General features: G+C 43.2%; 1 long non-coding RNA gene across 1 annotated transcript; it reads right to left on the bottom strand.

Moving 5' to 3' along the window:
* Positions 1-35,245: 35,245 nt before the first annotated feature.
* Positions 35,246-47,881, bottom strand: LOC144219414 (uncharacterized). Its single transcript, XR_013331402.1, has 9 exons — positions 47,653-47,881; positions 47,346-47,423; positions 45,701-45,839; positions 43,627-43,685; positions 42,206-42,371; positions 40,788-40,869; positions 38,737-38,874; positions 38,067-38,147; positions 35,246-36,522 (listed from the first exon to the last, which is right to left on the bottom strand). It is a non-coding gene; the product is annotated as an uncharacterized LOC144219414 (long non-coding RNA).
* Positions 47,882-72,089: the final 24,208 nt, after the last annotated feature.

Below are 72,089 nucleotides of genomic sequence, written 5' to 3' on the forward strand. Positions count from 1 at the left end.
GTCCAGTCAAGCCTCTGGGGGTCTGATATTCCAATGAAGGGAGACAAACAATAATCCAATGAACAGAGAATAAAGCACAATAGCAGATGGTCCAGGCAGAGAAGACTATACAGGGACCAGAAGAGGGGGGGGAGGGGATCTGCTTACTTACTTCCATGTGTGCAAAGGCTCTGGGGTGGGAATGGTTCTGGTGTGCTTGAGAAAGGCCTTGTACCTGGGAGCATGGTGAAGGAGGGCAGATGCAAAGCAACTGAGATTAGAAATGCTACAGGGATAAGTAGGTCATGGTGATGGGCTTTGTTTTATTCTGAGCATCGTGAGAAATCACTGTGGAGAGGGTTTGGGAAGGAAGTGACATCATCTGCAGTGTGGAGACCACAGCTGGTTGAGGCAGGGAGACCCATCAGGAAGCAACTGTCACAGTCTCAGTGAGAGTGATGGGCTGGGTTGAGGTGGGAGCGACAGAGGTTGTGAGAAGTGGCCACAGTAAAGGCAGAGAGAACTGGGAGGACAAGATGATAGCCAGATCCCTGAAGAGTCAGGGAAAGAACAACTGAGATGGACAGTGGCCTGTGCCAGCCACCACTAGCATACTCTCCTGCCTGCAGAAACTGGAGACTGCAAAACTACATGCCTCAGATCCCTTGCATCTGAGAGTGCAGATGTGTCTGGTTTTGCTAATACATGCACCACATAAAATGTGGAAGGAATCACAGGAAGTGGTGACTCTCATAGTGGTAGTAGTACCACCATAGATTGGTGGTAGAAGTGTTTGGTTCATCTAGGGCAGTTTGGGACTCATCCCTGGTAGTGCCGGGGCTGAGCAGAAGGAAACAGGTCTGTGGGGAGTTCCCCAAAGCAATTCTACAGAATGGTTGGGTATTTCTCCAGGTTGCTGACATTCCTGGATGTTCCTGGTTATCGGCCCTTCGCACAGATGCTGTAATCTATCCAATATCTTATAATACGTCCCTTGCTGCTTAAATTAGCTACTGTAGATTCTGGTGTCTGCAGTTAAGAATTAGCACCAAAGAGGCACCTGGTGGCTCAGTCGGTTAAGCGTCCAACTTTGGCTCAGGTCACAATCTCATGGTCTGTGGGTTTGAGCCCCACATTGGGCTCTGTGCTGACAGGTCAGTGCCTGGAGCCTGCTTCGGATTCTGTGTCTCCCTCTCTCTCTGCATGTCCCCACTCATGCTCTTTCTCTCTCTCAAAAATAAATTTAAAAAAAGAAGAATTAGCACCAAAACAGCAATTCAAGGATTTGAGGCCTGATCAGCAGGTGGAGGTTGGCCCCCTTTACTGAAGTATGAGAGACTGGAGGAGAAGCAGGCTGGGGAGGAGAAGGCATGTTGACATTGAGACGTCTGTTAGATGTGTTGGACGGACTAACTGGTGCCTACGCTTGGGACTGAGAGTAGAGGTCAGGCTGAAATTGCAAAGCTGGAAGCATTCATACATCAGTGTATTTAGAGATGAGGGACCGAATGTGCAGACAGAATGGAAGAGGGGCTATGATTGAGCTGGGGAATGTGCTCACATTTAGAGGTTGCAAGAGTAGATGTGCTTCCTTCTCAAAGTTTTCCAAAAAACTGAAGAGGAGGGAATACTTTCTAACTCATTCTATGAGGCCAAGATTACCCTGATCCCAAAGTCAGATAAAAACATTACAAGAAAACTATAGACCAATATCCCCGATGAAAATTTGAAGACATGAATAACTTCAACAAAATTTTAGCAAATGGAAACCAACAGCATATTAGAAGAATTACTCACCATGAACAAGTGAGATTGATTCCAGAAATGCAAAGGTGCTCCACATCAGAAAAATCTGGGAAGCGCGTCACATGAACAGAACAATGGCGGCGGTGGGGGGAGATTATCTCAACTGACATAGAAAAGATAGTTCTAAAAATACAACACCATTTCAGGACAAAAACTCTCAGAGAACTATGATTAGAGGGAAAATCCTGAACATGATAAACAGTATTTATGGAAAACCCAGTTAATGTCATTTACAATGATGAAAGACTGAAAGCTTTCTCCCTAAGATCAGGAATAAGGCCAGGAAGCATGCTTCCACTACTTCTACTCAACATTGTGCTGGAAGTTCTAGTCAGAGACGTTAGAGATAACAAAAGGAAGTAAAAGGCATTTGAATTAGAAAGGAAGAGATAAAACTATCTCTGTTTATAGTGACGTGATCCTATATATAGAAAATGCCAATGAATCCATGAGAAAGTTACTCAAACTAATAGATGAGTTCAGCAAAGTTGCAGGGTACAAGATCAATACTCACAAATCAGTTGTGTTTCTATACATGAACAATGAATAATTTAAAAGGGAAATTAAGACAATAATTCCATTTATAATAGCACCTCAAAGAAGTAAATACTTAAGACTAAATCAAGGATGAGTGCCTGGGTGGCTCAGTTTGTTGAGTGCAGACTTTTAATCTACACACAGGTCTTGATCTCTTAGATCATGAGTTCAAGCTCCATCTTGGGCTCCCCACTGAGCATGAAGCCTACTTAAACTGTAATCAAGGAAGTGAAAAATTTATATGCTTAAAACTACAAAATATTGCTGAAAGAAATTAGAGATGACCTAATAAATGGAAAGACATCTGCATGTTCCTGGACAGGAAGACTTAACTGTATCAGGGTGTCCCTGCTACCCAAACTGATCTACAGATTCAACACAATTCCTATCAACATATCAACAGCCTTTTTTTTTTCTTAATGGAAACGCTGATCCTCAAATTCCCATGAAATTGCAAGGGTCCCCTATTAGCAAAAAGAGTCTTGAAAAAAAAATAACAAAGTTGGAGGACTCACATTAATCTACTACAAAGCCACAGTAATTAAAACTCCCATGGTGTGGTCCTGGTACAGTGACATACGTATAGACCAATGGAATAGAAGAGAGAGCCCAGAAGTAAACACTTGCATATATGATTAAATGATTTTTAACAAGGGTCACAAGAACATTCAATGGTATAGGACAGCGTTTTCAACAAATGGTGCTGATAAAACTGGACATCCACATACAAAAGAATGAAGTTGGACCCTTACCACATGCCATATAAAAACTAACTAAAAATAAGTCAAAGACCTAAATGTGAGAACTAAAGCTATGACATTTTCAGAAGAAGATGGGGATAAATCTTCATGAGCTTGGATTTAGCAGTGGTTTCTTAGAAATGACACCAAAAAAAACAAGTTGCATAAGAAAAAATACATAAATTGGACCTCATCAAAATTTGAAACTTTGGTATATCAAAGCACACTATGACGAAAGTGAAGACAACCCACAGAATGGGAGAAAATATTTGGGAGTCATATATTCAATAAGGGGTTAGTATCCAGAGTATAGAAAGAACTCCTAAAACTCAACAATAGAGACAAACAACCCAGGTAAACAACAGGCAAAGGAATTAAACAGACATTTCTACAAAGATATACAGAGGGTTAATAAGCCCATGAAAAGATGGTCAACATTATTAATCACTGGGGATATGTAAATCAAAACCACAGTGAGATTCTACTTCATAATCACTAGGATGGCTATAAAAAGGAAAGGATGGATAATAAATGGAGAGAATGGAGAAATTAGAACCTTTGCACATCGCTCTTGGAAATGTAAAATGCTTCAGCCTGTGTGAAAGGGCAATGTTCTGGAGCCAGATGGTGCTGATGGTTGCATAACATATAAATTTACTAAATACCACTGAATTGTACACTGTAAAATGGCTGAAATGGTGGATTTTATGTTATGTGAATTTTACCTCACTAAAAACAAATTGCAAATAGAAGAACTAAATATGAAAAGCAAAACCTTAAAACCTAAAAAAGGAGAAAATCATGATGAAATTTGGACAGGGAAGTATTTAATAAATGCAATGCATGAAGCCTCGACTATGAACAAAATGATTGATACTTAACTACATTAAAATTAAATTTAAATTTCATATTGCTGGGTGATAAATTTGAAAGATAAGCCAGAAAATGAGCAATGAATCTGTTGTAGCCAACTAATGATCAGGATCCAGAACACAGAAAGAGTTCCTAAAATCTAAAAGTGGTAGGGAGGAGGGAGGGAGAGAGAGAGAGTCTAACTGGAATTTGGGCAAAGGTTAAGGATTGACATTGTATCCTGTAAAATGGCCTAGTAATTAATGAACCAAAAATGCTCACACTTTCTAGTAATTAGAAAAACATTAAGTGTAGGCAAACTCTCATATTTGTCATTTAGCAAGGTAGTTAAGGCCTAAAAATATTTAAAGTGAAAAATACTTTTTATAAAATATATTATCAAGCTAAAATATTTAAAATTTTAAAATACTAAGATCTAAAAATTCCAAGGGTTTGGAGTTTGCTGAGAGTATGCGTAGGGAGCTATAGAAGACATGGCAAAGAAACTTCACATTCAGGAAATCCCCTGAAAGGCAGACAGCTGAGAGGAATACTTGCAATGTTCAGGGGCTTGCGAAGTCCTCAGTATGGCACTATCATGCCAGTGGCAGTGGCACTCTAAATGTCCATCAACACGGAAACAGAGAAGTGAATTGTGCACTTATACAAAGGAGCACAGCAGATTAAATGAATGAACAGAGAAGCCTCCAAGGCCATGTTGAGTTAAAAAAAAAAAGAAAAAGAAAAAAAACCAGCAAGTTACAAACAGATCAGAATGGTGTGGGGTTATTTAGGTAAACCCAGATGCTCTGGATTGTTTTTCAGCACATGCCCATGATGTTAAAGCATAAACTTGTGCATGGGCTGCCACACACTGGTTAGTGTCTGGTCAGATCTCCCTGTGGACCCCTGGTACCTGTAACACCTTTTTTTCTGTGTGGAATCTTGCCCAGTGAACCACAACATTTGCAGCAAATCGTGGTGTCGGGGGTTCTGCTGTGGAAGCTGCCAAAGGTTGGGATCATGGCTCCAACTGGTCTTCAGCTCTCAATTTTTATTGTATTCTACATTTGCTTCTGCTTTCACTTTAAGGTTTATTCAGGCCTTATCTTGGGGAATAAGCTGGCCAGAGACAATAGTCCTATGTGAAACAGCTGAGTGAGTGACCTGGTGAGGCAGGGTGGGCGGGGCATGTATCAAACGAGAATTCCATAAAGGAGGTGCCCTCTTTGTGCATCAGCGCAGCCACAGCCACGGTGCTCAGGGAGACCCTTGAGGCAGAAGGCTACGCCCCTACAGGACGTGGTGGAAATTCTCTGCAATGGAAGCTCCATTCATAGGCCAAAGGCAAGCCTTACAGGGGTCAGCTTGGGTCTCTTTGTTGAGCATCTGTGTGTACTGGGCGCAGCCTCAACAGGCCAGTTGCATCCTGAGTCAGCCTTTGGCGCCCTCCCTCTTGGTCTCCCTCTCCTGCAGGCTCTCTCCCACTGCTGGCCTTCTTCCTGCCCTCCCTTCCTTCCTGACCCCAGGCATCCTCTGCACTGGACCAGCTTGCCTTTGAATTTTTAACTTTTATCTCCCAAGATAAAGGAAATGCAGACAGCTGCAAGCAGAGGGAAGTGTGTTTGGGGAGTGGTCTGGATACTGCTCATTCATTAACCCCCAACAGGGCAGCCATGAAATGTGCCTTCCAGGGAAGCAGCAAAGAGATGAGGGAGGCACTCTCTTCTGCACACCTGCTGCACCCTGGACACTGAGCTGCACATGCACAGATGCAAGCCCAGTTCTCAGAGGCCTCCTGTCCCAATAAGAGAGAGCCCCAACCAAACAAAAGACAAGGAACGAGATGGAGAGAGCATGGCTGAGATCCAACTGTAGATATGTCAGGCTAAAGAAAGAGAGGGGCTCACTGCCCAGAGATTAGAGGTCAGGTCTACTGCACAGAGGGAAGAGCAGACACAGCAGCCCTGAGGCGGGATGAATACAGTGCATTCCAGGACTATAAAGGGGTGGTATGGGGGGTTGGGGACATGGCCTGTGTGGCTTTGGGGTGTCCTTGGGGAGATGACCGTGGCTATGCATTGGCTTTCTGTGGCAGGAAGAGGAAGTGTCTGGTGAGTGGGCTGGGGCTCCCCTGCCATGAGACTTCACCGCTAAGGGTCAGGGCCCTGGTGTGCTATGGGCCACAGCTGCATTTTGGCCTTTACTTTTTGAGCATTTAGGTTCTGTTGTTTGAACATTTCGAAGTCTTCAATAAAGAGATATTTTTGAGCACTCTCTAAGACCCAAATCGGTTATGAATTCTGCCCTTCTTCATTTGCTTGTGCAGACAACATTTTAACTTTTCATATATTTTATTTTACAGACACCACTTACATTTAACATCTGGCTAGTTCATTTCATTTTATTTCAACCCCTTATTATTCCAAAAAGTTATAGTAAAGGAATATAGTGACAGAAAATATTAGCTTTCCAGGTGAATGTTTCCATGGTCACAAAACATCAGAAAGCGGCCAAATGACCGTTGAGTGCCCTCATGACATGGCAGCACAAAGACGCGGTATCTTCATACCTGAACAGGGTTTCTGGTTTGAATCTGTCCCTGTTCTTGACACGGGGCTTGCCGGCTGACCCCATTCACAGGTCATGGAGCACACCGGAAATGGCTCTCATAGGTGAGAGGGCTTGTCTCCCAGACAGCCCCCTTCACAGCATACACAGAACCCTGAGCAGAAATACTTCTGTCCTAGACTTCCCCATTATGCTTTTTAGAAAACTCTCAAACATTTGCTCTTTAAAAACAAAGTAGGAAAACAAAGACGACCAGCAAATATTTGTTTGAAGCAAGTAAAATTTTACTAAAGAAAAGAGCCGTAACTATTTTAAAGTTTTGCTGTAATATTTAAATGTTTTTTCCTCAAATGATCGGCAATTTGTATTTAAATAAATATGAAAACTCCAAGACCATTGAGATACAAATTTTTAACATGTAGAAAGTTTCTAATATGTTAATTTGCTAACGCTTCTGAGAAACAAAACAGAACTATACTCTTCTATCATAGCAGGGCAATCACTGAGCGTATGAATTAAAATTGTTTCCAGTTTAGAAATAGTCAAAACGAAATACAATAAGAGAGTTTAGAAAATCCACCTGTTGCAATCCTGAAAACCCATAGCCCCCTCCAGGGAGCTCAGTGGGAGACGAGGGGACCTTGTGCTCACACTCATTCCATTGTATTCAGGATTTTACTCTGATGGAATTGAGCAGTGGAGCACAAAGGGAGACTCAGGCCCTCCCCTCCCACAGAAGCAAACATTCAGTCAGCCTTGGAATGTGCGGTATTTCAGAGCAGGGCCTCCTGTATGTGACAGCACATTGGAGAGACCTGCCCTGAGGACACGGAGACCCCTGCAGAGGAAAGCCACGGTGTGGGCTCCGATGCTGCAGTCCTGAGCCACCATATGTCAGCCAGGCCTGGGCTTCAAGAACATCGTGGAGGCTCCGAAGTACAGAAAGTCCCAATGACCCACCTCCCACTCCTACAGAAGTTGCTTACCGCCCTTCAGTCAGGTCTGAGCCAGCTTTAGCTGCCTTTAGTGGAGGGAGGGGGGAGGTAACAAGTGGAAAGTCTCCCAGAGCCGCAGCACATTCACTCTGTGCCCACAGGGACCTGGTGCTGTTGCTGCCTATCCTCCATCCAACTCCTGCTCATCTGTAAATCTCAGCTGAAACCCTCCCTCTGCCAAGCACCCCCCCCCCACCTCTCTAGCCACTGGGCCCCTTTCAAAGACTCTTCCTACAACCACAGTTAGCCCTTCTCTGGTACAGCTTTGCATGGTATTCCTGTAGCTGTCACCTAACATCTGCCTTCCCCACTAAGACTCTGGCTCCAGGAGGGCCAATCCTCTATCTGCCGCAGGCACCTACAGTGAGGGAGGAAATGAAATCTTTGCTGTGTATTCCAAGCATCACCTCAGTTCAGTGTGATAAACATAAACTCTCTGCTGAGCTCAGCCGGGGGAGGAAGCCCGAGGACACCATCTCTGACAGAGGGACTTGACTAGGTGAAACGAGGTCCAGTTAGCAGGGGTGGCAATGCCACCTCCCAGATGGACAGCTATGGTTGGGAGGGCCTAAAGGCCTGAACTGGGTTGGCGGGGACCATCCTTCATGTTCCTCAGGCCTGACCTCTAACTACCAGCCTTCTTCAGGAGCAGAACTCCTGAGCACCAAGAGGCTTCTGGAGTCAGACCTGAGTAGATGGTCTGTATAAGAGGAAGTGGATTATGCAGGCTCAGCTTCCTGGATTATTCAGGGTCTCCTTTTGGTTTCTTTTAGTTATTTTTTTATTCTATTGTGACATGTCATATAATCAAAAGAATATATAAATCAACATATATCTCCTCTGTTGGCATCATTCAAGGTAATGCACTGATCATGTGAAATGCCTCTGAAGGCCTTTTTGTCTGAAATGCCTCTGAAGGCCTTTTTGTCTTTCATTTCCTCCCCACCCAGAGGCTGTCATTTTCCTGATGAAGGAAGGTTCCCATGCCACTCCCACACACAGCTGCAGGATAATTTAGTTTTCCCAGCCATTGAGACCTATGTTGCATTTGTGAGATTCATGGATGGATGTGGTTCTGGGTTGGTACATGTCTGTGAACACAAAATGACCTGCAGCCCCTTCCTCTTGTCTTTCTGTACAGGCCTCCATGGTATGAAACACCACACTTTGTGTGTCCATGGTCCTCCAGTGCACACTTGTGTCATTTGGCCTTCGCAAAAATGGGTGCCCCTCCTCTCCCTGGGCACACAGCCAGGCTCATTCCCAGTTCCCCTGGTACTATGTGACTGGGAAAGGTTGGATGTGATATAAAACGAGGCCCCTGGAGACCAACACACTCTTCACAGAGTGGTGGGGACATCAAGGAGAGAGGAAGACTACTGAAGGACAGAGAGATGAAGGTAGATTGTGTGGTAGAGCCTCTCCCTAAGAAATGTGGTGGAGGTCTTCTCAGAACAAAGGAAGACAACATGCAACATGGCCCAATCAACTCCTATCCACATAAGCATAACTCTGACATGACTCTGTAACTTGGACTGTGTCTAATCAGATTATATGTGTCACCATATATGGGAGACAAAGAAGTAAAAATTGCATAAAAGGCTACACCCCACTGTGCTTGGGGCTCAGCTTTTTTGGGGTCTTAGCCCGCTGAGCCTGTGTTGGCACGAATAAAACTGCTTCTTGGAAAGAAGAGCCTCAGTGTCCCATCTCTCTGTGTGAGAATCCTGCTGTAATTGGAGAGTGAGGTCGACAGCAAGCTGGAAGGGATCTCGTGGGGACACTGCTCAGTACAGCCTGGCCACAGGGCTGCTCTGGCTTCAAGAGCTTACTTGGAGCCCAGGCATTATGTTGAAATGCCACAGGAACCTAGCATTAGATTCCATGACACAGTGCAGGGTTATTCCTTTACCATGAAAATAATGTTGTGAATTACCTTTTAAAAAAAATTTAATGTTTATTTTTGAGAGAGAGAGAGAGAATATGTGAGCAGGGGAGGGGCAGAGAGAAAGAGGGAGACACAGAATCTGAAGCAGGCTCCAGGCTCCAAGCTGTCAGCACAGAGCCTGATGTGGGCCTCAAACTCACAAAGAACAAGATCATGACCTGAGCTGAAGTTGGACACTTAACGAAACAGGTGCCCCTGTTGTGAATTCTTTATAAATAGAACAGGTGTTCCAGAAGGACAGCTATGAGGATGGAGGAGGGTATCAGAGAGACACCACAAACCCCATGGAGCAGAAGAGGCCAATGGGCATCCTCTCCCATGTTCTAGTTGCAGGATGAGGTGAGGTGAGGTGTCCCCCTCAGTGTCCTCACTGCAAGATGGGGTGGAGTATCTCCCTGAATGTCCTCATTGTAGAACAGAGAGGACTGGGGTATCCCCCTCTATCTCCTCACTGCAGCACAGGGTGAGGTGGGATTATTTCCCTCTCTGTTCTCATCGCAGGATGGGGTGGGATGAAGTGTCCCCCTCAGGGTCCTCATTGCAATATAAGGTGGGGTATCTCCCTCTATGTCCTCACTTCAGGACAGAGTGGGGTGTTCCCCTTCAGTGTCTTCACTGCAGGATGGAGTGGGGTGTGTTATCCCCCTCTATTTCCTCACTGTGATGGGGTTCTTGAACAAATGGCTAAGAAAGAATTGTTGAGATGTCGTTGGTGCAAAAAGGTGATTTTATTAAAGTACAGGAACAGGACCTGTGGGCAGAAAGAGCCGCGCTGGGGTTGTGAGGAGTGACTGACTGTATACTCTTAAGTTGGTGGCGGCTAGGGATAGCGTAAGTCTCTAAGGAATTTTGAAGCAAGGCTTTCAGGACCTTGAGGGGCTAACTGCTGTTAAGATAAGCTTACTTTTATTCTTTGATCAAACAAAACATTAAGGCAGTAAGGCAGCCATGAATTCCTTGAGGAAGGTCATGCTCTGCATGTTTCAGGTGTCTATCAGTGGGCTGCGAGCTGTAAGGAGATTTAATTTATGCTACATTTCTCTTGCCTTTGTTTCCCTTATCGACTGCAGTACGGGGTGAGGTGGGGTGCCCACTCAGTGTCCTCACCGCAGGACAGGGTGGGGTGGGGTGTCATCCTCAATGAGCTCCCCACAGGACAGGGTCAGGGGAACAAGTTGGCAGGGCCCCGCTCCTGCTCCCCATGACAAGTGTCCCGGAAGGCCCCAGTGGACTTCTGTTGCCCACCCTCATGCCAACACCCTGGTCTATGTGCTGCCATTCCTACACAGGAGTCCGGCCGTGGAGGAGTCAGCCTAGCTCGAAGCATCCAACCTGGTGAGTTCTGATGAGGGAGCCAGGCCCTCTGTCCCGGGGTCAGGAGAGAATGTGGTCCTTGGCTGCCATCTGAGAGTTTCTGTTGCCACATTTTAAAAAGGTCAACAGAATTAAACATGCACAGACAAAATATATTTTAATATTGTATTTTATGTTATTTAACACAGCCTAAATGCTATAACCCAGCACATGGTAGGTATAGAAACTACGGTGATATTTTGACTTTTTTTTCTATACTGGTCTTAGCAGTGCACATATCTCTCACAGTCACAGCCTCTCAGTTTGGGGAGCCACAATTAAATGCTCAGCTGCCACATTAGACTTTCATTGTCCACTGCCCACAGCCTGGAGCCACAGAGGCCGCCCCGCCTCCATCCCCCTGCCTCCCTGGGCCACAAGCACAGATTTCCTATCCTGCCTGCTCTGCTTGGGGGCTGGGTCCTGCCTCCTACCTTGACCTTTGTCTGGGTGTCAAGGGCGTCCTTCGCTAGTCTGGTCCTGTTTCAACCTTGCATTTGCTGGCCCATCCATGCTGCCAGCCTCCAGGATCCCACACTGAGCTGACTGACACCTGGTGCTCCCAATGTGTCAGAAAGGAAAGAATTTCTATGAAGTTATTTATGAAACCTACCTTGACAACTTGGTCTGATCAGTTTAAAAGTCAGCTCAGTGCAATGCTTGAGCATTCCTATGATCTGACCATTGTATTTATGAAAGATGAGTCAATGAATGTCATTAAACCATTTCATTAAAACCATGATTATTTGGTAACTTTTCCTGATGCTGCTTGAGATGGCAACTCCTTTATCTCTATGTCATTTATTCTTTCCAAAATGGGCCCTCTTGAACTACTTGAATGTTTCCACTCTGGGAACACTAGCTCCAAAGAGACTTAAAGAGCCACCTTTCCTTGGGGTTACTGAGAACAAGTGAAAATACACAGGGCACTTTGCCTGGGCTCTTTTGGTTGGAAGGGTGAGAGAGGCCATTGTGGAAACTTGGCCTCTGTGACCTGGAATTTCACTGTGATCCCTTGGAACCCTCTAGACAAGCTGCACACAGGCAGCAAAGTGCATGGCTCCCCTGCCCCCACTTCATCCCACTCCTTCTCTTTGGTCATCTTTTTCGAGGGCTCAAAATGGAGCAGAGACTAGAGCTCCCATGGTTCTCAGGGTTTGAAGAAAAAGTCTTTCATTCCATGAAGTGACATCTACCCGCAGAAGAAAAAAAATCTATCAAATTAGTCAAAGAACGCGCACTGAACCACAGTGCTTTCCTTCTCTGCAAACTATTCAGGCACCTACCCCAGCTGAGGTAATAGAGGGGAGGGGACTGCTGGCTCTCCGACTCTGGGGACCACAAGACCCTCCATTTGCCTTTGCCTGCCCATGGCATGCTATGCACTTTCCCATCTCTCTTCACAAGGTGGGGGCCATCCTGCCCAGTGAAAGACGAACTCATGATCCATGCTCTTCACTGCCCTAAACCCATCTTCACTCAAGCAGGGCCATCTGCTTGAGGCCTATGGCCTCCATTGTCGGGATGCTGCGCACCTTCTGCACCCTCATGCCACTTTTCTCAGATACAAATGCCCACTCAGATACAGGTGACACGGCCCTAGAGGAGGTAGGGCCACAGGCTGGGAGACACTGGGGTCTCTGAATGACCTGTGGGGGCTGCTTTGAGAGCAAGAAATAAACATCTGTGTCAGCCGTAAACATTTGTTGTCATTTTAATCCTATTGAATTCACTACAAATCATTCTGTTGAGGAAGGTAATGAACTCTTACCCCTTCTGATATGCTGAATGATTGTGCTGAGGGCTCCTCCTTAAGGCTGGCCATTGCAGGGTAGCTGCTTCCCTGTAAACAAGGACTGGACCAAGAGAAGCAGCCTGCTCAGCTCCTCCATGGCCGTCCTGCCCAGACACCCTTGTCTCAGGGCCAGCCAGGGCAGTCCTTGGGGGGATCAAAGGGGCTTCCTGGACATCCACAGCCCCTCCTTGTAAACTGGCCATATCTGTCCACAGCACCAGTGTCTCCAGGGTCACTGTGTCTGCTCCTCTCTCCCATCCTTTTCTTTTCTGCCTGCACCCAATAAGGCCTGCTGGGTGTGTGGACACGGTGACACGGGCCTGGCCTTGAGCTGTAGCCCCTTCTTTCCTCTGACATGGAGCCTCTGCAGAGCACCTGTCAGACAATGAACACCTTTCCCTCCTGCTTCCTACTGCTCTTATATCTGCCCAGAGCTCATGCCCCATAAGTGCAGAGGAGGAGGGAGGGGCCATGTCACAGGTCAGAGGGGAGGAGGGTCTCCTCACACTGCAAATTGAAACTGAACAATTTCCCATTAATTCCTGTAACTTACAGTGGTTTGGCCCATCTTGTCACTTCAATGACATTCATTGAAGGAGAGCTGAGGGCACATGCTTTTTCTTTCTGGTTTAATGTACCTGTGACTAGAAGGCCACCACTTCCCTTTGGGTTTCACCACTGGCTCCTGTTTGAATGAAAGTATGAGAGAAGTAGAAAGAACTCTGTTGTCAACCGTGGGGCTGACCTGTGGGCTCAATGTCCAATGAATGCCCCAATGACATAAAGTGAGGCCTCTCTAGGTTACAATGAGAGGGATGAGAAAGCCATGGGGAGGTTACATTTTAAGCTGCTGAAAACCGTCCAGGGACAATCACACATTTAAAGCAGGATGCACAAATGAGCTATACAGATCAGTCTGTGTTCCCAAAACATGTCCTAACATAGAAAACTCCCTCAGATTTCATGCTGATATCAACTTGATTTAAGACTCTGCTGCTCCCCAGTGAACTAGGAACATTTTGCCACTGGGTTTTAATTTTGGCATTGCTCCTAAGCAACGTTTCTCCCCCTTCCCCAAAATGTACTCCTGGCTACTGTTCTTTGCCATAGACCCTTTTATCCTTGTGTGTGGCCCTGCTTTATTTTCACAGCAAGCCCTTTTGTGTTACTCTGCAGCTCTCACAGAAGCAGAATTCCGGCTAGGAAGTGAAGGGTTAGTCTTGGTATCAGGGTCAGGGTCAGGGTCAGGGCTAGGTTTGAGCATAACTGCTTTCTTCCCCCTCCTCCATCTTTCTAGCCTTCCAGATTGCACAGGACTCGCCCAGGGTCACTGTTGAGAGCTTGCTATGGAAGCACACATGAGTTGTGTCCTTCCACAGCATCAGCTTTATGCAGCCATACAGCAAGGTTAACACTGTAAAGCAGGTTCAGGATTTCAATCTCAATAACATTTCACTACATGTTTGTTTGTTTGTTTTTTAATGTTTTATTTATTTCTAGGAGAGAGAGAGAGAACGTGAGCAGGGGAGGGTCAGAGAGAGAGGGAGTCACAGACTGAAACAGGCTCCAGGCTCCGAGCTGGCAGTCAGCACAGAGCCCGATGCGGGGCTCTAACCCACGAACCGCGAGATCATGACCTAAGCGAAAGTCGGACGCTTAACCGACTAAGCCACCCAGGCGCCCCAACATTTCACTACATGTTTAACTTGGCTTCCTCCATGTGACACAAAGCAAAGCAGGAGACAAAGTCATGCAACAAAGAAGATAGAACCGACAGGTAGGAATCCAACGAACCAAACTTGGAGGCAGTCTGTGAGTTCTGTGAGTGCATAGTTGAAATGAGGCTTTGGTCTGGTCAGGCCAGCTTTCGGCACATGCTGCTTGTCGTGTTCCAGCAGTAAAGGATCTCTATCCTGTTTAGAGATCAATCTGGCAGAGACTTCAGTGGCAGCTGCCTTTTTTTTTATTATTAAATTTTTTTGATGTTTTAAAAAAAAATTTTATTTCTGAGAGAGAAGGAGCGTGAGCAGGGGAGGGTCAGAGAGAGAGGGAGACACAGAATCCGAAGCAGCTCTAAGCTCTGAGCTGGCTGTCAGCACACAGCCCAACATGGGGCCTGAACCCATGAACCGTGAGATCATGACCTGAGCCAAAGGGAGACGCTTAACTGATTGAGCCACCCAGGCGCCCCTGGGTCTTCTCTTTCGATAAGAGTTTCTTGAGATTTAGTCATTCTTCTGTTCTAAGAGGGAGAGCTCCTTACAAATGGAGCTTTCCTTTTATAAGTGTACATTTCACTCAGCAAATGGCAACTTTCAGCCAGCTTTCAGAGATCTCCTGTATCTGCTGCTTCTTAAAATTAATCAGCCCAAATAATCCTTGTGTCAAAGAAGCATATTTGGAAGTGGCATATTCTGCTTCTTTCACATGGATGCACCTCAGTTTGCTTAGGCATTCATCTATTGGAGGACATCCTGGTTTCTTTAAGTTTGTAACCACCATGAACAGAGCTGCTGTGCCTAAGTACATGTGAGTTTTTGTTTGGAAACAATTTTTCAAAGCAGTTTTCTAAATACTGGAAAAGTGATTGTTGGACCTCTATTTGAGAGTTATTTAGCTTTGGAAAAAATGGCCAAAATAGAGAATTCCTGTCTGTCATTCCTCCCCTTCCAACAATTAGTAGTCTTGTTTTTGTTTAGCATTTCTAAGAAGTGTGCAATGTTCTCTCACTGTTGTTTAAGTTTGTAATTTCCTTAAAATTTTTTTTTATTGTTTATTTATTTCTGAGAGAGAGGGAGACACAGAATCTGAAACAGTCTCCAGGCTCTGAGCTGGCAGTCAGCAGAGAGCCTGACAAAGGGCTTGAACCCATGAACCGTGAGATCATGACCTGGGCGGAAGTTGGACACTTAACCAACTGAGCCACCCCGGCGCCGCCCCCCCCTTTTTTAATTTTTAAAATTTATTTCTGAGAGAGAGAGAGAGACATAAGTTTGTAATTTCTTGATGATGATGTCAAGTGTACCTTTGTATGCTTATTGACCATCTATATATCTTCTCTGTTCAGGCATCTGCTTAGATCCTTACCTGTTATCAGTTAGGGCATTTGTTTCCTTATTGTTTAGTTCTGAGAATTTTTTTATATTCTGAAAACAAATCATTCACAGATATGTGTTTTGCAAATACTTTCTCCCAGTTTGTGTCTTGTTTTTTAGTTTTCTGAGCAAGGTTTTTCACAAAGTAGAAGTTTTCATTTTAGGAAGTTCATGTTACCAATTTTTTTCTTTTGTGTATTGGCTTTTGGTGTTGTGTGTTAACACTCATCACTTAACCCAAGGTCATGTAGATTTTCCTTTATGTTTTCTTTTTGATAGTTTTGCATTTTTAATTTATGTACAAATTTTTCTTTCTTTTTTTATAATTTACATTCATGTTAGTTAGCATATAGTGCAACAATGATTTCAGGAGTAGATTCCTTAATGCCCCTTACCCATTTAGCCCATCCGCCCTCCACAACTCCTCCAGTAACCCTCTGTTTGTTCTCCATATTGAGTCTCTTATGTTTTTGTCCCTTTCCCTGTTTTTATATTCTTTTTGCTTCCCTTCCCTTATGTTCATCTGTTTTGTATCTTAAAGTCCTCATATGAGTGAAGTCATATGATATGTGGCTTTCTCTGACTGACTGACTTTGCTTAGCATAACGTCCTCTAGTTCCCTCCATGTGGTTGCAAATGGCAAGATTTAATTCTTTTAGATTGCCGAGTAATACTCCATTGTATGTATATACCACATCCTCTTTATCCATTCATCAATCAATGGATCTTTGGGCTCTTTTCATACTTTGGCTATTGTTGATAGTGCTGCTATAAACATTGGGGTGCATGTGTCCCTTTGAAACAGCATACCTGTATCCCTTGGGTAAATACCTAGTACTGCAATTGCTGGGTCTTAGGGTAGTTCTATCTGTTTTTACTTTTTGAGAAACCTCCATACTGTTTTCCAGAGTGGTTGCACCAGTTTGCATTCCCACCACCAGTGCAAAAGTGATCCTCTCTCTCTGCATCCTTGCCAACATCTGTTGTTGCCTGAATTGTTAATGTCAGCCATTCTGATGGGTGTGAGGTGGTATCTCATTGTGGTTTTAATTTGTATTTCCCTGATGATGAGTGATGTTGAGCATCATTCCATGTGTCTGTTTGCCATCTGGATGTCTTCTTTGGAGAAGTATCTGTTCATGTCTTTAGCCCATTTCTTCACTGGATTATTTGACTTTTGGGTGTTGAGTTTGGTAAGTTCTTTATAGATTTTGGATACTAAACCTTTATCTGATATGCCATTTGCAAATAGTTTCTCCCATTCTGTCAGTTGCCTTTTAGTTTTGCTGATCGTTTCCCTCACTGTGCAGCAGCTTTTTATTTTGATGAGGTCCCAATAGTTCATTTTTGCTTTTGTTTCCCTTGCCTCTGGAGACGTGTTGAGTAAGAAGTTGCTGTGGTCAAAGTTAAAGAGTTTCTTGCCAGCTTTCTCCTTGAGGATTTTGATGAGTTCCTGTCTTACATTTAGGTCTTTAGCCCATTTTGAGTTTATTTTTGTGTATGGTGTTAGAAAGTGGTTCTGCATGTCATCATCCAGTTTTCCCAGCACCACTTGCTAAAGAGACTGTTTTTATTCCATTGAATATTCTTTCCTGCTTTTTCAAAGATTAGTTGGCCATATGTTTGTGGATCCATTTCTGGGTTCTCTATTCTGTTCCATTAATCTGAGTGTCTGTTCTTGTGCCAGTACCATAGTGTCTTGATGATTATAACGTTGTAATACAGTTTGAAGTCCAGGATTGTGATGCCTCCTGTTTTGGGTTGTTTTTTTTTTCTTTGGCTATTCGGGGTCTTTTCTGGATCCATATAAATTTTAGGATTGTTCTAGTTCTGTGAAGAATGCTGGTGTTACTTTGATAGAGGTATGTACAAATTTGAGTGAATTGTGGTGTAAGTTGTAAAGTATTTGTCTGAATTTCATTTAACTCCATATAGCTTCCAATGAACTGTTTCTATTTCTGGAAGGTAGGAGGACATTGTTTCTGTTCCATTTTCCAAAATGTAACAGATTTAGCTGGACCTGGGAGGAGGAGGAGCCTCCACAGAACTGCCTGCCGCACCTCCACTGCCTGCAGGGGGCCCGCGAGCCCGACTCCCTGACGACAGCGGGCATGCGCACTCAGCCAAACTCCGCCCCCTGTGCACTCACAGGTGTTCCAAGTCTTTCGGCCCCGCTGTGCTGGCGTCCAGGCTTCCAGAGGACATGCGGCCTGGGCCAGTCAGTCAGGAGCCTGGCCTCCTCAGGAGCCGCTGTGGGGGCTTCGGGAGGACGTGGGGCCTTGTCCATAGGGACAGGAGCCCCGCCTCCTCAAGACCCGCTGTGGGGACTTCGGGGGAATGTGGGACCCCGTCTGTGCCAACAAGAACCCGGTCTCCTCAGGACCCGCTGTGGGGGCTTCGGGAGGCCGTGGGGTCGCATCCACATCTATGAGAACCCGGTCTCAGAACAGCCGCGGGAGGAGCAGGTGAGGAGAAAGCGAGGCGGGGGGAGGAGGAGGAGCTTCCGGAGCAGACCCCGCTGAGAGGAGTCGGGGTTCAGGGGACCCGCGGGGGCTGTGCGCGCGGCCGTCGGGTCTTCCCTCTCCGGGCTCCGGGGCCGCGGGGCCGCGCGTCGGTGTTTCTGCTCCGCGACGACCCGGTTCCCACCGCGTCCTCACGCGGTTCGCGGGCCGGGCGGTGCTCGCGCTCCCGCCGCTGTGGCCCCGCGGGTCGGGGGGCCGGTTCCGCGTGTGACACGGCGTCCTGGGGGGTTCGGTGTCCACGGCCCCGGATGTCCCGATCGCACCGGGCAGGACGGACGTTGTCACAGGACGGATTCCCCCGCGTCCAGGAGCACAGAGTGGCGTTCCGTCCCCACGCGTCTCCCTGCGTTTCTGTCCCCAGCGTCCTGTCGTCCTCAGAGAGCAGGCCTGTCCCCTCCTCGCTCAGAGTCCCTCCCGGGCACGTGGTTCCTTCTGACGCAGGTGTCAGTGGGTCCGTCTCTTCGTGTCTTTCTGATGGGTCGTCCTGAGTGTGTCGATATGCACGTGGGGTTTCTGTGTCCGTGTCGTGTCCTGCGAGTGTACGCATTTATTATGTTTACCTTCAACATAACACCTCCAGCTTCTACCAGGAAAAATGGGTTCACTTGGGAGAGGGAGTATTTGTCCTCCTGTGCCTGGCGTATTTCACTCAGCATAATGTCTGCAGGTTCAATCCGTGTTGTAGCGGAAATTCTGGTCTTTTGTAAGGCTGAGCCGTATTCCATTGTGTGCAGACCCCAATTTGTGTATTTGTCCATCTGTTGGCCTTCACTGGGGTGGCTTCCATCTCTTGGCTGCTGTGAAGAAGCTTCTATGACTTAGGGAACGTGAATATCCGCTCAAGGCTTTGCTTTCAGNTTTTTTTTGTTGTTGTTGGCGGTGAGTTGTACAAGCTATATATTCTGTAAAACAGACTCTTAACCAGACCAATAGTGTGCAAATATTTTCTTTCATTCTTTTCACTTTTGGGATGACAGCTTGTAAGGTACAAAGTTTTTTTTAATGCTGAGGAAACTACATTTATCCATTTTTCTCTCCTTGTGCTTTGGTGTCAGCTCTAAGAGCATTGTTAAACTCAGTGCTCATGAAGATTTATCTCCATTTATATCTTCTAGAGTTTACTTCTTACATTTAAGCTTTTGATCCACTTTGAGTTAATGTTTGTATGTGGTGTGAGGGTAATGGTCCAATTTCATTCCTCTGCACGTGGATAGCCAGTCGTCTGGCACCCTTTGTTGAAAAGACTGCTTCCCCAGTGTCATGCTGTCCAACCTTGTCAAAATTCGGTTGACCATCAATAAGAGGTTTTATTTCCAGGTTCTCAATGAAATCCCACTGATCTTCATGTATATCTTTATGACAGTATCACAAAGTTTTATTTACTGTTGCTTAGTTTTGAGGTTTGAAATTAGGAAGTATGAGCTTCTACTTTGATTTTTCTATTGTTTTGTTTATGTTGTGGTCCCTGGATTTTCCATATGACTGTTATTCTTCTCAGAGGATTTTGTTAATTTTCCTGGGAATCACATTGAATCTACATGTTGCATTGTGTGCTATTGCCATTCAGCAATAGTACACTTTATATTGTCTTTAATTTCTTTTAGCAGTGTTTAGGGTTAGGGTTAGGAGTTATGTAGTTAAGGGTTAGTGGTTAGGGTGAGGGGTTGGGGTTAGCCTAGGATTAGAGGGTTAGGGTTAGGATTAGAGGGTTAGGGTTAGAGGATAAGGGTTAGGGTTAGGAGTCTGGTAGTTAGGGGTTAAGGGTTAGGGTTAGGGGTTTTGGTTTGGGTAAGTGTTTGGGTAGGGTTAGAGATAGAGGTTAGGGTGAGTGGTTAGGGTTTAGGAATAGAAGTTAGGATATGGGTTAGGGTCAGGGTTAGGGATTATGGTTTGGGGGTTTGGCTTAAGGTAAGGGTAGTGTCAGTTGAGTGTTTGGATTAGGGTTAGGGTTGGGTTCAGGGTAAGGGTTAGGGTTTATGGGTTAGGGGTTAAGGTTAGACTAGGGGTAGGGTTTAGGCTTAGGGGTTTGGGTGAGTGTTTAAGGTTAAGATGTAGGTTTTAGGTTTTAGTGGTAGGGATAGGGGTTAGGGTTAGGAGTTAGAGTTAGGATTTAGGGATTAGGGTTAGTGGAAGGGTTAGGGTTATAATTAGTTCCCAGGAGGCACCAGGCACTTAACCCCTAGCAGTGGTCTCCCTTGAGGACTAATTTTAGGGCAAATGGGAGAGTGCTAGGAAGGCTTCATCTTTGGTTCAAGGCCTCCTCTGTGGGCTAGGCTACAGTTGGGCCTCTGGAAACCCTTTGTATGGCTTCTAGAGAATTATAAATGGCTTGGTGATATTCCACCTTCCATGCTGATTAACTTCTACCTTTTATGGGCCCTATGTCCATGGTGTTCTCCCACCTAGGGGTTGGGTTCCTATTGGGAGAGAACCTTGGCTAGGGTTATGGTTGTGTACAGGTGAGTCCCCAGGGCTGAAGTGATACCAGCCCCATGATCTCTGTGGAGGGATGAATGAGGGCTTGTCTGCGAGTCGGGTCAGGTGTAGGATTTCATTTAGAGTTAGGGTTAGTGTTACAGTTAGGGTTAGGTTTAAGGTTAGGGTTAGTGTTAGGACTAGATCCCAAGAGGCTCCAGGTGCAATCTTCCAGCAGTGCAGTGTTCTCCACAGAGGGCTAAGTTGAGGACGCTTGGAAAAGTGCCAGTCAGGTTTAGTCTTTGGGTTCAAGAGCCTGCATCCTCTGAGGGTCAGGATACTGATGGCCCTCATGGCATCCCTTGCTCTGCTCCATCCGGGCATTGTAAATAGCATGATGAGGTTCCCCTTTCCATGCTGATTAAGCCTTTATCACTTGTGAGCCCCCTGTCCCTGGTATTCTTAGACCTTGGAATTAGGTCCCCATGGGGAGAGAGTCTTAACCAGGGTTAGGGTTCCATCCCGGTGATTTGCAAGGGCAGAAGTGACACCAGTCCCGGATCTCCCTGGAGGGCTGAAATGAGGGCCCATCTGTGGGTCCAGTTCAGGTGTAAGGTAATAGAGTTAGTTTTAGGGTTAGGGTTAGGTTTAAGTTTAGGGTTAGATTCCAAGAGGCTCCAGATGCTGATCACCCAGCAGTCCAGTGTTCTCCCCAAGGGCTGAGTTAGGGTACATGGGTGAGTGCCAGTCAGGCATAGTCTTTGGGTTCATGACCAGCCTCCTTGGTGGGTCGGTTGGGCCTCAGGGTACCCCTTATGCAGCTCCATTCAGGCTTTGGAAATCGCATGGTGATATTCTATGTTCCATGCTGTTTGACCCTCCACCTCTTCTGGGCCCCATATCGGTGGTGTTCTCAGACCTAGGAATTGGGTCCCCATGGGGAGAGAGCCTTGGCTAGGATTAGTGTTCCATCCTGGGTCCTCCCAAGGGCAGAAGCAATACCAGTCCCATGATGTCCCTGAGGGATGAAATGAGGGCCCATCTGCAGGTGTGGCTCAGGTGCAGGGTTACGTTTATAGTTAGGGTTAGGTTTAAGGATAAGGTTTGGCTTAGGGTTAGATCCCAGGAGGCTCTAGGCACTGATCACCCAGCAGTACAGTGTTCTCTCCAGAGGGCTGAGTTGAGAATGCAAGGGAGAGTGTGGGTCAGGCTTAGTCTTTGGGTTAAGGGTGAGCCTCCTCAGTGTGTCAGGCAACGTTTGGACCTAAGGGCATGCCTTGTGCAGCTCCATCTGGGATTTGTCAGTGGCATGGTGATATTCCAAGTTCCATGCTGATTAAGGCTGCACTGCTTCTGGGCCCCATGACCGTGGTGTTTTCAAACCTAGGAATTGGGTCCCAATGGGAGAAGGTCTTGGCCAGGGTTAGGATTCCATCCAGGGGATTCTCCAGGGCAGAAGTGACACCAGTCCGGTGATAGCCCTGGAGGGATGAAACGAGGGCCCATCTGTGGATGTGAGTAAGGTGTAATGTTCTGTAGAGTTAGGGTTAGTGTTAGGTTTAAGGTTAGGGTTAGATCCCAGGAGGCTCCAAACGCTGATCACCCAGCCATGCAGTGTTCTCTCCTGAGGGCTGAGGTGAGGGCACACTGAACAGTGCATTTCAGGCTTACTTTTTGTTATCAAGGTTCAGCATCCTTTGTGGGCCAGGCTATGGTAGCGCCTCAGGCCACCACTTGTGTACCTCCATTTGGACTTGTAAATACTGTGATGAAATTCACCCTTCCTTGCTGATTAAGCCTGCTCCTCTTCTGGGCCCTGTGTCTGTGGTGTTTTCAGACCTAGAGATTGGGTTCCTATGGGGAGAGAGCTTTGACCAGGGTTAGGGTTCCATCCTGGTGAGTTGCCAGGGCAGAAGTGACACCAGTCCCATGAGTACTCTGGAAGACTGAAATGAGGGCCCATGTGCTGGTTTGTGTCAGGTATAGGGTTAAGTTTAGAGTTAGGGTTAGTTTTAGGGTTAGGGTTAGGTTTAAGGTTAGGGTTAGAGTTAGGGTTCAGGAGCTGATCATCCAGGAGTGCAGTCTTCTCCCCAGAGGCCTGAGTTGAGGCACATGAGTGTGTGCCAGTCAGGCTTAGTCTTTGGGTTCAATGGATAGCCTCCTTGTGGGCCAGGCTATGGTTGGGCCTCAGGACACCATTTGTGCAGCTCCATCTGGGCTTTGGAAATGGCATGGTGATGTTCCATGGTCCACACCTAGTCTCCCTGCACTGCTTTTGGGCCCCATTTCTGTGTTTTTCTGAAACCTAGGAATTGGGTCCCCATGGGGAGAGAGCCTTGGCTAGGGTTAGGGTTCTGTCCAGGGGAGTCTCCAGGGCAGAAGTGACACCAGTCCCATGATATCCCTGGAGGGCTGAAGTCAGGGCTCATGTGTGGGGGAGGGTCAGGTGTAGGGTTATGGTTAGATTTAGGGTTAGGGTTAGGGTTAGGTTTAGGGTTAGAACCCAGATGGATGACGGTGCTGAACCTCCAGTAGTAAAGTGGTCTATCTGGAGAGATGAGCTGAGGGTGCATGGGAGGGGACTTGTCAGGATTTGAGTTTGGGTTCAAAGGCCAGCCTCCTCTTTGGGCTCTGCTACACTAGGGCCATACAGCACCCTTGTGCAGCTCCACTCAGCCTTTGTTAAATGGCATGATGATATTCTAAATTTCATGCTGATTAAGCCTGCACTTATTTGGGCCCCATGACAGTGGTGTTCTCAGACCTAGGAATTGGGTGGCCATGAAGAGAGAACTTGGCTAGGGTAAGGGTTCTGTCAATCGGAGTTGTCAGGGCAGAAGCGACACCAGTCCGATGATATACCTGGAGGGCTGAAATGAGGGAGGTCACGTGTATGGTTACAGTAAGAGTTAGGGTTAGTGTAGGGTTAGGGTTAAGTTTAAGGTTAGAGTTAGAGTTAGGGTTAGATCCCAGGAGGCTCCAGGTGCTAATCACCCAGTAGTGCAGTGTTCTCCCCAGTGGGCTGAGTTGAGGGTGCATGGGAGAGTGACAGGCATATTCTTTGTGTTAAGGGCCAGCCTCAGTGGGCCAGGCAATGGTTGGGCCTCAGGGCAGCCTTGTGCAACTCTATCCAGGCTTTGTAAAGGCATGGTGATACTCCACGTTCCATGCTGAGTAAGCCTGCACCTCCTCTGTGCCCCACGTCCATGGGGTTTTCAGACCTTGGAATTGGGTATCCATAAGGAGAGAGCTTTGTCTAGGGTTAGGGTTCCATCTAAGTAAGGCACCAGGCCAGATGCAACACTAGTCTCGTGATCTCTTTGGAGGGCTGAAATGAGGGCCCATGTGTGGTTTGTGTCAGGTGTAGGGTTAAGGTTAGATTTAAGGTTAGTGCTGGGTTAGGTTTAATTTTAGGGTTAGGGTTAGAACCCAGGAGGCTCCAGGCGCTGATCATTCAGCAGTGCAGGGTTCCCCCGAGAGGACTGAATTGAGGGCACAGGGGGAAATGCAGGTCAGGCTTATTCTATGTGTTCCAGGGCCAGCCTCCACTGTGGGCCAGGCTATGGCCTGGCGCTGGGGCACCCCTAGTACAGCTCCTCCATGGTTTGGAAATGGCATGGTGATAATCTATTCCATACCGTTTAACCTTTCACATCTTCTGGGCCCAAGCCCGTTGTTTTTTCAGACCCAGGAATTGGGTTCCCATCAGCAGAGAACCTCGGGTAGGATTAGGGTTCCGTCCAGGGAAGTCACCAGGGCAGAAGCGACACCAGTCCTGCAATCTCCCCTATGGGCTGAAATCAGGGTCCATGTATGGTTGCAGATCTATTGGAGGGTTACAGTTATAGTTAGGTTAGTGTTAGGGCAAGGTTAGGTATAAGGGTAGTGTTAGGGTTGGATTCCAGGAAGCTCAAAGTGCTGATCACCCAGCACTGCAGTGTTCTCCCCAGAGGGCTGAATTGAGAGTGCATAGGAGACTGCTGGTCAGGCTTAGTCTTAGGCTTCAAGGGCCAGCCTTCCTCTGGCTCCAAGGTATGGTTGGGTCTCAGGGTATCTCTTGTGCAGCTCCATCCTGGCTTTGTAAATAGCATGATGAGGTTCCCCTTTTCTTGCTGATGAAGCCTGCACTGCTTCTGGAGCCAATGTCCGTAGTGTTCTCAGACCTTGGAATTGGGTCACCATGGGGAGACAGCCTTGGCTAGGTTCAGAGTTCTGACCAGGGAGTCGCCTGGGCAGAATCGACACCAGTTCTTTGATCTCCCTGGAGGGCTGAAATGAGGGCCCATCCATGGGTGCCAGTCAGGTGCAGGCTTATGGTCAGAGTAAGGGTTAGTGTTAAGTCTAGGGTTAGGGTTAGGGTTAGATTCCAGGAGGCTCCAGGCGCTGGTCACACAGCAGTGCAGTGTTCTCCCTGGAGGACTGAGTTGAGGACACTCTTAAAAATGTTGGGAGCCGTTTCTGAACTCATAGTTGAGAAAGAACTCCTTGTGAGGTTAAGGTAAGTTGCACGGACTCTTACCATCAGATGGCGACAGATATCCACTCCCACCCTATTGTTTTTGCTTGGGCACCAATCCCCAACAAGTCACCTTGTTGATTGGTATTAGGAGTGACTCATTCTGGCCTTGATATGCTGATTGCACTTTGTGAAGGAACCTACTGTAGAAACAACTTCTTTTGTGGTTATAGGAGCAACATTGTGTTCCTGAAAGACCTGTTTTTCTTAAACCTCTCATTAAGTGATAAACAGGCTATTGACCCCTACTCACAAAGAGCTAACTTTTGCCTTTACTATGCTAATGCCACTTCTGGGCTGTTCACCATACCTTTTGCATATCAATGTTCTGGAGACTCTTTACTGATCAAAGGATTTACCACCAGAATGCCACTTCTGGGCTGTTCCCCATATACCTATGCATATCAGTGTTCTGGAAAGTTTTTACTGATGAAAGGATTTATCATCAGAATGCCACTTCTGTGCCGTCCCCCAAACACTAAATCATAAAATAAAGTTGAGTCTCTGACAGTGGGGAGAGGCCTGGCTGGTGACCAAACTGAATCTCACGCCTCTCTTAACCCTCCCTCAACGACACCATCCATCCTTCAGGGACCCCTGGACATGGCTTGAGCTGGACTCTGGCAGGAAAGTACCATTCAGGCTTATTCTTTGGGTTCAAGGGCTGTCCTCCTCTGTGGGCCAGGCAATGTTTGGGCCTCAGGGCACCCCTTGTGCAGCTCCATCTGGGCTTTGTAAATGGCTTGGTGATGTTCCACGTTTCGTGCTGATTAAGCCTACACCGCTTCATGGCCCCATGTCTCTTGTTCTCAGACCTAGGAATTGGGTGCCCACGGGGGGAAAACTTTGGCTAGGGTTATGGTTCCATTCAGTTAAGTCACCAGGCAGATTTGTCACCAGTACCGTGATTTCCCTGAAGGGCTGAAATGAGGGCCAATGCACGGCTGCAGGTCAGCTGTTGGGTTACGGTTATAGTTTCGTTTTTGAGTTAGTGTTAGGGCTAGTTCCCAGGAGGTTCCAGGTGCCGAGCGCCCAGCAATGCAGTGTTCTCCCCGGCGGGCTGACTTGAGGGGCCTTGGGAGGGTGCTGGTCAGGCTTAGTCTTTGGCTTCCAGGGCCTGCCACCTCTGTGGGTCAGGCCTTGGTTGGGCCTCAAGATACCCACTGTCCAGCTCTATCCGGATTTGTAAATGGCATGGTTTATGTTCCATGCTGATTAAGCCTGCACCACTTCTGCACCCCATGTCCGTGGTGTCCTCAGCCTAGGAATTGGGGCACCATGGGAAGAGAGCCCATTATGTTTTTTGTGGTCATTATGTTACTTGCCTCTGAATGTAATGGCTTTATGAATAAGAGGTCATAGAGTGTCCAGGCCTGGCACTTTAGAGGGTGACTTTGGAGTGTGTTCGGTGCACTGTTTTGTGTTCTGGCTGCACCATCCTTCAGGCCAGTTGTCTGCAGAGGCTGTCCTTGCTTGATATGTGCAATGTAGGGTCCTTGGCCAGAATGTGGTGAGTTTTAACTAGGTGTGCTCTGATTTGATTCAAGTCTCTCTGATAAGTGAGACTTGAAACAACTGCTACTAGAATTGAATCCCTGCAGAACTGTCTGGTCAAGAGAGGTGGTGTGGTCAGGGGCTTCTGCTGGTCTTTTGGGGGAAGGGGCCAGCTCCATTGGGACTGAGGCAAACTTGGCCTAGAGGAGCAGTCTCCTCAGAGCACAGAGGGGTGGGGGCTTGGTATAAGCAGATTAGGCAGCCAATGTGGGTATTGCATTGTTTCTAGGAGGTGGCTCTGTGTTTATGTTGGGGGGCAGAGGAGGGAAAAGTCACCACCCAGCTACTTCGTTCCTAGAGAGGCATCTTTGTGAACCTGTCTCTGAGGGATGCTTTCCAACAGGTGCACAATCTCCCCACTGTGTGCACCAGGTGTTGTACAGACCACTGTTTCCATGTCATCTCTCCCCATGTTGTTTGCCTGCCTTCTCTCCAGGAGTAGGGCAGTGCCCTCAGGGCTGTATCCCAGCCGAGCCTGTTTACCTTTAAAACTCCACATTCTTGGGGAGTCTAGGTGGCTTGATTAAGTGTCTGACTCTTGATCCTGGCTCAGATCATGATATCATGATTATGGGATTTTCTGTCTCCCTCTTTCCCTTCCCCTCCCATGCATGTGCTCTCTTTCTCTGTGTCTCTCTCAAAATAAATAAACGTTAAAAAATTGAAAAACTAAAAAAAATTGTAATTTATTGGCAAGGAGTACATCATTTAGGCAAATTTGCCTCCCTAAGGGGAAAAGAAGGGCACTTACTAGGAAATTCTATGTTATCTGGTTTAAGGCTACATTCCTGCAGGAAAGAAACTAGGTTTGGTGACGTGGTGTCTTAATGTTAAGTATCCATCAGGATTTTCCTTAACATTCAAACCCAAATTTTTATACATCCATTTTTTTAATTAAAAATATATCCCTAAATAGCATTCTAGCCATCTACTGCCGGCCTGATTTTCCGATTCTGTGAAACTACGACCATCTGCTAATCATAGATGAAGATCAGCTCTATGGCTTTAAGATCTTTGTGGGTCTAAGTTACTTTGATCTAAGTTACTAAGATTTTTATGAGCCACAGTTACTGCTGGCCTTTTGAAGTCTTTGGCCCAGAGCCCCCCCCCCCTCCCCCCCCGCCCCAGCCAGGCTGCTGAGCCATCACTTAGGCACAGAAGCACCCTTTCCAAGTCTCCTCTTACTAAAGCGTTGCCTCTCCCTCTTGTACTTCGGGTCTTAGCCTTTGGCAGGTCACATGCTGTGATGAACATCCCCTCATGCATACCTGTCAAAGTGGCCCAAATAAAGCTGGTTGCCTGTGACTGACACTTCACGGTCACATCATTTTCCTTCTGAACTCACTATCATTCTTCAGGTCTTTGAATATCTCTTTGATTTGGAAATATTTGATTCTATTGTATTCCTGCTAAAAATATGCATGAAAATATTAAAGCAAGGATTCTTTAGAATAAGGGAGCCAGTCATAATGATTCATCTGGCCATTTGTACATTTTTCAGAAAATATTCAGGCATGATGTGAAGTATATCCTATAAACTCTGAGTGCGGTTTATTATCTAGGATAACCACCTTTATAGAAAGCCATTTGATGACATGCTCATTCAAGATCAGAAAAACGATTTACATACCACATATTACAGTGTTATATACATATGTTATTATCTTGAAGTAGGTAAAATGTTTCTATGAATTGTATGTCATGTGCATTCAGTTTTCCATAACATGAATGCTATTATTTCAATTAAGCGATAGGAAGAACAATAAGAATAGGTAAATGTCAATCAGTAGTAACTAATACTAGGACTTATTATATAATATTATGTGTTGAAGAAATAAACTATGATTACTAATAATCTTTTCATTCATAATGGGTTTCTAGTTACCAAGAAAATTGGGAAGATAGTACCGAGTCTCCACATACATCAGACTTTTTTCTGACTATTGCAGTCATATCAGTTGGTACATTATCACAATCCATATCCAGAAGAGACATAGTATTATTAACTAAAGTTTATATTTTTGCTCAGATTTCTTAGGTTTCAACCTCTTCTGTTCCAGACTCATCCCAGCTGGCACATTACATTCAGTCTTCCTGTCTCCTTAGGCTCCACTTGGCCATGACGATTTTTAGATTTTCTGTATTTTTCATGATCTGAAAGTTTTGAGGGTACTTTTGTAGAATGTATTTTGTAGAATGATCTTTGGGTGGGATATGTCTAATGTTTGTTTCAAATGATTAGGCCATCATTAATTACTGTGTTTTGGAGAGAAGATCTAGAGGCATAATGCCATCCATACTTATCACTTCACATGAAGGATGTTTAGTCTGAAGATTGGGGTCTTTTGTGGTTCCATACAAATTTTAAGATTGTTCTAGTTCTGTGAAAAATGCTGTTGGTATTTTGATGGGGATTGCATTAATTGTGTCAACTGCTTTGGGAAGTATAGACATTATCACAATATTTGTACTTCCAAGCCATGAGCATGGATTGTCCTTCCATTTCTTTGTGTCCTCTTGAATTTCTTTCACCAGTGGTTAATAGTTTTCAGAGTATAGGTCGCTCACCACTTTGGTTAGATTTATTCACAGGTACCTTCTTATTTGGTGTGCCATTGTAAATGTGACTGTTTTCTTAATTTTTCTTTCTACTGCTTCATTACTGTTGTCTAGAAATGCAACAGATTTCTGTACAATGATTTTGTATCCTGTGACGTTGCTGAATTCATTTATCAGTTCTAGAAGTTATTGGGTGGACTCTTTAGGATTTTCTATATACAGTGTCATGTAATCTGCAAAGTGTGAAAGTTTTACTTTTTCCTGATTTGGATTCCTTTTATTTATTTATTTATTTTTGTTGGATTGCTGTGGCTTGGACATCCAGCACTATGTTTAATAAAAGGGGTGAGAGAAAACATCTTTGTCTTCTTCCTGACTTTAGAGGAAAGCTCTCAGAGTTTCCCCATTAAGAATGATGTTAACTGTGTTGTTTTCATAGATAACCTTTATTATGTTGATGTATGTGCACTCTAAACCTACTTTATTGGGAGTTTTAATCATGAATGGATGTTGTACTTTGTCAAATGCTTTTACCTGCATGTAGTGAAATGATTGTATGGTTCTTTTTTTTTTTTTTCAGGTTTATTCATTCTTGAGAGACAGAGACAGAACATGACAGGGGTAGGGGCAGAGAGAGAGGGAGACACAGAATTTGAAGCAAGCTCCAGGCTCTGAGCTGTAAGCAGATAGCCCAACAGAGGGCTTGAACTCATGAACTATATGGTCATGACTTGAACCAATGTCAGATGCTTCAAGGAATGAGCCACCCAGGAGCCCTGATCATATGGTTCTTATCCTTTCTCCCAGGGATGTAATGTTTCACATTGATTGATTTGCGAATATTGAACTACCCTTGTAGCTTGGGAATAAATCCCACGTGATTGTGGTGAATGATTTCTTAAGTAATTTTTTAATTTGGTTGGTAGTATTGTATTGAAAATTTTTGCATCCATGTTCATCAGGGATATTGGCCTGGAGTTCTCTCTTTTAGTGGACCCTATCTGGTTCTGGTATCAGAGCAATGCTAGCCTCATAGAATCAATTTGGATGTTTTCCATCCTTTTTTATATTTTTAAATAGCTTAAGAAGATTAGGTATTAACTCTTTCTTAACTGTTTGGCAGAATTTACCTGTGAAGCCATTTGGTCCTAGAATTTTGATTGTTGGGAGTTTTTTGATTACTGACTCAATTTCTTTGGTGGCTATTTTCTGTTCATGTTTTCTATTTCTGTTTCAGTTTATGTACTTTGTATGTTTCTAGGAATTTATCCTTTTCTTCTAAATTGTCCAAATGGTTGACTTACAAGTTTTCATAATATTATCTTATGATTGTTTGTATTTCTGTGGTGTTTGTTGTGATTTCTCCTCCTTCATTTGTGATTTTATTTCAGTCCTTTTCTTTCCTTCTGGAGAAGTCTAGCTAGAGGTCTATCAATGTTACTTACTTCTTTTCACAATGAACCAGCTACTTGGTCTAACTGATCTTTTCTATTGTTTGTTTAGTTTCTCTGTCATTTATTTTGGCCCTATACTTTATTTAATTTCCTTCCTTCTGCAGCTTTAGGTTTTGTTTGTTGATCTTTTCCTACCTCCTTTAGGTGTAAGGTTCAGTTCTTTTTTTTTTTTTATATATAGTTTATTGTCAAGTTGTTTTACATATAACACCCAGTGCCCATCCCCACAAGTGCCCTCCTCCATGCTCATCTCCCCCCTTCCCCTCTCCCCCACCTCCCTCAGCCCTCGGTTTGTTCTCAGCATTCCCGAGTCTCCCATGGTTTGCCTCCCTCCCTCTCCCCAACTACTTTTCCCCTTCTTATCCCACTTCGTCCTCTGTTAACTTCCTCCAAATCCACCTATATGTGCAAACATATGGTATTTGTCCCTCTCTGCCTGACTTATTTTGCTCAGCATAACACCCTCAAGGTCCATCCATGTTNAGAAGTTTTTCCCTTCTTGGTGTAGGCCTGTATTGCTCTGACTTTTCCTCTTAGAACCACTTTCCTACATTCCAAATGTTTTTGGACCATTGCTTTTTCATTTTCATTGGTTTCCATGTATTTTTAAAATTTCCTCTTTGATTTCCTCGTTGACCCATTCATTGTTTCGTAGTGTGTTATTTAACCTCCCAGTGGTCTTTCCAGATTTTTTCTTGTGGTTGACTTCTAGTTTCATAGAAGTGGTCTGGAAATATTCATGGTGTGATTTCAGTCTACTTGAATTTGTTATGGTTTGTTCTGGCTAATACGTGATCTATTTTGGACAACTTTCCTCGTGCACTGGAAAGAATGTATATTCTCCTGTGTTACACTGGAATGTCCTGAACATATCTATCAAATCTATCTGTTCCAACTCTGTCATTCAAAGACATAATTTCCTTGTTGATATTCTGTTTAGATGATGTGTCCATTGATGTAAATGGGGTGTGAAAGTCTTATTACCCATTAGTTCCTTTATGTTGTTAACTTTTATGTATTAACTTTTTGGTATATGGGGTTCATTTCTATTTACAGTTGTTATATCTTCTTTTTAGATTGTACCCTTTAGTGTTATATAGTGTCGTCCTTTGTCTCTTGTTACATTCTTTGTTTTAAAGTCTATTTTCTCTGATACAGGCATTGCTACCCCAGCTTTCTTTTGACATTCATTTGTGTGATGCTTCTCCATCCCCTCACTTTCATTCTGTAGGTGTCTTAAGATCTAAAATGGGTCACTTGTAGGCAGCATGTCAGTCTGTTTTGTTTTTTCATCCATGTTTACAACCTATATCTTTTAATCAGAGCATTCATTCCATTTACCTTCAAAGTAATTACTGATGTGTATGTATGTATTGTCATTTTATTACCTGTTTTGTTGTGGCATGTTTTGCTGATTTTCTTTAGTGATATATTTTTATTTCTGTCTCCTTATTCTTTGCATATTTGTGAGTGATTCTTGATATATGGTTGCCATTAGGTTTTTATATGATTTCTTTGCATTTAGAAGTTTGTATTAAGTTGATGGCCATTTACTTTTAAGCCCATTATTTTCTCCTTCCTATGTTTTGGTACATGTTATTATATTTTATATCCATTTTTGTGAGTTCCTTGGCTGATTTTTTATAGAAATATTCATTTTCACTGGATGTGTGTTTTCTACCTCTCTATTGGCACTTTTGGTCTCTCTTTTCCACTCAAAGAGTCCCTCTTAATATTTCTTGCTGGACTGATTCAGTGGTACAAACTCCTTTAGATTTTGTTTGGGAAACTCTATGTCTCCTTCTATTCTGAATGTAGCTTTGCTGGATAGAGTATTCTTGGCTGCTGATTTTTCTATTCAGCACTTTGCCTTGCCAAGATTCTTTTGACAAATCTGTAGTTGTCCTTTGATGGCTGGTGGCTCTGCACCAGGGCATCCAGGGGCTCGAGGCTATGCACAGAGTGCATGAGTGGCTGGGGGCATGTGGCTGGGTGAGACATAGGAGGGTGGCAAGGCGTGCACAGCTAGGTGTGGTGCAGATGAGCACAACGTGCTATGGAGGCTTTGCATGCAGCAGGCTGGACAGGGTGCCCATGTGGTTATAACAAAGTTTGCCCTGAGCCCAGTGCTGAGGCCAGCAGGCTTGGAGTGGGTGAGCCCCCCAGAGAACTCTTGGAACTGGCACACTGCTAGTGGATTAGGTAGCAAGGGTCGGTGCAGCTCAACCCCCTAATACGTGCTCCTGTGCTTATTCTGGGGGTGGTGGGGGAGAAGAATGGTGACTGTGAGCTCCCTCGTTGTTGGAGAAGTCACCCAACCACTCAGAAATCAGCATGAACGTATCTGTCTCCTGTTGCCTCCAGCATTGTGTAAACTGCCATTGTTTACATTGCCTCTCCACACTGGCAGGGACCTGGCTATATCACTCACCCTCCTGGATCACCCAGTGCGGAGTTAGCTGACCTCCAAACTCAAGGAATTCAACCCCTTTGGTTTTTAAAGTCAGATGTTATGGGGATTAGTCTTCCCTGTGTGAGCTCCATGGGGCCAGGGCTCACTTTCTCTGCCCTCTATGTAGCAGCCACCCTCCGCCTTTCTGACTTTCTTAACTTTTCAGGTGCAGCTTCTCTCTGTTGAGTTGTGATGTGTTCTGCCAGTCTTTGGATCGCTCTCTGGTTTATGGACTTAGATGTGGATGTTATGGAGTTGAGAACATGGGACAGAGTGAGCTCAGGGTCCTCCTACTCTGCTATTATTACTTTTTTAAATGTCTTAATTTTTTGGATTTTTGAGACCTGTTCAGACAGACTCCTATCACCCATGTTCTTCAAGATTAGAAAGGAATTTTCCCACATTTTCTTCTAGTATTTCATGTTTTGAAACTGTCTTTAATGAGGTATAATTTACATATAACAAATAGCCTCAAATTAAAGGGTATAATTTGATGATATTTGGTCTCATGGGTGTAGTGCCATGAAGTCATACAGTTTCTCTCTAAACCTTAAATCATGATCCCTTTTGTCTAACATTAATGTTTCTTTTGAGGTAAGGACTTTTTTTTTTTTTTTTTTTTAACATTTTCAGATATTGCCCAGGTGTCTGAATGCCTGCATTGGGGCACCTCATTTTCTGATAGTCTATATTCCTGTGAGTATTGCATTTGGTCTACCTTTGGACTTTATCCTCTATTGTATCACTGTTCACATAATTTTGTTGCACTACTTTAACGATGAGGGCTTCGTAACTGGATTGATTATCATTAAATGGCATGGGCTGCAGTTCCTATTATGACAGAAAGCACAGGCTTCCTGTGTTAGGTATTCAAGAGCAAGGCAGATACCCTGGGCACCTGAGCTGAGAATGTCACTCTGTCTTTATTGCCAGCCCTCTCCCCACCCTTGGAGACAAGAATCCCCTTTTGTTCACACAGAAATGTAGGTGAAGTCAGTAGAGAAAGGTCCCTTCTCTTCTCTTCCCTTTGTCTCTCAAACTCCCTGTCGCTACCTTCTGCCTGTCCCTTTCTGTGACTCAATCCCCCAGGCCCACTACTCCACTCCAACCTTGATCAGGTTGTCCTCCAGCTGCTGGCCTGTGCCCTGGCCATCCCTCAGTGAGGAATCTGGAGGGGGATTATGGAGTTCACAAGACTGATCAAGAAATCTCAGAGCCCTCAGAGCTCTCCTGCACATGGTACTGTGTGGGGAGAGCTGGCATCCTGGGTGAGGGTCTGACTCCATGTGTGGCCTCCTCACTCATCTCCCTGTCACTGCTGGTCCCTCATCCTTACCCACCATTAGAAGTCAGCCATATGCTAGGGACAGACACTTGTCTATCTGACCACAAGGTACCAGGGGGTCAGTGAATATGTTTACAAGAAATGAGTACAAACACCCCATAAATCTAGATATAGGAAATTCCCACCACCTTGTAAAACTCCCTCAGACTCCCCTGCACAAAGGGTGATCTTGCTACTATCCTCCATCACCACCCTTTCTGCTTGTTTGTTCCCTGTGTGTACAGGAACCACACTGTGTGCAGTGATGGGGAGTGAGGAGACTAGGTCCTCCTAGAAACAGATGCTGACACAGAGACAGAGCAGTGAAGGGTGTATTAGGGGACATAGGAAGGACAAAGTGGAGGGGACAGGATGGGCAGGGAAAGCATTCAGGCAGATCTGACACCTTTTTTAAATATATAATCACCATAGTCTGTCACCTTGCACAGTCCTCTTCAAATTTCAAAATCAGTGAGATTTACGTTTATTGAGATATTGGTTTATTTCCCTGTGATCTTATGTTTTCCTACATGCACTCTGTCTTCTGTACTTTGTCTGTGGCCCAGATGAACACTTTTGTGTGTGGCTACATGTAATGAGGAAAATAATCGTCTTCAGCTCTCAGATGTAGATCTCTGAATATACACATTCTCATAATTATCTTTTCTTTCTTTGTCTGGTAGGGCTAGAATTTTAATGAGGGTCTTTGTCTTATCGTTTAAAACAGCAATTCCCAATCCCTGGGCTGAGGTGTTAACAGTCTTCATTTAATGAATTTCCATGAACATCTTTTTTTGATGATCACTATGTGAAGACATCTTAATTGAAACAGTGAGAAGGGTGAGTGGACACTTCCCGGACATTTTGCAGATGCTTTATGTATTTAATGTCTTCTTTTCATATAATGTTTTTAGAAACAAATATTACCCCTATTTCACAGAAGACACCGCTGAGGCTCTGAGTAGGTCCCATTGAGAAGTGGTGTTAGGACTGAGACAGCAGGAACACAAGCAAAGCCTCGGGATATTGTGAGAGAAGTTTGAGGAGATGGAAAGCTGTAGTCAGGGTGATGACAGGGGTCCAGCAGGGGTGGCTCCTGGCCAACCCTGAATTATAGGTTGACCTAGGCTAAAGGCCAATGCAGGCACTCAGCTGATCTAGATCCTGTCTCACTGAGGGATATGAACTTGGGCAGACAGGCATTTCCCGTATCTCGAGGGCATTTTTTCCCCACAAATATCCAGAACCTTCAGAAAACCCAGGGAGACAACAATCTTTTTAGATGATTACTTAGGTACACTTTAGCAACACTGACATTTCAGAGGTGAACACTGCATTGTGCACTGAGAGTGATCCCACATAGCAGCTCTATGTGGACCTCATACTCCCTGCTCAGGCTGTGCCCACAAATGACCTCCAACTGCATTTCACTGACCCCAACCCCCTTCCCTCTGCACCTCCTCAAACTCTGCTTACTGTCCACAACGTCCCTTCTATTCCTGAGTGATTCAAGTTTCCCCAATTCCTTCACTGGTGCTTCCATTATGGTGATCACAAGGTCTGTGTCATTTAATGCATGTATCCTTCATGTCACACAGGACACCTGAGGCACCAAAAGTTAGGGGTGCACCACATCCTTTATAGAACCCAAAATACTGTGTCTCCAAAATACCCACCAGTACTGCTGATACGTCTGCTTTTGTGTAAAATTTCCTCTTTAATTTTGAGCAGAGAAACCTATAGCTCACCTTAATACAGGGAAATGACACCGCCCCTTGTATGTACGTCCTGAGAAACTTAAGGTATGTTCAGTGTCCTCAGGCAGGTTGTCACTTGAAGTGCCAAGACTCACAACCGTCTCTACATCATTCCCACCCAGTCTTTCACAAAGAAGGCGAATATGCTTTACCACTCATCCAGTTCAGGTCATCTTAACAAATAGAGTAGATGGAGGAGGAGGAAGAGGGGCCCATAGCACATGATTGGCAATGAAGACTGATCCACAGGGGTAGGGCCTGCAAGGACAGGACCAGGACCTCTTGCATACTTAGTGGCCTGCGGAACAGAAATGAATGCTGTGGTCAGAGGACAGAACAAAGGACTGACACCTGCAAAAAGGCAGAAACCCAAAGAAGCAGTGCCCATCTCCTGCCAGCTTCCCCACCACCAGGTTCCAAGAGGACAGCATCAGCACCAAAATCTCTACCCATACTTTGGGCTCCACTTACAGCTTTGGGGTGGCAAATGGATATTATTGGGATAAACTAGTGTCCCCACATATCTGGAAATGTAGAACAGCAAGGGTTCTTTTCCTAGAAGATTTATGGACTTAATACCAAATTAACAAAGGAGCATATTCCTGATAGGAAGGCATCTAAGTCCAGGATCACCCTCCTCCTCTCCTCCCCCTTCCCCACAGAGGCTGCTTACTTGTATATGAAGAAGTACAGAATGAGAAGCAATGGAAATCCCAGTCTCCACACATGGAATCATAGCCCTCGTGGCTCAAAGCTCTGCCTCTAAGACCCCACCTCTGCCTGATGTGCTTCTTTCCCAACAATGGGGTCTTCTCCTCTCTGGAAGTGCTATCAATGGGCACAGAGACATATGGGGCAATGGGGATCCTTAGGTCCAGCAGAGGACCAGTTAAAGCGTGCTCTTAGAGAAACAGGTAACCTATACATGTTAGTTGGATTCAGTTAATTGATTTTAATGCAGAGGTACTTCTCGGCTTAAGTACAGTACAATTGACAGGGTAATTGTGTCCTCTGGAAAAAAGAGCTAACATTCTAAATAACAAAATTAACACAAATGCACTTCGATTTCTGGTGTAAATTTCTGAGTTTTAGTTGTACCCAGGACAAAGGACACAACAGAACCTGATCAAGTGAACACAAGAAAAGGACACAGTGGAGACTTGCCACACAGGTAATTTTGGATTTTTTTTTTCTCTTCACAACTTAAGTTTCGGTGCATGTTTTCTACAACAAATATGTCACCTCTTGGAGTTCAGGTATTTATACCCAGGGCACACCTGAAGGGACTCTAGACAGCACGTTTACCAAAAAAAGATTGAATGTTGATGGGTATGAAATTTACTTTGTCTAAGACCACTCTAAATGACACATACAAAAATATAAGTTGGAGTGAAGGCAGTTCGCATTTTCAAGTTGTAAGGAGATCCACAGATTTTTCTGAACACATTAAAACTTTTGACAGAAACAGGAAAGGAAGAAACAGCAAGAGCAATGATTCGACATGAAGGAGGTCCAGAAAGAATAAGGCAAGCCAGGAGACTTCCAAGTGGAGTGTGGTATCATCCTCCTTGATTCATTCTAGGAACACAGTGGGAAGACCCTCTGTGGTCTCACCCCTAAGCACAGTTAGTTTCTAAACTTACTACAAAGAGATGCCAGGTAGAAAACAAGGAAGCCTGTAGACTCGGGGGTAAAGGTTGTGTGCATTTGGAAAACAAAAACAAAAACCCAGCAGATATATCATATGACACACAAACCAGAGACAATGGCAGGAGAGTGTGCTGTACAGAAACATGTGGGTGTCCAGAAAGACTTACAACTGAAAATGGCTGCAGCATTTACCTTGTGCTTCTCAGCAGTTTCGGTAGTCAGTATTTGTGGCACTCTCAGGAGTGACACCTGCTTCTGGATCTGCTAAAGGTCCTAGAAGGGATGGAGATTTATTCTAATTTGAGTAGACTGTTTGGAGATTAAAAAACCCTCCCCTCATTCCTCAGACAACTTAACCTCTTTGCCCTAGTCAGATATCAAGTCACATGCAGAGGGTATCCCACATGCCTTGGTGGTCCCTAGGCAGAGCTTGAAGAACCATTCCTTATAATGATGAAGACTCCTAAAAGCCCTGATTCACATGCATTAACACATCTCATCAAACAACTATGGATGGCTGGGGGCATGACTAGATGGATATACATTAGGCTGTGCCTCATGCCTCACAGGGCTCAGCACGTGGACGATGTACAGGACATTTCCGCTGAACCACTATGTCTGCTTTCCTGCACACAGCCCTATTTCTTCTCCACAAGAGACACCTGTACAAACACATGACAGAAATGATATGTCAATCATGAAAAACCTGAGGAATGTGGAAATGGCAGCAGACACATTTCCTTTGCATAGCAATGGTCTGTGGTACCACCACTACACTCTGGCCAACCCAAACCCAACACCAACAAAAATAAGATGAGGATGCTTTGGAAATCAATTCCTACTGCTCTTACCAACATCTTACCAAGTGTTGCAGGTGGGGCATGCATGGAACATGGAAGACAAATCTTCCAGTTAGTGGAGGAGGTCCCCATAGATCCACACTGCCCTGCAGAAGTGACAACTATGTGCATCTGCCAGATAATACCAACACCAAAAGCAGCTGAAACCAAGAGAAAAATGTGTCAGCACCTGCCACCTTCCCTGCCACCAGGATCCAAGAGAGTAGCACCAGTACCTGAAAACTCGGTCCTTGCCACTGGGTACCACCTACAGCTTGGGGTAGTAGATCAAAGAGGTGAAACTACTGTCACCACACATCACTGCCCACGTCTGCGAAAGTCAAATGGCAAGGGTCCTGACCTAGAGGTAATCACAGACTAATGAAGTAGCATTCTCCAGACAGGTAGACATCCATGTCCAGGTTCACCCTGCATCCCTCCTTGACGGTGACTCCAGATGCTCTGTGTTTGGTATATTAAAAACACGCAAAAAGATGAGTGCGACTGCTAGGAATTTACCCAAGGGATACAGAAATGCTGATGCATAGGAGCACATGTACCCCAATGTTCATAGCAGCACTCTCCACAATAGCTAAAACATGGAAAGAGCCTAAGTGTCCATCAACAGATGAATGGATCAAGAAGATGTGGTTTATCTATACCATGGAATACTACATGGCAATGAGAAACAATGAAATCTGGCCATGTGTAGCAACATGGATGGACCTTGAGGGTGTTATGCTGAGCGAAATAAGTCAGGCAGAGAAGGACAAATATCATATGTTTGCATGTATAGGAGGATTAGGAGGAACTTGACGGAGGAACAAGGGGGAGAAGAAGGGGGGAAATGGTGGGGGAAAGGGAGAGAGGCAAACCATGAGAGACTCTTGAATGCTGACAAAAACTGAGGACTGATGGATGTGGGGGGGAGGGGGGGATGGGCATGGAGGAGGACACTTGTGGGGATGAGCACTGAGTGTTATGTGGAAACTAATTTGACAATAAACTATTTGTAAAAAAAAAAAAAAAAAGATGAGTGCGAACAAATGACTCCTATTCTGCTCCTGGAATCACAGCCACTCCTGGGGAAAAGGTTTGCAATCAGCCCCTCACTTTGACTCCTCTGCTCCTCTCCCTGAGAAAGGAGTCTTCCCTCTTGAGGTGCTGCCAAAGGCCTTGGAGACCTCTGGGGAGTGGAGGATGCCTGGAATCTTCTTGCAGGAGAAAGCTGTGAGGAATAAGTTACTTGTGAATGTCTACAAAGCTCAGGTGTGTTCATCTTAATTCATGGGGAATTCTGATTTTAAGCATACTACAGGACAAATTATGTCCAACAGAAAAAAGAGGTAGAAATTCACATAATAGGTTTAATGCAAATGTTTTGCTTTCTGGTATAAAACTCCTGGGATGTGTCATGGGACTGTATCAGCTCTAACAGTGACTGGGGACACAACCAGAAACAGCTCCTATAAACACAATGGAAGGACACAGTGTCCAAACTATTTTTACCTAAGGTATAGCTAGAAGGATTCCAGACAACTCAGTTACCAACCAAGACAGGAAGGTGAGGAGTGATGACATTGACTTTATCTGACTACTCTAAATTGCACAGGGCACAAAATATAAAGTTGGAATAATGATGTCATTCTGCATTTTTGAATTTTAACCAATATGGCAGACTGTCTAACGGTAATCTCCTAGCCAGAATCAAGAAAGGAAGACACAGCAGCTACACTGTTCCCACAGAGTTGAGGTCTGGAAGGGGTCACCCATCCCAGGAGAATTGTTTGGAATGTGGGGTCATCCTCTTCTCGTTATTTCTAGAAACACATGGAAAAGCCTTAAGGTACTCAGCCTCTAAGCACTTTGGGCTTCTAAACTTACCACAAAAAGATGACAGGCTGAAAACAGAGAAGTCTGTGGCCTCCTAGGGTAAGCGTGTACACTTGGAAAACAAATAACAGGCAGACATATCACACAACACACAACAGGAGACAAGGCCAGGAGAGCGTGCTGTACAGAAAGATGAGTGTTTCCCAAAAGAGTTACAACTGAGCATGGCCACAGCATTCACCTTGTCCTTGTCTGCATTCTTCGTACAATCAGAGCTGCTGTACTCACAGAGGTCGCACCAGTTTCTGGATCTGCTAAAGGCCCTAGAAGGAATAGAGGTTTATTCTGATTTTAGTGGACTGTGCAAAATTAAAACAAACCCTCATCTCATTCTTCACAGACCTTCAACTTTTCCCTATACTCAGGTCCCTGACCAGAGGCAGAGGGTATCCCACATGCCTCAGGTGACCCCCACGGATAAGGGGGAGAATCATCCCCTCACCTTAATGCGGACCCCATGGTGCCCTGGTTCATGTTTTTCATAATGAATCAAATAAATGTGGACAGTTGGGCTCAACTAGCAATTTAGAATTCATCAGTAAAACAGAGGTTTTTTAGTTTACATCATGGGAAATCACCATTTCATTACATATTAAGAATAAACAGGGGCGCTTGGGTGGCTCAGTCAGTTGAGTGTCCGACTTCAGCTTGGGTCATGATCTCGCGGTTGGTGGGTTCGAGCCCCGCGTCGGGCTCTGTGCTGACAGCTAGCTCAGAGCCTGGAGACTGCTTCTGATTCTGTGTCTCCCTCTCTCTCTGACCCTCCCCTGCTCACGCTGTCTCTCTCAAAAATAAATAAATAAATACATAAATAAAGCATTAAAAAAAAAGAATAAATATGAGGACACTTGTGTGGCTCAGTCGGTTAAGCATCCAACTCTTGATTTTGGCTCAGGTCATGATCTGATGGCTTGTGAGTTCGAGCCCAGCATTGGGCTCCTCACTGACAGTGTGGAGCCTAGTTGGGATTCTCTCTCCCCACCTCTCTCTCCATTCTCTCTCAAAATAAATAAACTTAAAAAAAAAAAGAATAAAACAGAATACTGACTTGGTGTATATCAATGAATCCTGAAGATGGGTATGTTTCCTCAGGCTCCAGGTAGAGTGTTCAGCTCTTCTGCTTATCTGTACACTCACTGCCTTCCACATATGAACAGTTATTGTACAACTATTTCTGAATAGAAATGTATTTAGACTAATATTACAGTAATTAGAAAAGGAAAACTATGGGGATTTAGCAGTGAAGCTGCAGAGTTGCACTGATAATATCAGAGGACTAAGCTATATGGAACTTGAATTTATGAAGGGAGGGTTTCGGTTCACAAGAAAATAAAACAAAAATAAAGAATGTTAAAAATAGTAAATGACCTCCTCAAATAAACTAAAATAAAGTCTTCACATTGAGTCAAGGTGGGAAGGAAGATGAGGCCCATGTCCTGTCATCCCCTCCAGGCGCATCTCTTCAGGCAGGGGGAGGCTGGAGGAGGTGGGAGGGTCTGCAGTCAGTGGAGGGGCATGAGCTCCACCAGTCACAGGGACAGGTGCTCCGCTGCCTGGAGCAGCAGAGGAGCACACCCTCCTGTCACCCCTTCAGATCACCTGCTGTCCCTAGTGCTTGTGGTTCTTTCCAGGCCACACGATTATCACCCACAGGAACAGGGTGTGCAGCAGAAATGAGGCTGCTGCTTGTCACCAGGTGCTCCTTACTTCTCCATGGAGGTTCTGCATCTCTGGTCTTCCAGGCACTGGTTTCTGCCTCGTGTGTCTATATTTTGGATACAGAAAAAGAATGGACTTCTATAATAGTTGCAACACCACGTACAACAGCACAGGCGTCATCCCTCAAAACATCCATAAAAACGCAAGTCAGACTACCACACCTGTATTTCAAGTAGGCTACCTCCCTTCTCAAGATCCAAGTCTTGATCTGGGGGAGAAAAACACATCCACCTTCAGTCATGCCACACTGTGCACCAAAGAAAGAGAAGGAAACAGGAAAACACCCAGTTGTCCTGAGCATTCTTCTCACAAACTGCGATCTGAGAAAGCCAACAATGAAAAGTCCATGTTCAGGGATTCTAAGGGTCATTACTCTCACCCGCATGAGGTGCTAAGGGTTAAGTATGTCAGGCAGAACTAAGGTTACCTGGTGTCTGAAGGGGAGCTCTGCCTGCTGCAGCTGTTCTCATGTTTGTTCAATTTGTTGCCTGTGAGTTACAACTGCTCTCATCAGATAAGGCTCAATATAGGGTATGACTTTATATAATCTGCCCATGTTCCCATCAACCTCATATCTGTCCCCTGATACAATTTTTTTTTTTTTTTTTTTGGAAAGCAAANAGTTTCATTCTTCTGCATGTTGCTGTCCAGTTCTCCCAACACCATCTGTTAAAAAGGCTGTCTTTTTTCCATTATTCTTACACATGAAACGCTTTTCACATGATTATAAAGGTACAGTAGGATCAAAGCTACTATTCTATCCTTTCCTAAATACTCATTATTCCATGCCCACAGGGTTCAGAGTTCATAGAACTCCTCCCCCTTTTCAATCCTTGAGATTGTGAGAAGTGTCTTTGAACATAAAACTCTATTCTCCTTTAACTTATATCCTCACCATGTTTCCCAGGGTTGCAAAGACCAGGACCACTAAATGTCACTATCATGTTGATGGGTATCATTCATCCTATTACACACTGCTTTCCTATAAATTATGACAGTTGACACCACCCCCTAGGAACGTTGGCATAGACGAAGTTTCCACACAGTCTGCCCATTGCTTGAATTCTGCAAATGTTTAGAAACTTAATCGTTTTGTTCTTTCTAAAACTTACCTTTTTTATCTGCTAATACTCTATGCATATGTCCTCTGAATTTTTGTGTATATTACTATGTTGAGTCTAAACATTGTAAAAAGATTAAAAGCAAAAAATGAACAGAGGTTTCATGAGCTGCTGGTAATTAGTAGCTAAACTCACTTATACTTGTTTATTTCTTCCATAGTAGCTATGTTCAAATTTTACCTGCAGGTGCCAGCTGATTCTTCTTTGCCATTAGTTCACAGTGTGTTATTTTCAGCTTCCTAAGACGGGAAAGATGTATACATAGTCAGGAGCAAGGTCCAGAAATTCTGCCTTTTTACATCCCAGCACACTCAAAGACCTATGCAAATATGCCTTCCCCCACCTCTCCCATAAATGCACAGACTAACAGCACAATCAGGGAAATGAAGTGAACACCCCATTTAAGTTAAAGAAAATTCAGCCTCTGTCTTCTGCCATGTCTCCACTGTCAGAGCTGTCTTTCTAGTTATCTGCTTCCACTCCATCATAAAGTCATCAAATAACACTGCACTTTGTGCCTTCCCAGAGTTGGTCGTTTGTTTCAGATGGTGAAGGCTCATTTCAGCAATGTGACAAACCATGTCTGACCAACTGTACCCATTAGGGTGAAGCAGGGGATCATCACTAGTCTTACATCTCCATGGGGAGCCCTGATATTCAGTTCAAAAGTTGTACCCTGACACAATCACCCTGAAAGACGACCTTCCAAGATACGGTTTCACCCACATTGCAGCTCACACCCAGACGTCATTAGGGGTCAGGAGTGCAACCCTGCCTCCACCTTCACATATCCTGGTGGAGGGAAAGGCCTTAGAGCAGCAACATCTCCTGAAGTATAACCTGATATAAACTGTCACACAGTATGGGTGTATCTCCAGGAAACATTTCAGATAGAAAAATCTCAACGTCATGGAGCCAATCTACTTTAACAAGACTGAGTTCATTGAAAGTAAAGAGCAAAGGGAAATGCTTAGAAAGGCTGGTTTGCTGTATTGCCCTCAGACTATTTTGTTCATGGTGTTGATTTAAAGAGTTTCAACTTGACACTTGATGTACTCAAGAATCACATGCAAAATTGAAAATCTCTTAGAAACTGAGACAAAACCACTAGAGGAGAAAAGCACATGCATTTCTTCCGGGCCTCTCAGGCAGTCCTTCAGCAAATGCTTTCTGGAGTAGTTGTAATATAGTGGCTCTGCTGTAAGGGTCTGAAGAAAGATGGTCAGGATGCTGTACCCACTCCCAGAAAGAACTTACAAATTAACAAAACAAGATGCCAGTGAAACAGAGCAGGCTCTAACCCTAGGTGTGGGAAGGCCTAACATAAAGCTGAGTCTCCAGGGAAGGGAAGGAAGAGTTTATTTCCCATCATGAATGAGGGACTCTAAAGTCCCCTATCTCCTCCTGAGAACAAAAGGAAATGCTGCACAAAGGAGGAAACGTATAAGGGAATGCACAAATTTCTAATGACCCCATGAAGACACATGAGACCAAGAAGGAGAAGAAGAAATCCCAGGACAAAACCAGCATGGCAGTTGGACCCAATCTCCCTAGGACTCATCAATGATTTTGGGGGCATACACTGGAACTGCAAAGAAGATGAACAACTTTATGGGCACAGACTTAGAAGGAAACACATGTACTTCAGGGACAGTCAGCAAAGATGAGCCCTAGTGAAGCTGCAGGCTTTGATCAAGACCCAGAGGAGTTACACTTAAATATCAAGGGACTGGAAACAACTCAGCTTTCTTAAGGATTGGGCCTGCGTGAACAATCTCACTGGCAGAATGGATGCAGAGATCCAGTGCTGCTGGTGCCCATACCCACTTTCCAGAAAGAAATTTCTATTGTTTCCGCAGGAAGATAATTCAGTTTTTTCCCCACACATATTTGACCCATGTCTGGTCCTGAACAAGAATGACCTCATTGCTAGATGACAAAACAATGTGATGGGATTGAAACCTATAGGATAATGTAGATGGATCCAGAGTGGATCCAGGTATCAATATTATTAATGCTGGTATCTTCCCTCTTCCACCCCAAACACATGACACGATGTGTGACAAGCACTTAGGACAGAAAGGAAAATGCAGGTTTTACAGAAAGCAAGGTAGGAAGGGCAGGCACAATTCTACTGAATGTATTTGGCAAAAATACTCTGGACCCAATTGCTAAAGAAATATAATTATCTCTACCAGCTGCCACATCCATTCATACAACAGTACTTGTGACAATTATCACATGGATATCTTACTCTTCTGCAGCCACTTTTCTTTGTTCATAGGATTCTTCCAGGTTATATGCTTTCTCCTTCAGCTGTTTGACTTTTGCTTCCGTTGTTGCTTTCACAGATCTTAATGCATTACACTTGTCTTCCAGGTCCTTTTTATTTTCTGTATAAAATAAAAAAATAGGTGGCGGGGGGAGGTTTCTTTATAAGCACACACGACCTGAGTCTTGATTTTGATGAGACAGAAAAAGGGCAAGAACCATGAAGGCATGAAGGTATTCTTTCCCTTTCTAATGCAAAGTCATTGTCATCATATGGGGATTTCTCCCCAACATACAATATACCTTCCAGCTGACAGTTATTGGAACTCAAAGCTTTTAGCTCTACACCCTCAAATTCACCATCTGCATCTTGTGGTTAAGAAGAATAGGAGAAAAACCTTTCAAGGAAAAATGATCACACAACTTGAGTGTACCTAACACAACAGGATCATGCGTTGCAATAAACAAAGACCCTGAGGCATAAATATAACCAAAAGACAAAGGTGGTGGAAAGTAGTTCATGTCTAACAGCTCATAAATGCCTTTCTTAGTGCCATACGTATGTTTATATATGTATATGTGTGTATACACATGTATAAACATATCTACATATATGTACACACATATATCCGCCCCNATTAAGGGAGAAAGAGACTATGGGGCACCAGGGTGGCTCAGTGAGTTGAGCATCAGACTCTCAATTTTGAGTCAGGTCATGATTCCAGGATCATGGGATCCAGACCTGTGTTGGGCTGCCCACTGAGCATAGATCCTGCTTAAGATTTTCTCTCTTTTCCTCTGCCCCTAACCCCGACTCACATGCCCTCTTTCACTAAAATAAAATAAAAAAAAAATTAATAAAGAATAATTTTTAAAAAATTTAAAAAGGAAAAAATTATACATTTTGGCTATCACCCTGTCTCTCTCAACTATATTTGGGGATATTCTACATATCTTGGAGAGTAGAGCTGAATGATGTGATAATTACCTAGTTGTGAAAATAAAAGCTAACTCCTAGTCCTTGAAATAGCAAAAATCATCATGGTGGTCCTAGTGAAATTCCAGGTCCCTGTGCAGATGGAGGTTTGGTTCCCAGAGGCCCAGTCTCTACTGTGGTAAACAGCAAGCAAATATGTTGTGCTCACCTCACCCAATGAAGAAAAAGCCTCCAAAGCCAAACTATAGTAAAAGTCATCAGCCAACTTCTTGACATCTCTCTCTCTCATTCTCTCTCTCATTCTGAGATTCCAAGGTAGCACGTGCATTTTGAAGGGTGTCATTTAAAATTTCATTAAATTGTGCACCTGGGTACTTCATTCAGTTAAGCATCTGACTTCAGCTCAGGTTGTCATCTCGTGGTTTGGAGTTCAAGCCCCGTGTCAGGCTCTGTGCTGACAGTTCAGAGCCTGGAGCCTGTTTTGGATTCTGTGTCTTCCTCTCTCTCTGCCCCCTCCCCTGCTTGTGCACTGTCTCTGTCTCTCAATAAATAAACACTAAAAAAACTTAATTTCATTAAAGTGCTCAACTATTTTGATGTTCTTCTTACTCAAAACATGTTGAATGAGTAATAATAATTCATTACATTTACTTGTGTCTTTAGAACGCAATCCCAAAGAAGGGATTCTTACCTTTAATTTAAGAGCTTAATCAGAGAAAAATTTACTTTCTCTCTTAGTTTCCTGAAGATGTTTCTTTAATTCATTGTTCTATAAGACATAAAAATGGAATCAGAATTAAAAATTTAATAGTGCTAGACAAATCTATCTTCTAATGTGTGACTCCTTTCACAAATAAAGAGGTAGCTCTTTATATTTGTGAAGTGTGCCTTGAATTGGTGCTGTTTATAGAACACATGAAATAGGTCAGTAGGATGATCTATCAGAGTGGTAATAACCAAAATGAAATCACAAAAAATATTTGAAAGGGCAATGGTACCTTCCGTTCCCAAATGGATATTTCTTCAGCAAGTTCAGTTCTCTGTTTTCTTTCTTAAAAGTATAAGGATGCCTGAGTAGCTCAGTTGGTTAAGCGTCTGACTTCAGCTCAGGTCATGATCTCGCAGTTTGTGAATTCAAGCCCCATGTTGGGCTATGTGCTGACAGCTCAGAGCCTGGAGCCGGATTCAGATTTTGTGTCTCCCTCTCTCTCTCTGCTCCTCCGCTGTTCACTCTCTGTCTCTTTCTCTCTCAAAAATAAATTAACATTTAAAAAAGTGTTTTAAAGCATTGATCGTCTCAGTTATTCGCTGTAAACTAACCAAAAGGACATAAAACATTTTCTAAGCTTGTTACCAAACAAGTGACATCAAATAATCCCAGTGTATCAGCAGCACAGACCCATGATCTGACAAGTGGGTGTAACTAACATTTTAGCTTTCCCATTGTGCCTGAGGAAATCAAGTTTTAGCACGACTAAGAAAACCTTATTTCAATGAGATTCCTATTTAAAATATTGTCCAAAATGGATAAATGCAATAAAATATCTTCAAATTTCTCTCCCACCTGGAAGCATACTTCTTGGAAAATTCAGTCACTTCAAATATTTACGTCACCACCAGAGATGGAACAGAAAAATCAAATCCTATTAATTTACATTTCTCTCCTCCAGTTATTAAGGTACATAAGTAGGTCCCTGCAAATAAACAAACAAAACAAACAAAACCATCATTTAGTCTTGGTTTGAGCCACTTACATCCCCAGGTGCTTGCTATTTGGAATTCCACATAAGGAAAGCTCAAACTGCTGACTGACTACCCAAAGGCCTTGGTTGACTTCCTGCTGCTCACAGATTGCCTTGCATGAACCCTAGCCTGGGGGCCCTGGAGGACAAGGTCTTTGGACTCAAACACACTTGGGTACAATCTCAGCTTTACATGTAACTGCTGAAGGATCTGGATTAATGGCAATCCCTAGAAGACAAACTTTTTTTCATCCCAACATGAGAATGTTAGTCTCCAACTTTACAGGAATATTAGTCAACACACATGAAGCACCCAACTGCAGGTGGATAACACATGTAAGCTCTACAACAGACTCCTCTAACAGGCATTCATTCTCTCATCTGACCACAAAGTGCAAACTTCTCTTCTGTTGGCTCAGCGTGAGAGCTCTCATGCCCTGAGTTCACTCTTCTCACCGCCACCACTGCTGCACTCATAGTGATGAACACCAGCCTTTGAGGGCTTCCTATGTGTCAGGCAACCACCTGGCTCTCAGCAGACAGCACCACAGAATCACCACAGTCTGTGGGGCCTGTGCAGAACACATTACCCCCATTTGCAACAAATTCATTTCCACTCATTCTCTGGCATGAACGGCTCCCTCCACTTAAGAGTCAAAACCATGGTTTCAACCTTTCTTGTGACACACACCCTGCCTGGCAAGAGCTGGCTTATTCTGTAAGCTTAGGCTTCTTGATAGACTCAAAGAGTGTTTTCTCATCCTCACATTTCACCAAGAGCCAGGTCATGGCAAAGTACTCACTCCAAACCTCAGGCTCATATCATGACTTGTTTCCTAACCATTTCTATGTAAAATTACACTCATTTCATTCCCTCTACTCTAGTGATGTGGTCCTCCTCCTCATCTCTTGTCCTCAGAGATGACAACTCCCTCCACATTGTCACTTAGGCTCCAAACAGGGTAGAGAAAAATTTTGAAGAGTTAACACATCAATCAGACATCAGAAGTCACCATATTTATCCTTAGTTGAATTAATATGCACATCAAGGGGTGCCTGGGTGGTTGAGTTGGTTGAGTGTCCGACTTTGGCTCAGGTCATGACCTCATGGTTCATGGGTTCTACCTTCCCACTGGGCTCTGTCGTGACATCTGGGAGCCTGTAGCCTACGTTGGACTCTGTCTCCCTCTCTCTGTCCCTCCCCCACTTGCACTCCCTCTCACTCAAAATAAACATTAAAAAAAAAACCCCACATCAAACTTCAGTACTGAGAAAATATTGCAAAGAAAACTAAAGCTTAAATTCTTACCTTGATATTCTTGAGGCTCTAAGAGGGGAAAAAACAAAAGTAAATTTTCTGTGAAAACAAATTATTAGTAAAAACCTATAGTTCATGATAAATACCAAAATAGTAATCCAATGAAATTACAATAATTCACAGGATTAAAAAATAAGAAAAAATTAAAATTTCCTATTTAAGTCATGTTACTTCACAATTTCTTTTAAAGAGCACAATGTAAATAGACCATGCAAGTTGGGGAGGGGCAGAGAGAGAGGGAAGGTCCCATGCTGTCTCTGCGCCCCAACATGGGCTCAATCTCATAAACTGAGAGATCATGATCTGAGCCAAAATCAAGACTAACACTTAACTGAGCCATGCAAGTGCCCTACAGGCTTGCTTTTTCATGAGTAAGTGAAACATTCACACTGGGATCCAGTTATATCTTTATATTTGAACAATCCTAAGGACATTTGGGAACTTTTTCCTTTGGGTAAATCAATACTCTGCACGTACATGGCGAAACAAAGGACAACTCCTTCAATTCCCTATGATGTCACTCCTAGGGATTTTCCAACTAAACCTGTCCCAGCAGGATGCAGCTAGTTAGTTTCCTGTGGGCTCCTTAGAGCTCCCATCAAAGTGGCGGGTCAGAGTCCCTGGGGGCAGCCTCCAAAACCACAAACAATGGGCTGATCAGAAGTTCTTAAAAGTCAATAAACCAGGAAGCACAGAGCACAAAGGAGACGTCCTTTTTTAACCCTCTAGTACGAATACCAATGCTTCAGTTACCACTGTTCTCAGGGCTACCAAACTTCACAAATATGAACAGTAATGGACCCTAAACTTACAAGGCTTGAATCTGGATCTTGACAGGGCTTCCACGAGCCAGTCTAATATCCATAGATACTATTAAATAAGAGTTTCTGACATTTTTTAAAACAATTTTTCATGAGATATAATTCACATATCATATAAGCCCCCATTCAAGACAAAGATCTCAGTGGCTTTTACTATCTTCATAAATCCTTCCTTCTTGATACTATAAATATACTGTTTTCAGGTTTCCATCCTGTCAATGCTGATCATTTAGACCAAGCAAGACAGACAGGACCCAGAACTTGATGTGGACAGCTGTGGTCACAACTACTTCGGGTTGGTGGAGAAACATGCCTGTAGTCTCCAGTTTTCAGGAAGAACTGAAGTTCTTCTGAAGTTCCCATCAAGAACCCCATGAAAAAGCTGTCTAACCATGTAAGGACACAAGTCTAAACGGTCTAAACCAAACTGACTCCATGACAGGCTTTAAGTTTCCCCTCTAAACTAGAAGGCCTATGTTTCAGCTTCCCTGAAACTATCAGGCAGTTACACATTGCCCAAGGCAAGAGAAACCACCCTTGCAACACCCAATCAGGAAAGGCCAGCGACCACCCTCCACATTACTGAGGGAGAGGCCTATAGATAAAAACTATAGATAGGACCCTGTTACCTAATGTTAAAGTTAACCCGTTAGTCACTGAACAAGACCCTAGGCTCACTCTGTAATTGGTTGAATTTAAAGGTACTCTAAATGTTGTAATTGGATCCCACCAAAAGTAACGAATACTCTAGACAATGTGTATGGTTAAACCCGCTGTCAATAATGTTGAATAATTATGATTGGATCACTGTTTCCATGCCACAACTTCTGTAACTCCCCTGTCACAAACCCCATAACAACCCTACTCTGCCTTTGCTCGGGGCTCTCAGCATGGATCCACTTGGTGAGGTCTGGGAGCCCAAGCTTAAGCCCAAATAAACGCCCTTTGCTTTTGCATACGTGACTCGGACTCCTTGGTGGTCTTGGGATTTTGGGGAGATCGCAATCTGGGCATAACAACCACAGTGTGAAAGAACTCTATACGAAGGAAGAATCCACCGATGTCCCATGTTTACTCACATTCGTGTTTGAATAACTGGGTCACCAGAGCATGAGTAGACAGAAAAATAGCCTCTGCACCTTCATGTCCTGATCGTTTTAGGGGCTTCTGGGGCACCAAGCAGGAGGTGGGGTTGGGAATAAGGCGGGGTGGTAATTGGGGTTGGGGGTGGTGTTTCAGGAGAAGAAGGGAGTCAGGGACAGTACTGAGATATCTAGTACTAGAGCAGAGAGGGGGGTGTTCAGACAGGTTAGTTGATCAGTAGGTCAATAAATTACTGGGTGAACAGGACACAAATAGCAGCTAGAGCAGAGGAAGATGCATCTATCTTCAAGTCTTCAACTGTCTGAGTATTGCCTTAACAGCTTGGAACCTTTATACTCTCTCTCGACCCATCAGCTGCCTTTGCTCCTGGTAGATCAAAACAGACACCCCAGCATGACTTCATTTTTCTAAAAAGCTACTTCTTACCTGGTGCAACACCACATGCCATCCAATGACAGTTGCTCTCTGGAACACTGGCAGACCTCCTGGTTTCTGGTCCTTCCCAACCCAGCTCCCTTTCCCCTCTTCTAGGAGTTCTCGCCTTCCTTTCAGAACTCCAATGAAATACATAAGCAGAATGAATTTTTAACCCTTTCTAAATAACTCCAAGAAGACAGACCATCCATAAGATACGATCTTGATAGCAACCATATGAATCCCACACCTATATCCATATAGGTGTCCACATCTACATATAACATGTGGATGACACATTAACTTTAGGCACATAGGATACAGATACAAAAATTCACACTACTTATTTTGGCCATAAGTGAAATTTCAATATATTCCAGAGGAATGAAATATACAGAGCATCTTTTGGTAATATAATGTGCTAGAAATCACTGCTAAAAAGCTAAGTAGAAATTCCCATATGTTTAGTAACTGAGAAGCACCTCAAAGAATATGAATAAAGAAATCCCAAAGAAAAAGCTACATTTGGCTGAATGATATGAACCTGATAAAGTTAGAATCCAATATGTCTCCAGATTGGAAATATCCTGAAATATTGGTATAAGATTTTTTGGTCCCCAAATCATCTCTAATTGACCTAGACATTTAAGTACCTCAAATAGTGGTTGATCTGTGACTTGTCTATGTGACCCTCCTACCCATTAGGTTGGACTTTACATTATGAATCCCACGAGGGGAATAATCCAAGCTGATTCTCATGGGATCTCCTGGAATCTGCAGGAATGTGAGCATTTTAAGAGTAATAGTTCATCAGCTTATCTCCTGGGGGCCCTGGGACAACATCCAGATTGGCATCACCAGGTGTGCTGGGCAGGGAGGGCCTAGCAGGTGGCCAGGGTCACCCCAGTTATAACTGGAGTGGGGATCAGGGAAAGCAGCAGCAGTGAACAGAGACTGGGGACCTTGAACTGGTGAGATTATTCATAGAGGTGAAGTAGTGTCCCCAAAGCCAGTATCAGCTTCCCATTTGGGGAGCCTTTTGTGGCCCCTGGGGGCAGGTCTAGGAGCCTAGAGTTTGAGATCCAGCTGTGCTGGTTGTCAGCTGTGTGACCCTGGGCTGGTTTCTTTCAGTAAAATGGTTTCCTTTCATGTCCATAACTGCTGAGGACAAGAGAAAGCCACATCTTGAAAGCCACACCTGTACACATTAGCGTCACTATCTCTGTGTGATGCAGGATCATCGAGCCCAGTGGTCATGAATGAATTCTTGAGACATTTTATGGTGCAAAAAGGTGTTTTAATTATACCACAGGGACAGGATCCAGTGGCAGAAAGAGCTGTACTGGGAAGAGGAGGAGTTATTGATTGTGTACTTTTATGTTTGGGGGGTGGGGAGAGTAGAGATAACAAATCTCTAAAGGGATTAGTGCATATTAAAGAAGAATCCTGGGATCCTGGAGGTCTGGCTGTTGTGAAGACAGGGTTGCTTTCAGTCTCTAGCAAAACAACAACATTAAGACAGCCATGAGCGCCTTGAGTAGGGTCATGATCTATGTGTCTCAGGGATTTATAGGTGGGCTTCAAGTTGTGAGAAAATATCATTTTGACTATGATCCTCTTGGCTTTGTTCTCCTCATTTCCCCCCCTGAACAATTTTTTAAGTTTATTGATTTTGAGAGAAAGCCATAGAGAGTGATCAGGGGAGGGTCAGAGAGAGAGAGAGAGAGAGAATCCCAAGCAGCATTCACTGTCCTATTGCTAAGCCCAATGTAGGGCTGAACTCATGAATCATGAGATCATGACCTCAGCTGAAATCAAGAATCAGAGCCTTAAGTGACAGAGCCATCCAGCTGCCCCACTGGCCCCTGAACAATTCTGACCCTTAAATCTTTAAGATTTTTGAAGGCAGAAGACCTCATCTTCTGTAGCATCTTCCTTCTGAAAAGAGACCTAGAGATGTCCCTACCTAATAAGTCAACATTGATTAGTCAGGAATGTATAGGGGAGTTAGGAAAAGTGGAGGCAGCCAAGTCCAAAGTGGACATCAAAGAAGTATGTCTGTGGGTGATAAGGACCATCTGTCAACCTGAAGTTACTATAGTGATGGCACCAAGCAGAGAAACTTTGGAAAAGGCAACATATGCAGATTAGTATGGCTATAAGAATGAGAAGTCCAACAAAGAGACCCTTAGTAGTTGACCATAATCCTCCTGTGAACCAGGAACTTAACCAGTCCTTGAAAGAGAGGGAAGTATTTTGTAGAGCCTTAATTTGAGTATACATGTCAGTTGGTAACCCTGTCATATTTTTGTGATAATCTGGAGTACATACATAGCACTCTGCTTTAATGAAGCATAGGTGCTTCCTTGAGCACAGCCAGGATATCAAGGGCCATTCGTTTTTGGAGGGCCACTTTTTAAACTGAGCTAGGTCTTTAAATATGGCTACTGTATGCTTGGCTAAGCCTCTATTTGCAATTTTACATCAATAGAGGTGGCCCCTGGGGCAAATATGGCTAAGGGATAAAACCATCAAGAAGCCCTCATTGTTTGGTGTCTAACTTTAACAATACCCTAATTATGAGGAATCACTGGCAAGTGGGAGAAATCTGGTCTCAGGAGATAAGGGCATCCCCAAGTGCATCATCTAATCCAGGCATAAGTAAAGTGGGGCCATACATTATCTACACAAGCATAGTTAACCCTATGGACTGGGACATGCTCTGGTTTTGTAATTCCAGCCACACAGAATTGGTCAAGGTGATAGCTGAGTTTACCACTGTGGGGGAATCCATCCCATTTTCCAGCTATTCAAATAAGCATACACCTATGGAGTCCTGTTATTATCCCCATAGAATAACAAACAAGAAGATTCTCTATATATGAGCTACTGTGGCAATTTCTCTGAAGTTTACCTCAAGTTTGCCTACCTCTAGCTTAGGCAAATAACAGACAATCAAAGACAATCAGAACTAGAGTTTAACACCTGCAAAGAGGTGTTACTGAAATATAATTTTCTCTCCAAAATCACCCTATTTCCAGAGATACCCAAATCAAAACTAATTCATTTGAAAAACAAGTTCAGTTTTAACAAACTTGGCCTAATTATTTATATAAGCTCAGCAAGAATAGTGACTGATCATATAAACCTTTACAAAAACTTTATGGAACTTTCAATAAAGAATGTTGATTGAATTTTTAGTAGCTGCTCTAGGCCAGAGTCCAAGCCAAATACTTGCCATCAGACATGACTGTAGTACCTGTAGATGTGGGTGAATTCCTCTTCTCAAGGTTCCCCAAATATCCTGAGGTTCCTGCACCAGCCAGGAAGTGATATTCTTTACTCACCTGGGAACTGCTGGGAAATCTGTAAGCAAGGTATCAGGCCAAGAGTTCCAAGAGGCTTTACTGGCTTAAGTTTCATTTTTTATAAATGTTTCTTTATTTTTGAGAGAAAGGCAGGGTGATGAGTGGGAGAGGGTCAGAGAGAGAGGGAGAGAGAAGATCCTAGCAGGCTCTGTGCTGACAGTACAGAGTCTGATGTGGGGCTTGAACTCACAAACTGTGAGATTGTGACCTGAGCTGAAGTTGGATGCTTAACTGGCTGAGCCACCCAGGTGTCCCTTGGTTTTATGTTTCATAAAAGCAACCTTATTTCCTTAAAGCTGTATGGTCATATCTGAATCTATGGTTCAGATATGTCTCTCTGAAATATGACATTCCAGTCAAAGCTTTGGTAAAATGCCAATATTTCCAATGGTGTCCTATTAAAAGGAGAATAGATTTTTATTGAACTCATGAAAACAACTGTAATTGCCTCGAAAAAAGGATATTAACTGAGAGCTTTTGAATTTCAGAGGGTTCAGCTAGGGAGGAAATAAGATGCTTCAGTTTGTTCACAAATGAATATTTTACTATGTCTGTATGTTATAGAGAGTCATCTTAAGAGAAAGTTTCCTTAATCTGGAAGAGCAAACATCAGAGAATAAGCAATGTTCAAACAAGAGTCACAAAAACTATAATCATCTTCTTCAGTTCCTTTAGTTCCATGTTACTAATTCATGTTCAGTTTGAATGTAGCTAGGTCTGGAAATTCTTACCGATTTCAGCTTTATGATTTTTTTAAGTTTATTTATTTGTTTGGGAGAGACAGAGATAGCACCAGTGGGAAAGAGGCAGAGAGAGAGAGAGGGAGAATCCCAAGCAGGCTCCACATGCCTGACACGGGGTTCAATCTCATGAACCATGAGATCGAGACCTGAGTCAAAACCAAGAGTCAGATGTTTAATTGACTGAGTCACCCAGATGCCCCAGTTTTACAATTTTAAAGATATCAAAAACCTGTACTTGTTAAAAAAAAAATAAGTAATTTTTATGATCTGGTTTAAGATGAAACTCATTTGCAAATGGCAAAAGACCATAATGCTATTGATGAGAAAGTTCAGTTATTTCTGTAACACAGGACACTTCAATAATCAGACTGTCAAGTGATTTTAAAACTTCAGGAATTTCCTATCTATATCTATATCTATCTATCTTTCTCCTCATATGAACAGTTATAGCATTTACCCAAGCAAGACAATCTAAGGTATATCATTATTTGTTGGTGCTTTCCATGTAACTTAACATACCAAATAAACAAGCCTGGTTGGTCAAAAAGACTTCACTTACAATTCAGATCTCGGGAAAGTTTTAAAGTTCATGCCTAAATAGGATTATGGATCATTATAAAACTTAAAATTTAATTATTTATTTAACCAAACTTACAAAGGCAAATAGAAAGGGTAATATACTTATGAGTAAAACTTAGCTCTTTTAACATTGCGAAGTTTTAACTTTCTTAACCAAAGACCTGATAAAGACACATAGAAACTTTGGTCTTCTGACACAAAGAAATGGAAAAACATTCCATGCTCATGGATTGGAAGAATAAATATAGTTAAAATGTCATTACTACCCAAAGCAATCTACACATTCAATGCAATCCCAATCAAAATTGCACCAGCATCCTTCTCAAAACTAGAACAAACTATCCTAAAATTTGTATGGAACCACAAAAGACCCCAAATAGTCAAAGTAATATTGAAGAAGAAAACCAAAACGGGAGGTATCACCATCCCAGACTTTAGCCTCTACTACAAAGCTGTCATCATCAAGACAGTATGGTATTGGCACAAAAACAGACACATAGACCAATGGAAGAGAATTGAGAACTCAGAAGTGGACCCAAAAGTATACAGCCAACGAATCTTTGACAAAGCAGGAAAGAATATCCAATGGAAAAAAGACAGCCTCTTTAACAGATGGTGCTGAGAAAACTGGACAGCAACATGCAGAAGAACGAAACTAGATCATTTCCTCACCCCATACACAAAAATAAACTCAAAATGGATAAAGGACCTGAACGTGAGACAAGAAACCATCAAAACCCTAGAGAAGAAAGCAGGAAACAACCTCCTTGACCTCCACCACAGCAATTTCTTGCTTGACACATCCCCAAAAGCAGGGTAATCAAGAGCAAAAATAAACTATTGGGACCTCATCAAGATTAAAACCTTCTGCACCGCAGAGGAAACAATCCATAAAACTAATAGGCAACAGACGGAATGGGAAAAGATAGTTGCAAATGGCATATCAGATAAAGGGCTAGTATCCAAATCTATAAGGAACTCACCAAACTCCACATCCGAAAACAAACAATTCAGTGAAGAAATGGGCAGAAGACATGAACAGACACTTCTCCAGATGGCCAACAGACACATAAAACGATGCTCAGCACCCCTCCTCATCAGGGAAATACAAATCAAAACCACACTGAGATACCACCTCACGCCAACGCCAGTCAGAGTGGCTAAAATGAGCAAATCAGAGGACTCTAGATGCTGGCAAGGATGTGGAGAAATGGGCACCCTCCTACACTGCTGGTGGGAATATAAGCTGGTGCAGCGCCTCTTGAAACAGTGTGGAGGTTCCTCAAGAAATTAACAATAGAACTCCCCTAGGACCCAGCAATAGCACTGCTAGGAATTTACCCAAGGGATATAGGAGTGCTGATGCATAGGGGCACACGTACCCCAATGTTCACAGCAGCACTCTCAACAATAGCCAAAACATGGAAAAAGCCTAAGTGTCCATCAATGGACGAATCGATCAAGAAGATGTGGTTTATCTGTACAAGGGAATACTCCATGGCAATGAGAAAGAATGAAATCTGGCCATGTGTAGCAACATGGATGGACCTTGAGGGTGTTATGCTGAGCGAAATCAGTCAGGCAGAGAAGGACAGATACCATATGTTTGCATGTATAGGAGGATTAGGAGGTACTTAACGGAGGATCATGGGGGAGAAGGGGGAAATAGTGGGGGAGAGGGAGGGAGGCAAACCATGTGAGACTCTTGAATGCTGAGAACTGAGGACTGATGGGTATGGGGGTAGGGGAAGGGGGGTGATGGGCATGGAGGAGGGCACCTGTGGGGATGAGCACTGGGTGTTATACGGAAACCAACTTGACAATAAACTATTTTAAAAAAAAGAAAGAAAGAAACTCTGGTCTTCTGGGCAAGGAAAAGAAAAGATGGGGGGAAAACTTTGTTTACATTTTCTTATCAAGTGCAAACTAGCAATCCAAGAAAACTTTGTCTTTTTTTAGAAGAGAGAAAGCAGAATTTCCATCCTCTAACAATGTACCTTTAAAATCCATTCATTTGGGGATGCCTGGATAGCTCAGCTGCTTGAGCATCCCACTCCTGATTTTGGCTCAGATCATGAATGGAAGGAACCCTGAGTCAGGCTCCACACTGGGTGTGGAGCCTGCTTAAGATACTCTCTCTCTGCCCCTCCCCCATGTGGGCACACACACAGTCTCTCAGATACAAAATAAATAAAATCCATTCGTTTCAATCTTACTCTGTCTTGACCACATATAAAATTGCTGTCCAAAGTTTTCCCTTCACAAACCTTCTACAACTTTCTTTGGCATTCAGATTTTCTCCCAAGCCATTTCTTTCCGAACAACCCATCTCATTTCGGGAGAAAATTACTTTCTTTTACCTCAACAGAAATGTACTCTCACCATTCCTCACGTCTTTCTTACACATCTCTTACTTTTTTACATGCAGAGTTACTTCTCTTGTTTCTGTCAGTCTTAATGACATTTAGCAGAAAAATTTTAACACTTACAAACCAAAGTCTCCAGTGAAAACTAAGTGGTAATCAGTTGTGAACTGCTTTACCAGAATTCTTCTAGATATAAAATTTATAATTACATTTTATAATTAAAAATATATTTTCCATAGTACAATCTTTTAATAAAGCACAAAGCATATTTACCAACAGACACAAATACCCTCAGCTTCTCTGCAATAAGAAGCCAAAAGCACAAATCTACATTCAGTAATCAACACTACAGCACTGTCCTATTTGGAAAAAGTCTAGATGGCCAATGAATTCAATTCTATTTATCATTTAAGCAAAACTGTAAAGTTAAAGACTTTTAAAGCTATCTTAACAATTATCCAAGAAAACTTTGAGACAGACAAAATTAAGAATCATTTTAAGTCATCTTTTTGGTAACAAGTTGCAAAAGAAATAACACAAGCTTATTTGACTTTCTGCACACCTTGGTAGAATAAAAGTTTTATATCTAATGCTGACAACTCCAAAGACATGCCCATCTTCCTTAAACCAACAAACATAGTTGGTGGTCTCAGTTCTCCAGGATTTATTTGGGATCTATTTACAATTTTTTAAAAAATCATTCTGCACACATATGTGCTCAATGCAATATGTTAAAATAATTTTAATAAAAGAACTTAAGCACTTTCAATGAAAAAATAAACAAAAAACAAACAAAAACAATATCATTCTGGAGGGTACTCATTTGGCCTTTGGTCTAAAGGAACTGTGCTAGATTTTGGTCTAATTCCAGTTTGGAATGAGGCTGCTCCTAATGGAACCGGGCTAGCTCTCAGTCTGAGTCCTTTTCAAAATCAGACCTTTCCAGTTGGAACTGTGCCGGTCGGAATTGTGAAGGCCTTTGTTCCTATTCCCTTTTGCAACCGGACTGTTCCCACTGGAACTCTGCATGGTGGGACTGTGCTAGCCTTCAGTTTGTGATATGGGGCTCGACTGTTCTCTGTAACTGTGCTGGCCTTTGATATGATTCTTTCTGGAAACAGGCTGTCCCTGAAAACCTTCTAAGAAATGAGATCCCAGACATCAAAGTGCTTTGGGGGCATCCTGCCTACTGGGACTCTGGCTTTATGCTTAAAAACTATGGTCCCTCTCTGTATACACATTTATAAATAAATAGACGAACTTAACCAGAAAAAATTTAGAACTTCAATGACCATGATGGGGAACTTTCAGTCATCTCAAACTTAATTTTCTCAAAGCTAAATTGGACAACCATGATTCTAAAATTGACAAAACTGAATGGGATGCCTATTTCAGTAGGTATTTTGAAGCTTCCAAATGCTATCAGGAATCGAAAATCACATTTCTCCAAATGCCATTTATAAACTAAATGAGGCAAGCATAGATTAAAAAGACAAAAGGGCTTCAGATTTCTCTTCTTCCCTTCCCCCACAGAGAGGAGGCAACCATCGTGTGCTCAGGCCACACCTGCCTCTTGTGCCCATCTTCCGCTATCTGACACAGCCTGTAAGGCCATGACTAAGGCCTCAGATTTTGCTTAAGGCTCCCTTCCTGTTGTTTCTTTATTTTGTTTTGTTTTGTTTCATCTCGGCTGTAATGTCCCTACTGGTAGCTCATTAGAGCTTCTCCAGGGTCCCTTCCAGGACAAGAGCCAATTTTTGCAGCTTCCTCTGAGTATCTGGGGCCAAGTGAGTGACAAATTTGTCCTTTAAAATTGTCTCAGCCTCAGGGGTGTCAGGGGAGACAGCCATATATTTAATGAGATACTTCCTCAACCTCTCCAGGAAGGCCTTTGGGGTCCCATTTTGTGTTTGTAAAATACTGGCTAATTTAACATAATTTAAGGGCTTAACCTTAGACCTCCTTTATTCCCTAAAGCACAAGCTTGGAAGTGTTGGCAATAACATTTCTTAATGGAATGGTCATAGTCCCAATTAGGATCTTGGGATGTAATTACCTGGGCCCCACTAGGAAACTGGAAATTCCCTTTAGGACTCTCATCTCCATAATTAATGAGTTGTCTTTATCTTTTTCTTTCAGAATTTATGGATCAAAATCATCCCAACTTGTCAGAATGCATCCCAAAGGGGTACTGGCCTTGGTTGGCGAGTTGCCCATCTATAGGCAAAGGAGGAAGAGGCATCCCTTATCTTAACTTTTCACAGCTGGCCAGGAGAAGCCTCACGTCCTGACCCTGATAGTTGCACAGGAGAAGCCTCATCTCCGGGCCCTGCATCTTGGCTGGGTATGCGGCCGACAGCCAAAACCTCTGTCAGTCTCGTGAGGTACTGGGAGCAGTCACTCTTATCCAGGTGTGGCCCTATCACTGCGAGCTAACCTGGTCTTCCCTGATTTCTCCTATCCCTCCATTTTCTGCCTGCAGGACTTTGGGGGTATTGACTGTGACCAATACAACAAGCAAGACTTCCTTGGTTGTAGAAGGACGCACTAATTTTATTTTGGCCTGAAGAAATCCTCTTTACAAATGTATTTTAAAAGGCTCAGGAAAGCCATTTTTTGTAAGGATAAAATTGGCTGCCAAGAGGGCTAATAGGGCCAAAGTAGAGGTCTATTCCCTTGCCTTTTTCAGCAGTGCCCACAGAAATATGTTCTAGCCATGTGGTTATCCATTTTAGAGTATCTAGATTGTTGCAAATTGGCATCCACTGGGCTAAGTGCAGCAAAATAGCTCCTATGTATTCCAGTAAAAGCCCTTTATGTTATAGTCATATATCACTTAAATGGCACAGGCATCCATTCCTGCTCTAAACAGAAACAATCAGGGGCACCTGGGTGACTCGGTTGGTTAAACGTCCTACTTCAGCTCAGGTCATGATCTTCCAGTTCACGGGTTCAAGCCCTGCATGGGGCTCTGTGCTGACAGCTCAGAGACTAGAGCCTGTTTCAGATTCTGTGTCTCCCTCTCTTTCTGACCCTCCCCTGCTCATGCTGTCTCTCTCTCTCTCAGAAATAAATAAAACATTAACAAAAATTTAAACAGAAACAACCCAAATGTGGAGCATTTGGAGTCTGGTAGCAAGGACATCGTTACTATCTCCAGCCTTTGAGTCAAAGGAGGGGCAATTTCAACAAAGGTTTGAGTAAAACAAATCAAAAGGGCATGCTGTTCTGCTATCCTGAACTTTTGGTTAAAATCATGTTTTTTTCCACCTTTTTGGGCAGACATAAGTGGTAAAAAAAAAAAACACCTTTTTTACTTCCTTTTTTTTTAAATCAAAAGCATACCAACAATCCAAGAAACCTTTGCTTTTAAAAGAGTAGGGCAGAATTTTAATTTTATACCAGTGTACTTTTAAAATCCATTTGTGTTAACCTTAGTGCATCCTGACCACATATAAAATTTCCTTCCAAAGTTTCTCTTCACAAACTTTCTACAACTTTCCTTTGCTTTCAGATTTTGGCCTAGGCCCCTTTTCTCCAAACAACTAGTCTCATTTGGAACAAAATTACTTTCTTTTACCTTCAACAAAAAAATGTATTTCCATTCCTTATATCTTTCTTATATATCTCCTACTTTTCTACATAGTAACTTTATTTTTACAGTCTTAATTACATTAAGCAGAATTTTAACTCTTAGAAACCTTAGTCTCCAGTGAAAACTAAATAGTAACCAATTGTGAACTGTTACAGAATTCTGCTGATGGCAAACTTATCAATTAATTAAGCAGAAGCATGCTTTCCAATAGACCCAAATACCCTTTGTTTCTGTGCAATAAGTCAAAAGCACAAACCTATGTTTAGCAATAAATACTTTAGCACTTTATCTCATTTGGAAAAGACTTAGATGTTCAATGAATTCAATTTCAATTTATCATCCAAGCAAAACTTGAAAAGTTTCAGGTTACCAAAGACTGAAAGCTATCTTAACAATTACCCATGAAAACTCTGAGAAAGAATTAACCATCATTTTAAGTCACCTTTTTCCTAACAAATTGCAACAGAGATAACATGAGCTTATATGATCTTTAGTAAACCTAGATAGAATTAAAAGTTTTCTATTTAATGCTGATAACTCTTATGTTTAATTAAACAAACAAACTTAAATTAGTTTAAATACCTAATTTAGTTTCTCTTGTCTGCTTAAAAGACAATCAATTTGTTCCCTATTGTCAGTTTGTACCTGGGACACTGGTGAGGAGATCTGAAGTGGGTGGCCCAAGGGTGTGCTCTTTGCTCCCTGATGTCAGAGGGTGGGAGTAGGAGCCTGTGGTACCCGAGGCACTGAGGATGGTATAGGAACCAGTTTATGCAGGTCTCACCCAAAGTGGTATAGAAACAGGAGGAGGGGGAGGAGAAGGCAGAAGAGGTGAAATTCCAACTAAAAGCCTAAGGCAAATAAAGGCCCAGAGGGCAGAGACAGAGGTCTCCTGGTCCTGACGCCTGTTAACTTGAACAGATAGGCGGATACCAGGTTGTTTCCAACAACAACTGGAATTAGGCAGTCCATGGCAGGCTAGAGAAGACAGGGAACTTCCCCCAGACAAAAGTTTTGGCACCATTTGGGAATATTCCTTAAAGTCTCCATCCCAAGGTAGACTAACTAGAGACACTTGGCTCTAATCATCATAGTCATTGATCCAGGAAATGAATGAAGGAGAAGGCCCCACATAAAGTTAGAGTAACCTGGATGTAGTAGGAAAAACAGTGAAACAGTGTTAGAGTCCCCTTTGTTAGGGATGGTCTGTTCCCCACCCCCACCCCAGAACCCTGGGTTAGGTTTTGGAACACTTCTATATATTGATCAGGGTTGTCTGCAAATTTGCTCAGGTCCTTTTCATTTGCTTAGAATATTGCAAGGAAAATGGAACCTTCATGGGGCCAAATTCACCATGAAGTATTTTAGTTAGTAGATACATTGGATGTGCCTTCCTTTCGAGGGGAGATTTTTCATCTCTGACAGTCCTGGATAAGGAGGGAATGAGGGTCTAACAGGTGGCTTTTCCTGAGAAGAGCCTTCAGGGGGCAAGTCTGCAAGAACTTGCTTTTCTCGGCCCCTTACAAGGGCCAGAAGGTTGGCACCTAACTTACAACTCTTACATAAGGAAATTTTGACCATTTACTCTCTCTTTTACATTAATGAGCTAGCTTTAAGACAGTACTGACTGAATGCCTCCCTCAGGAGGCCATAAATCTCCATCTTCCAGGAGGTATTTCAGGCTCCTCTTAGCATTGGCAGGCCCAGTATCAAGTCCTGACCCAGATAAGCCTCCCAAGGAAGTATTAAGCTGTATGAGGTCACCACAGAACCATGAATTGGTATTCAACACTCACTTCAGCCCCTTGGTCATGTCGGAAACTTTCCGCTGTCTGTCTCATTCACACACAGTCATAGAGTGACTCCAACCAGTCACACAGTGCCTTAGAGTTTCAGCTTCGTTCCTTATTCCTTATGGAACTACTCTGGCAACTTTGGGAGGTGATCATAGGCACCCCGTCTGCCTCTTAGGGGCAGGTCTACTAAAGGAACCTGGGTTTTTACCAGTCTGACCACTGGCACTCCCTGATCTGGTTCCTGGGCCTCACCGGGTTCTGTTGTGCATCTGGGGCCCTTGCCCCAGAGTGCCAGGAGGGGCCAGTCTCCTACAGATCAAGTGGTCTGCTAATGCCAGGTGAGGTCACTTCTCTTGATGCTTCAAGGTTCATACCCCAGCAACAAAGGAGGTGGAAACGTAACATCTCCAAATCCCTGGAGCGAGTCCCCAAGAAATACAGCAGGATTATTGCACAGAGAGATAGTACACTGAGTCTCTTTGTCCAGGAAACAACTTTACTCATCGTGTTTGCACAGACTCAGTTGGTTCATACCCGAAAAACTGAGCCCTGAGTGCAGCAGGGTATAGTCTTTTATGCTATTTCTACTTCTTTGTCTCCAATATTTGGTAACATGTATAGTCTGATTGGACCCAGTCCAAGTTACAGAGTCATGTCAGAGCTATGCGTATGTGTATGGGAGTTCATTGGGCCATGTTGCCTTCTTTTGTTCTGAGAAGACTCCCACCACATTCTTTAGGGAGGGGCTCTACCACATAGCTACCACCTATCCCATCACAATTACAGTATCATGGACTGTATTCCTTATGCTCTGCTTTTTATTTGCACGACTTGCTCAATTCACAACTGGAGGCCTATATCTCCCTCTTCCTTTCTTTCATTTAGTACCTCCCAGCTGTCTGGTAACCATCATTTTATTCTTTGTATTTATAGTTCTGATTCTGCTTGGTTTCTTAATCATTTTTTTTTTAGATTCCATTTATGAGTGGAATTATATGGTATTTGCCCCTCTCAGCATGACTTCTTTCACTTAGGATAATACCCTCTGGGTCCTTCTATGTTGTTTCAAATGGCATGATCTCATGCTTTTTAAAGCTGTATGATATTCCATCATGTACATATACCACTTTTTCCTTATCTGTTTGTCTACTAATCTATTTGGCACTTAAGGTTGCTTCCATATCTTGGCTATTGTAAACAGTGCTGCAATAAACATAACGGTGTGTGTATCTTTTCTAGTTAGTGTTTTCCTTTTCCCTGAGTAAATATCAATATTGGTACTACTGGATCATATGGTATTTCTATTTTTAATTTTTTGTGTGAATACCATACCGTGTTCCCCAGTGGCTGTACCAATTTACATTCCCAACAACAGTGCACAAGGTTCTTCTTTCCCTATATTCTCACCAACACTTGTTTTTTGTGTTCTTGATTTTAGCCATTCTAACAGGCATGCAGTGATATCACACTACAGTTTTGATTTGCATTTCCCTAACGATGAGTGATGTTGAGCATCTTATCTTTTCATGTGTCTATTGGCCATCTGTATGACTTCTTTGGGAAAATGTTTTTTCCAGGTCCTCTGTCCATTTATTAGTTGGATTTTTTTTGGTGTTGAATTGTAGGAGTTCTTTTCATATTTTAGATATTAACTCCTACCAGATATATCATTTGCAAATACCTTCTCCCATTCAGTAGGTTGTGTTTTGTTTTGTTGATGGTGTCCTTTGCTGTGCAAAAGCTCTTTACAAGAGGTTAAAGACCTGTATTCTGAAAACTATAAAACACTGATGACATTGAAGATAACACAAATGGAATGATATTCCATGCTCATGGGTTGGAATAATTTGCATTGTTGTGACATCCGTATTACCCAAAGCAATCTACAGATTCAATGCAATCACTCTCTTAATAACAAAAGCATTTTTTTTGAAAACTAGAATAATCCTAAAAAATATATGGAACCACAGAAGACCTCAAATAGCCAAAGCAATAATGAGAAAGAAGAACAAAGCTGGAGTCAGCACAATCCCAGATTTGAAGATATACTATAAAGTTGTAGTAATCAAAACAGCATGGCACTAGATCAAAAACAGATACATAGATCAATGGAGCAGAATAGAGTTCCCAGAAATAAACCCACATGTAGATTATCAGTTAATCTATGACAAAGGAGACAAGGATATACAATAGCAAAAGACAGTATTTTCAATAAATTCTACTGGGAAAACTAGACAGTTCCACATAAAAGAATTAAACTGGACTACTTTATAACACCATACACAAAAATAAGCTCAAAACTGATTACAGCCCTAAATCCATACAAATCCTGGAAGTAAACACAGTCAGTAATTTCTCTGACATCAGTTACAGCAACATTTTTCTAAATACATCTCCTAAGGCAAAGGAATCAAAAGTAAAAATAAACTATTGGAAATTCATCAAAATAAACAGACTCCAAGTATTTTATGTGCCTAAGACTAAAGCTGAATTTCAGGCCAGAGTTAAATCATTTCCTAAAGTGACTGAGGACTCCTATATATTTGCTGAAGAATTTAACATATTTATTCCAACTTACCAACCTGGTTTCTCAGATTCTTATCAGTTGGTTCACATGCTTATTGCCGAGGGCTAAGCCAAATATAGCATGAAACTCGCCCACTGGGAATATCCTTAACAAGATTTAGAGGAACTTCTCAGAGTGGGGCCAAGATGGCAGACCAGCAAGGAAGTTCTTTGTTTCTCTCGTCCCTGAAATACAGCCAGATCAGCACCAAACCATTATGCATACCTAGGAAATTGATCTAAGGATTAACACAACAATGTCCATAATTTGCGCCACAGAACTTGGCAGGTATGAAGTACAGAGAGGTGAAGTGGGGGAGAGAGAAGCCGTGAAGGGTAGGGAGCTGTTTTGGGGGGAGAGAGGACAGAGAAACTGGGGGAGAGTGTGGTGCACTGGGAGAGTACAGGGAAAAAACTCCTCCAAAAGCAGCTGGAGAGAAAGCAAAAGAGTGGAAACACCCACAAGGGACTGAACAAGAAATCTGTTCCCCAAAAGCACTGATAGGGACAAAGGAGAGGGTTTCAATACCATTAAGACTGTATAAATAGGGGAGCACACAATTGGAAATTCCAGAGCTCAACACCTGGAGGTCCTCTGGTGGGAAGGGTGAATTCTCAGGAGCAGACAGTGAGGTCCGAGGGGTCAGTGGGCCATATGGGGAGAAGTGGTTTCCCCTACTTGGAGGGCATTTGGTGGGGGCCATACAGCCTCCCCACAGGCAAAGATTACAGTGGACCCCAGAGAGCAGCCATGTTTGCTGGTATTAGAACAAAGATTCCAGAATGCAGTGAAATCTGGAGCTAGTTATATGTTGTGATTTGCCATAATTCCTGAACCTTTGCCGCTGCAAGGATCACATGAATATTTCCTGGGGCAAGCTGGTACATAGCCATTGCTCAGCGAGACCCTTCACCAGATGGCTGGAGCAGGTCCAAGCTGCAGAGTTCTCAGAAGTGAGTAGTTTGGAAACACAGCCCAATGTCAGATAAAATTCGAGAGGTGTTACCAGGGTGTTACCTGGTGGTCTGACAGCTTGGACATGGACAGTATAGAAGCAGGGAGTGGGCGGAAGCCTGAGACAAAGGAGGGGTGCTTGAATGTGGGTGGGTGACAACACAGAGCTCCTGTGCCAGAAACTAGGAAGCTGGGTGATGCCAATTTCACCTCTCCCATGCATGTGCATACACACGCTGGCGTGCCATGACAATCCACCCAAGTAAGATAAGCTGAACCACCTCGTGGAGAATGAAGCCGTTATATCAAGTCCTGTCCAACTGTGCCCTCTAAGCACATGCCCTAGAGGATGACCACAAATCTCTCTGCCTGCCTAGAGTATGGACTATAGAGTGCTTCATAGTTTGAGTTCTAGGGGAAACAGGATGTAATTTGATCCGGTTTTCATTCTGTGTACTGGTTCACCTATTTAATTTCTTTTCCTTTTCTCCTTTCTTTTCTATTTCTTGCATACACAAAGGAAAAAATTATTTTTATTTTGCTTTTTTAAAAAATTAATTCTTCTTCCATGTTGCTACACATGGCCAGATTTCATTCTTTCTCATTCCCATGTAGCATTCCACTGTANTACATAAATACATAAATAAATAAATAAAAATAAAGGAGTCATTAAGATTAACAAAATTAATTCTTTTCACCATGTTTTTTAATTTTTTGTAAATATTTTCATTCTATTTCATTTTCTTCATTTCATTTTATTCTACTTCATTGTATACATTTGTTTTTAGTTTTTAAACCTTTTCTTACCTTTCTTCTTCTTTTTTTCCTTCCCCCTCCCTTTTTTTCTCTATTCTATCAAGCTTCTTCCAACCACTAGACCAAAACACACCTAGGATCTAGCTACCTTTACTTGATTTTTGTGTGTTTTTAAAAAATTTTTAATGTTTATTCTTTTTTGAGGGAGAGAGAGACAGAGAGTGAGCAGGGAAAGAGCAGCGAGAGAGAGGGAGACACAGAATCTGAAGCAGGCTCTAGACTCTGAGCTGTCAGCCCAGAGCCTGATGTGGGGCTCAAACTCACAAATGGGAGATCATGACCTGAGCCTAAGTCAGATGCTCAACCAACTGAGCCACCCAGGCACCCCTTTGTGTTGTGTTTTATTTTTATTTTTATTTTTATTTTATTAATTTTTTTCTTCTTCCAAAATGAAAAAGTGAAGGAACTCAAACCAAAAGAAAGAATAGGGGCTTAATCAACATAGATATGGCAAGATGTCTGAACTAGACTTTAAAACCAAAATAAAAAGAATACTAGCATGGGTTGAGTAAAGAATAGAATCCCTTTCCCTTCCTACAGAGATAAAGGAAGTAAAATCTAGTCAGGACAAAATTAAAACTACTATGACCGAGCTACAATCTTGAATGGATGCCATGGCAGAAAAAATAGACAAAGTAGAGCAGTGAATCAGCAATATAGAAGACAAATGTTTGGAGAATAATTAAGCAGGAAAAAAAAAATAGGGAAACAAAGGAAAAAGAGCACAATACAAGAAGTAGAAAACTGAGTGACTTAAAAAAAAAGGAATAACATCTGAATCAAGGAGTCCTAGAAGATGAAGAGAGAGGAAAAGGGGCAGACGGTTTATGTGAGCAAATTACAGTGGAAAAATTTCCTAATCTGGGGAAGGACACAGACATCAAAATCCAAGAAGCACAGAGAACTCCCATTAGATTCAACTAAGACTGAGCAACAACAAGGCATATCACCATCAAATTCAGAAAATACACAGAAAAGGAAAGAATTAAGAAAGCAGCAAGGGGAACAAAGTCCTTAACCTACAAGGGAAGACAGATCAGACTGGCAACAGACCTATACACAGAAACTTGGCAGGCCAGAAAACAGTGGCAGAATATAGTCAACATGCTACATTGGAAAAATATGCAGCCAAGAATTCTTTATCCAGCAAGACTGTCATTCAAAATAAAGGAGACATAACAAAAACTAAAGGAATTCATGACCACTAAACTAGCCTTGCGAGAAATTTTAATGGGGACCCTCTGAGGGGAGAAAAGGTGAAACAAAACAAAAAAGATCAAAGGCAACAAAGACTAGAAAGGACCAAAGACCACCAGAAACTCCAACTCTACAGGCAACACAATGGCACTCAATCCATATCTTATGTACTCACTCAAATAGTCACTGAACTAAATGCTCAAGTCAAAAGACAAAGGGTATCAGAATGGATAAGAAAACAAGATCCATGTATATGCTGTTTACAAGAGACCTATTTTGTCCTAAAGACACCTCAGATTGAAAGTAAGGGGATGGAGAATGATCTATCATGCTAACGGTCACCAAAAGAAAGCCAGAGTAACCATACTGATACCAGACAAACTGTATTTTAAAATAAAGACTATAAGAAGAGATGAAGAAGAGCATTATATCATAGTAAAGTGGCCTACTTATCAAGAAGGGCTAGCAAATGTAAACATTTATCCCCCAAACGTGGTGGCATCCAAATACAGAATCAATTCATCACAAACATAAGAAATTCTTTGCTAATAATACCATAATAGTAGGGGACTTCAACATCCCACTCACAGCAATGGATAGATCATCTAAGTAGAAAATCAACAAGATAACAATGGCTTTGAATGAGCACTGGACCAGATGGACTTAACAGATATATTCAGCACATTTCTTCTTAAAGCAGAAGAATACACAAGAATTCTTCTTAAGTGCACATGGAACATTTTCAAGAATAGAACACATACTGGGTGACAAATCAGTCCTCAACAAGTACAAAAAAATCAAGATCATACTGTGCATAATTTCAGATCACAATGCTATGAATCTCAAAATCAACCACAAGATAAAATTTGGAAAGACCATAAAAACTTGGACTAAAGAACATCCTACTAAAGAATGAATTCGGGGCGCCTGGGTGGCTTAGTCGGTTAAGCGTCGGACTTTCGCTTAGGTCATGATCTCGCGGTTCGTGGGTTCGAGCCCCGCGTCGGGCTCTGTGCTGACTGCCAGCTCAGAGCCTGGAGCCTGTTTCAGTCTGTGACTCCCTCTCTCTCTGACCCTCCCCTGCTCACGCTGTCTCTCTCTCTCTCTCCTAGAAATAAATAAAAATTAAAAATAAAAAAAAAGAATGAATGGGCTAACCAATTAAAGAGGAAATTAAAAAGTACATGGAAGCCAATGAAAATGATAACATGACAGCCCAAAACCTCTGGGATACAGCAAAAGCAGTCATAAGTGGGAAGTATATAGCAGTCCAGGTCTTCCTAAAGAATGAAGAAAGGTCTCAAATACACAACCTAACCTTACACCTTAAACAGCTGGAAAAAGAACAGAAAATAAAGCTCAAAACAGGCATAAGAAGGGAAATAATAAAGATTAGAGCAGAAATCAATGATATTAAAATCAAGAAAACAGTAGACCAGATCAGTGAAACCAGGTGCTAGTTCGTTGAAAGAAGTAATGAAATTGATAAACTCCTAGCCAGACTGATCAAAAAGAAAAAGGAAAGGACCCAAATAAATAAAATCAAGAATGAAAGAGAAGAGATCACAACCAACACTGCAGAAATAAAAAACAATCTTAAGAGAATATTATGAGCAATTCTATGCCATTTAATTGGGCAATCTGAAAGAAATGGAGAAATTCCTAGAAACATATAAGCTACCAAAACAGGAAGAAATAGAAAATTTGAACAGACCCATCATCAGTAAAGAAAGTGGATTATTAATCAAAACTCTCCCAAAAACAAGAGTCCAGGGCCAGATGGCTTTCCAAGGGAACTCTACCAAATACTTAAAGAAGAGTTACGCCTATTCTGTTGAAGCTTTTCCAAAAAATAGAAATGGAAGGCAAGGCACCAAACTCATTCTATGAGGCCAGCATTACCTTGATTCCAAAACCAGACAAAGACCCCACTTAAAAGGAGAACTACAGACCAATTTCCCTGATGACATGGATGCAAAAATTCTCAACAAGATACTAGCCAACCAGATCCAACAATACATTAAAAGAATTATTTGCCACAATCAAGGGGGATTTA

Source organism: Crocuta crocuta, unplaced genomic scaffold (assembly GCF_008692635.1).
Source record: "Crocuta crocuta isolate KB4526 unplaced genomic scaffold, BGI_CrCroc_1.0 scaffold89, whole genome shotgun sequence".
NCBI classification, from domain to species: domain Eukaryota; kingdom Metazoa; phylum Chordata; class Mammalia; order Carnivora; family Hyaenidae; genus Crocuta; species Crocuta crocuta.